Genomic DNA, 58,316 nt, shown 5'->3' on the forward strand with positions numbered 1-58,316 from the left:
CATCTGTCTTCCTTCTCGTACATTGATGCTGAGGATGAAGTTGGAACTCAGTTCCAAGCTTTGTCTATAGATGAACCTGTCGAGAAGAAGTCTCCTTCATTCACTTCCTACAAAGGTGCAAAACTGGCCATTGAATGTGGTGCAGTTGCTGGTTTAGGGAAAGTGCTTGAACTTGAAGATAACCGATCCCGGGCTGGCATTGGCTATGGTTCTGGGGCATGCAACGAGCAAGGTTTATTCACCAGTGGAGGATTCATCCATGCTGATCAACCTACAGAAGAGGAAGCTGCTGCTATCATTGAAGAAGAAGATGCAGAAGACTTGAACAATTTTGTTATTCCTGGTGGTGTCTGCCACAATTGGGTCGCTGTGGATGTTCCTACAGTTATCCATAGATCAGAGTAAATTGTTCACTTTTGTTTAAAACCCTTCTCCCATGCCAAAAGGAGAAGTGATGACATTGTTGGCAAAACATATATACAATGATATTTTCATTCAATTTTTGCATTGTTAAACATTTATTTTTCCTTTGTTTTCACTTTTTGCTTTTCTTTATGAAATCAGTGATCACAAAAAACCATAAAAACAAAAATAAAAGCTGTAAAAGCAACATTTTTCATCTGCATAATGATTTGCTTGTTTAAATTCTGAAGTTTTTCTTAACCAAAATCATTATGCAGGTTGATCCTAAAACCCATTGAACATAATGATCCAACGCCATCTCCCAACTTTGAATTCCCTGTATTTGAGGCAGAAGAAGATGACGTTGAAGAGATTCCTGATGAGATCACCCGTCTCCTTGAGCACGAAGAGAAGATCATTCAGCCGCATCTCGAAGACTTGGAAACAGTCAACTTGGGGTCTGAGGATTGTGTCCGCCTGGTGAAGATTGGGGCACTTCTTGAAGGGTCAGTTAAAGAAGATTTGATCAGCTTGCTACGAGAATATTCAGATATCTTTGCTTGGTCCTATGAAGACATGCCAGGTTTAGATACAGATATTGTGCAACATTTCCTGCCTTTGAAGCCTGAGTGCGTGTCTGTGAAGCAGAAGCTCAGAAGAACTCATCCAGATATGGCAGTGAAGATCAAAGAAGAAGTTCAGAAGCAAATTGATGCGGGGTTTCTGGTGACTTCGACATATCCTCAGTGGGTGGCCAATATTGTGCCTGTTCCTAAGAAGGATGGAAAAGTCCGTATGTGCGTTGACTACAGAGATTTGAACAAAGCTAGCCCAAAAGACGATTTTCCTCTACCACACATTGACATGTTGGTAGACAATACAGCTAAATTCAAAGTCTTTTCCTTTATGGACGGATTTTCCGGATATAATCAAATCAAGATGGCACCAGAGGATATGGAGAAGACAACATTCATCACACCTTGGGGAACATTCTGTTATCGAGTGATGCCCTTCGGTTTGAAGAACGCCGGAGCCACGTATCAACGAGCTATGACTACCTTGTTTCATGATATGATGCACAAGGAGATAGAAGTCTATGTTGATGATATGATTGCTAAGTCCCGAACGGAAGTTGAGCACATTGAGCATTTGTTGAAGCTTTTTCAGCGTTTGAGGAAATTCCAGCTTTGTCTGAATCCGAACAAATGTACTTTTGGAGTCCGTTCCGGCAAGTTGTTGGGTTTTGTGGTAAGTGAAAGAGGTATTGAGGTTGATCCTGCCAAGGTCAAAGCAATACAAGAGATGCCCGCACCCAAAACTGAGAAGCAAGTCCGAGGTTTTCTTGGCCGCTTGAACTACATTTCCAGATTTATATCCCACATGACTGCCACATGTGCGCCGATATTCAAGCTCCTCCGGAAAGATCAGTCTCATGATTGGACCGAGGATTGCCAGAAAGCTTTCGACAGTATCAAAGATTATCTGTCCGAACCTCCGATTTTGTCTCCGCCTGTGGAAGGAAGACCTCTGATCATGTACTTAACAGTTCTTGAAGACTCGATGGGTTGTGTACTCGGTCAACAAGATGAATCAGGGAAGAAGGAGTTTGCTATATACTACCTCAGTAAGAAGTTTACTGATTGTGAGTCTCGGTACTCTATGCTTGAGAAGACGTGCTGTGCTTTAGCTTGGGCTGCTAAACGTTTGCGCCAGTACATGATAAATCATACAACTTGGTTGATATCCAGAATGGATCCAATTAAGTATATCTTCGAGAAGCCTGCTTTAACTGGGAGGATTGCCCGTTGGCAGATGCTGTTGTCTGAGTATGATATTGAGTATCGAGCTCAGAAAGCTATCAAAGGTAGTATCTTGGCTGACCACTTAGCGCACCAGCCGATTGAAGATCATCAGTCTGTTCAGTATGACTTCCCTGACGAGGAAATTTTGTATTTGAAGATGAAAGATTGCGATGAGCCTACACTTGATAAAGGTCCAGAACCCGGTTCCAGATGGACGATGGTGTTTGATGGCGCTGTTAATCAATATGGGAATGGAATTGGGGCAGTGATCATTAATCCTCAAGGTTCGCACATTCCTTTTACAGCAAGGCTAACCTTCAAATGCACGAATAATATGGCGGAGTACGAAGCCTGTATTATGGGACTTGAAGAATGCATTGATTTGAGGATCAAGTATCTTGATGTTTATGGTGATTCGGCCTTGGTTGTCAATCAGATCAAGGGTGAATGGGAGACGAATCAACCAAGTCTCATCCCATACAGAGATTATGCAAGGAGAATTTCAACTTTCTTCACAGAAGTTGAATTTTATCATATTCCTCGAGAGGATAATTGGATGGCAGATGCCCTTGCAACGCTTGCTTCTATGATAGTAGTCAGATGGTGGAATGATGTCCCCAACATTACTGTGATGCGCTTGGACAGACCCGCTCACATATTTGCAATCGAAGAAGTGAAAGATGACAAGCCTTGGTATTTTGATATCAAGAATTTCCTCCAGAACCAGGTCTACCCGCCTGGGGCATCTGTGAAAGATAGGAAAACTTTGAGAAGGTTGTCAGGCAGTTTCTACCTCAGTGGTGAAGTGCTGTACAAGAGAAATTTTGATATGGTTTTGCTCAGATGCGTGGATAGACACGAAGCAAACCTATTGATGACTGAGGTCCATGAAGGTTCATTTGGTACTCATTCCAATGGACATGCCATGGCTAAGAAGATGTTGAGAGCAGGCTACTATTGGCTGACAATGGAGTCTGACTGTTGCAAGTATGTGAAGAAATGTCACAAGTGTCAAATTTATGCGGATAAGATTCATATCCCTCCGACACTCCTGAATGTGATTTCATCACCATGGCCTTTCTCTATGTGGGGAATTGACATGATTGGCATGATTGAGCCGAAAGCGTCCAACGGACATCGGTTTATTCTCGTAGCAATTGATTACTTCACCAAATGGGTTGAAGCCGCTTCGTACGCGAAGGTAACCAGGCAGGTGGTTGTGAAGTTTATCAAGAATCAGCTGATTTGCCGTTATGGTGTGCCAGAGAGGTTCATTACTGATAATGGATCCAATCTGAACAACAAGATGATGGATGAGTTGTGCGCTGAATTCAAAATCGCACACCATAATTCCTCTCCCTACAGACCTAAGATGAATGGGGCTGTTGAAGCTGCTAACAAGAATATCAAGAGGATTATCCAGAAGATGACTGTCACGTACAAAGATTGGCATGAGATGCTGCCATTTGCTTTGCATGGATATCGTACGTCTGTACGCACTTCAACAGGGGCAACCCCTTTCTCTCTTGTTTATGGCATGGAAGCCGTTCTCCCAGTAGAGGTGGAGATCCCATCAATGCGAGTCTTGATGGAAGCCAAGTTGACTGATGCTGAATGGATTCAAAGTCGTTACGACCAGTTGAATTTGATCGAAGAGAAGCGATTAACTGCCATGTGCCATGGTCAGTTATATCAGCAAAGAATGAAGAAAGCATTCGATAAGAAGGTCAAGCCTCGTGTGTTCCGAGAAGGTGACCTTGTGCTCAAGAAAGTTTTGTCTTTCGCGCCCGATTCCAGGGGCAAGTGGACTCCAAACTACGAGGGTCCATATGTTGTTAAGAGAGCCTTTTCAGGCGGTGCTTTGATGCTTACAACAATGGATGGGGAGGATTTCACTCGTCCTGTGAATTCAGATGCAGTTAAAAGATACTTTGCCTAAAAAAAAGTATATGCAAATGAAAAAGAATGAAAAAACAGAATAGCTCGCTAAGTTGAAAACCCGAAAGGGCGGCTTAGGCAAAAATGAGCGTCTCGGTGGAGAACCCGCAAGGGTAATCCAGGCAAAAGTTAGAGACTTGAAAAAAGATATATTTGCATCCCGCTAGATTGAGTACCTCACCCTGGGGCAATCTAGGCAAAAATTAGGGATTTTGGCAAGTAACTGCATCCTGACAAGACTTTCTGTTCATCAGTCGTCATTTCGTCAGAAGATTCTCGATTCGTCGTCAACTGAAGCTTCGGATACATCGAGATTCAAATTGGTAGAGAAAGGATCATTATGTTCAATGTAGCCCTCTTCCAATATATATCACTGATTTCAAATTTGTACAGATCTATGGAGTCTTGCCATTTGCAGACTACCATTCTATCAAATCAATTTGAGCTTTTTATCCAATTATTTGAAATCTTGTTTGTTTCAAATTAACAAATGTTTTGCATGTTTTAAATTGATAAAATGTCATTGTGTAAACAAATCAATTTTTTCAAAATTTTCGTTTTAGACAAAGTGAACATTCACAAGATTGAAAGGATACTCAAGAATATCTCAGTGCTCTCCCAAGGGTGGCATGATTTCCAACAGGTAAGACATTTGCTCATATTCTTGGTTTGGTGGTATCTTCTTTCTTCAGATCTTTGTTGGGATTGTTCCTCAAACAGATTTGTTGATTGGGGTTGTTCCCCAGTACAGTCGCAAGTAGAGTGTTGTTGAAGACTTCGTTTTCTCCAGCAGCAATTTCCCGGCATGGGTGTTTTCTTGTGAAATTTCGGCGGTTGATGGTTTGTCATCCTGGTGCCCCGTCACTTTCTCTAGTGGGTCGTATGCCCTAGACTTTATTTGGCTCCTCAGCGCAGTCATGAGCATAGCCATTGATTGATATCCCCTCGGAGTCGCGAGTAGAGCTGTTATTAATATCCCCACCAAAGTTGCAAGTGGAGTTGTTACCGCTTTTCCCCATGCAGTGTGCCAGCAGGACTGTCTGTTTCCTCGGCACGGTTGCTTTCTTTTGAAGACTCGGTAGGTCAGTGGTTTGATACCCGGTACTTTACCCCTTTCCCCGGCAAAGTCGTCCGCGGGATTGTTGCTATCTCTCCATCAGAGTGCTTATTTCCCCTCAGCAGAGCAGGATTTATTTTCCTCCTCGGTAGTTGTTTGGGTTGATATTCCAGTATTGCAACCACCCTTTTCCTCAGCTTAGTCTGCAGGATGTTCGTTGCGGCAGTTTCGCCTGTGAATACTTTTTTTTCAATCCCCGGTGTAGTCGGATGATGGCTTTTGCCTCCAGGGAACGGATTGATTTCCCGACTGTTTGTGATCCCCAGTAGAGTGGCTTATATTGCAGAATCTACTTGTTGTGATCAGTTTGCTTCGTGTATTCTCCCCAAGCGGAGCGGTTTATCGCCGAATCTACTTGATTGATCTGTCCTCCCTCAGCGGCTTGTCCCCAAGAGAGTAACCGACAGTCTTCTAGTTGTCCCCATTAGAGTTGCTTCTACAGCTAGATTCTATTTGGATGATATCCTTCTCCCTCAGTGGGTTAGTCCCCAGCGGAGTTATTTGGATTTTGCTTCTACAGCAGTTCGTGCTTATGCACTCGTTGTTTCTCAGTTGACACTGGGATCCCCTGCAGATATCTTGGGTTCTCTCTTGTTCCTACAGATTCGTCTTGGTGGCTGTTTTGCCCTTTGTGACTTTCTGTACCCTGATTGGGTTATTTCCTGATATTTCTGATTCTCTGCTTCTTCAGCAGTACCTGCAGATCTTTGCTTTACGGCATGTAGATCTCCGCAGTTGACTCTCCAGTTGGTTTATTTCCTCTGGAAGTATAATACCGGACGTCTGTTCCTGAACCTGTTTGTGTTAGACTTGTCTGTTTTGTCAGCATTCATCAAACATAAATCACGCATATTCATGCATATTCATAAACATTCAGATATTCATGTTGCATTTCTCGCCATATATCTCTTGTTTGTTATTCCCTGCTATGGTGATGTAGATCTCTTTACAGATCTTCCCAAGCAGATGTCGGGTGTTTAAAATCTCTCCATATAGAGTTAGCCCGTAAGCAGAAAATGTCTGTATTTCCTTCTGCAATTCCCCACTGAGATATATCCTCGTGGATGACGGTTTCTTCCGTTTCCTCCCAACACATATATTGGGATGGATTTTCCTATTTGAGTTATATCCTCATTAGGACGTGTCTTGATTCAGTCTGTCTTTTCGGATTATTCCCGAATTGGCTATTTGTCGAATATCTTGTGCTTCCCAGTGGGTTGTTCCCCAGCGGAATGTTTTCGGGCCTCTACCCAGTAACCGGTAGTTGTAAGTCCTATCTTTCCTGGCTTTCTTGACAGAATTTGTGGTTATACACCCTTTTATTCTCCAGCCAGAGTTTTGGTTTTCTACCTAACAGTCGGTAGTTGTAAATCCTATTTTCCTGCTCTTCAGCAGTTTGTGGTTTGTTATAAACCCTATCTTGGTTTCCCGTGCGGATTTGTGATTTATTCTATCCCCACGCAGAGTTGTTGGTCTTCTACCCCGTATTCGGTAGATGTAAACCCTAATTTTGTGGTTATCTTCATTCAATATTTGATGTTGATTTTCCTTCGCTTGGATAAGTTGCTCAGATCAGCACTTATATCTCCAGCAAGTCTTTTGTGGATAATTGCCGTATGCTAGCAATTTTATCCCCATTGGGTCTTTTCACCGTATGCTAGTGATTTGTTCCCCGGATCATTGGTTGTTTACCAATGCATCCCCAGCTAGTCTTCTGTCGATAATTGCCGGATGCTTGCAATTTATTCCTCAGCAGTTCGCCTTTCATTTACCCTTTTGTCGGTAATGTCTGTTGCTCTTTTTGATTGGTCATCATTATATGCCTAATCTGGTATCCCGATGCCTTTCTTTTCGGTTGATTTATCCTTTATCAACCCAGTAACCGGTTGTGGATAATCTTCCATGCGAGTATATTATTCACGGTCTGCCGGTAATGAATAATATATCTCATGCACTCTTCAGTCGAAGCCTTTTGCGTTTCCCCAGTCGAGTAAGATTCGTTATTCCCCTTTGTGGAGTCGAATATTCTTGTTGTTGGATAATTGCCGGATGCTTGCAATTTATCCCTTTGAGTTGTCTTTCGTTTACCCGGATGCTTGGTATCGATTGTTTCTCTGTTTTGGATAGTCACCTATTATATACCCAGTAACCGGTATCTCTGGTGTCTCTTCCTTTTCGAGTATATTATTCACGGTCTGCCGGTAATGAATAATATATCTCATGCGCTCTTTAGTTGGAATCCTTTGTTGATTTTCCCCAACTGAGCAAGATTCGTATTCTTTGTAGAATCGAATAGCCATCCTTTAACCAATTCGTGTTTCGGATGATGAGTGTTTTGGAAGTGAAATCCAATTCACGCCTTGGTAGTTCACCTATTATATACCCAGTAACCGGTATCTCTGGTGTTTCTTACCATGCGAGTTTATTATCTACGTTCTGACGGTAATAGATAATATATCTCATGCGAGCTTCTTATCCACGGTCTGCCGGTAATGGATATGGTATCTCATGCACTCTTTGGGTTTGTGTCCCCAGTCGAGTAAGATTCGTTTTCCAGTTGTTGGATTCGAATGTCCATCCTTTAACCAGTTTGTGTTTCGGATGATGAGTGTTTTGGAAGTGAAAACCAATTCACGTCTTCGGATTTTATCCTATAAACAACCCAGTAACCGGTTCAGGATAATTTTCCATGCGAGTATATTATTCACGGTCTGCCGGTAATGAATAATATGTCTCATGCACTCTCGAGTTAATCTTTTGATTGTTTTCCCCTCAGAGTAAGATTCGTATTCCTTGTGGAATCGAATGTCCATCCTATAAACAAGTTTGCTTTTCTAGCTCTCTTCAGGATGATGAGTGTATTGGAAGTGAAATCCAATTCACGCTTTGGTCGGTCACCTTTTATATACCCAGTAACCGGTATCCCTGGTGTTCCTTCCCGAGTTTGTTACCCTTATGCCTGGTAACACCTCATTTCTTTGTTGCTTCCCCCAGTGGAATTTTCTTTTGCTTCTCCCCAGGAGTCAGCATGTGTCTTTCCAATGGATTTTATTTTCCTTTGGAAATCTTTTCCCCAGTGTGAGTCCTTCACTCCCCAGTGAGTTCTCTAGTTTGTTTTTCTGTTATTACCCTAATCAGAGTCGTGTCTTGTTCACGCTGTGTCAGTTTTGTTTTCCCCAGTTTGGAGTCGTGTCTTGTTCACGCTGTGTCAGTTTTGTTTTCCCCAACTTGAAGTCGTGTCTTGTTCACACATTTCCTTTTCTTTTGTTTATCCCCATAAGAGTCTTGCTAGAGTCTCTGTTCCTGGTGAGTGTATTACTCCGATGGATCGTCTTTTCTTCTGTGTGAATCATATTCCCCACAGAGTTTGTGTCTTTTGCATGCATACATTCGCATCATGAGGTCTCTTAGGGACCAAAATTTGTCTCATTATTGTTATTTAAGCCCATTCTACCGCGTCGAGATGAAGATTTCTAAACTTCACTTCTCCGGCTAGAATGACCTTAAATAGGGGCATCTGTAAGACCCCAATTTTGGGCCCTAAGATCCCTCATGGCCCATATCATCTCATATCATTGTCTCAAGGATCACTGCATGCCCTAGCTTCCCTCCTAGTGGGTAGGTTGCCTTGTGAGTTGATTTCTTGATCACCAAGCATACCTTGCATTTGTATATCTTTGCTTTCATATGCTTATCATTCAAAAAGTACAAAAATATTGTCAGTCTAACCTTGTTGCTTGCAGTTGAAGTAATCCTCAGCAATTAGGTCAAACACAGTCAACAGTCAGTCAAAGCAATGGATGGTGGCCATTCTTGCAGAATTTGGGCACCATGATCAATAATCAAGAGTTCATACAACTTGGGATATCATTTGAAATCAAGTTCTCAAGGAATTAGGGTTTGGAATTCATCAGAAGTGGTTCAGTCACTCAAAACCCTAGAAAAGTCAAACTTGGTCAACTGTGGATTTAATCAGTGAATTGATGGATGGAATTGATTTGAAGAAGCTCATTCATGCTTGTATAAGCCTCATCTATCATGTTCAACCTCATCATGGAAGAAAATCAAGTCAAATCAGAAATTTTCCAGAAATAGAAAGTGGACCTGTAATTTCAACTGCCAAAAATGGAAACTTCTTGATCCTCAACTTACATCATGATACAAGCTTCAAATGAATTTTTACCCAACATGAAAGTTGAAGATCTTGTTCTCCCATTTTCAAAAAGTCCAAGAACTCTCAAATCCCATGTGTGGTTCTCAAGATATGATCAATTCCTTTTCACAAAATCATGAACTTCAAAGAGCCATAACTCATAAACCATAAGGCCAAATTTGGTGGGGTTTTTTCCTACAAACCACATTTTTCATCCTCTTTCCAAAAATATAAATTGCATCCATCAAAACCTCACCAATCAAAATGGCATTTTTTGACCTTTTCCTTTTAAAATCAAAGTTTGACCAAACTTTGACTTTTTGAATTAAGACTTTTTTCATCATTTTGCCAATTGAGATTGCTTTCATATCATGTTTGAAACTTGCTCCAATCTCAAAATCATCATCATACCACCATTATACCACCATTTTGGATTAAAATGCAAAACTTGGAAATATGCAAATAACCTCATTTAAGCAAAACAAGTACAACAGTTCTGCAGCACACACAAAACAGCAATTGGCAAGGCTATTAGCAGCTGGTACCAGGCCCATTCGACCAACCTTTGCACCTCCATTTTCATTTATTCCCAAATTAGCAAAAATGGCAAATGCTACATTTCAAGCTAAGTAGGATTAAGCATCCCTTAAACCAACTTAAGACAGTCACATATAAGCATTCTTCTGTCACATTTCAACCCTAGTTTTTACAGCCACACGACCAAAATCCTCTCACTCCCTCATTGTGCATTTTGGCAAAACAAGATTTCTGCAGAAACCATTCAAAGAATTCAAGGAACCCTTGCATCCTCCATCATCTAAACCTCATTTGAGAGTCCTTTGAGCCTTGGATTCGCAGCTGAAACCCTGTCCTCGTGCCCTGTTTTCTTCAAAAATCAACAATGGCAGACTGTGGTTGGGACACCTTCATGCTTTGCTGAGCTAACACACTTCATCCTCCATCATTGCAAGGCCAAGAGAATTTCTGTTTGAGCTTAAAAACCTTCACACAACCACTGCATTTCGATTTTCCTCAAAAACAAGTAAGTTTCTCGACCTTCTTTTTTCTCCAAACCATGGTATATTTCTGGTAGAGCATGTATCATTGAATCCATTGCAACTTACATCATGCTAATTGGTTGATTGTGCTGTGAGAAAAGTGAATTTTATTGTTTATGCTCAAACAAGTTTTAGCTCGATTCACTCTATTCATGTTGAGTTAATGAAAATAGACATTATATTCTTGTTGTTGGATGCTTGATGATGCTATTGGCATGCTTGGTTTCATTTTCTGAGCACGTTGATTCTTGATGATTTTGCATGAACTTGTTGAATACTGTTGCATTTAAACATAACTCTGTCCAGAAAACCCTCATTGATTATGCTTATCTTGTGGTTGCGTGATGATTGCATGATGTTGTTGTGTGATACTTGGTCTAGTTTTGTTCATGATGCTGATTGCTTGAATATGCCATGCTGCTTGTTTTGAAAACCCTAAGACTCATTTCCAGAAATTCATGCTTGTGTTGTTTTGTTGTTCATGTCATGAAGAACATGGTCACTACCATGCTGTTTGCTTGCTGTTGTTAATAACGAGTACATGATGATGATGAACTTGATGCATATGCCCTGTTGTTAAAACCTGCCCAGAAATTCGTATGAACTAATGTTGTGGTTTGTTGCTGTTTACACATTGCATGAACATTGTTATTGCTTTGATGCTTGCCATGCCATTCGATTTTTGGACTGAATGATGAACATCGATGTTGAACTTATGCTGTTGTGTTTGAACCATAAACCTGCCCAGAAATCTACATGGATTATGTTCTGTTGTTTGTGTTAGGATGCCACCTGAGTGTTAATGCTATGCTGTTGTATGCTGGTCGAGTTTTGTGTTGATATTTGAATGATGATGCTGAAAACCATGGCTGCATAAACCCTAAGGGTTTTGAAACTCAGAAAATTTGAGTTGTTTGACCCGTGCACTGTTCCATTGGCTGAGAGCCAATAGGAACATTTCCTTTGCCTTGCCAAAACGCAGCACTTCAATAAGTGACTGCAGATATTACAAAACTGCCATCGGTTGACCACATGTTGACCTTGTTACCATATCATCTTGTTCATACTTCATCCAAATATTCATCAACTTGCCAAATTCATTTTTAATTCATTTCAACTCCAAAAATTGTGGGATTTTTTGCATTAAACTCATGAATGTGTCCTCTATTTTATTGTGAATTTTAATTAATTTTTCAGTGGCTGGATTTTAAATGATAATTGTTTTTCCAACATGTATGCCAAAATGATATCTCTTACCATTTCAATTGTGAAATTGTCATGTTGCATCCTTTGAGCCTGAAATTTTTTGTGGTGAAACTAGACACATTGACCTTCATTTCCATATAAAGTTTGTGCATTTATCATTTGTGGATTGAGAGTTATGATTTTCTGAAGTTATGTGTTACATTTGGTGCTACATGAATGATATGCAAATGTATGATTTTTGTTCACACACTTCCTGGCCTCCAAATCACTTGAAATTTTACATGAATCATATATCACATGTCTAGTTGATGTATGAATTTTCCTGGAATTAATTGTTCTGTTTCCAATTTATTTGAGAATTTTCTTCCATGCTTGGTCATTTGTTGACTTTTTGTGATACACATTGCCATATCTTTTGTGAAATTCTCAAATCTTACTGTATGTCCATGAAATTTCATATATGATAACTAGACTCTTTGAGCTTTGCATTGGTGTTAATCTCATTCATTTCTCTTCTGTTTTCAAATTGATATGATTTTTTGAAGTTGACCCATGCTTGTTGACTTTCATCATGCTTACTTGAATTTGACTTGACTTCATGAATTTACTTGACTGCCTTCCTCTCATCCAAATGCCATGAAATTTTACATGTCTACCATGCTAGATGTTAGGATTGAGTGTGATTTATTTCATGATTTTTGAGATTGTTTGAGTTGACTTTTGGAAGAGGTCTTGCTGTTGACCTATTTGTGCTCTTTCTTGCCATGCTTTGCATCCTTTTGCATATGAAATGACAATGATGCATGATATAATTATGAATCCAATTGAGAATGCTTCTTGAATGTTTAGACTTGGTTTGGGTTGACTTTTCCTTGCTGCCTTGACTTTTTCTTTCATCTTTGACCCTAGGCTAGTCCTAGTGGTCTTCTAAGCTTATGTTGAGTTCATCTGTTTCAGGTTAAGCACCAATGCCTTGAGGATCATTCAAATGTGTTTTAGTTTGATTGTTTAATGCGCTAACCTTTGTTTTGTAGGTGACTCATATGCTTGAGTCTTTGTGCCTTGCACAATTGGTCCCTCTGTGGTTGACTATTGGTTCATTTCCTTTTGATTTTGACTGTTGAGCTGTTTACTAATTGGTCTGACTTTTGCAGGTACTTTAGTTGCTTAAGTTCTCTGAACTTGCTTGCTTTGCTATTTAGCATTTGCTTTGAGGTATAAACCTTTCTTCTTCATGTAGTCTGGAGACCCGGTCTGTTATTTGACCGGGCAAACTGTCTGAAGTCCTCCTTAAGAGGCAATGCCTGTGTGTGTTTAAATTTGTCCTAAGCAAGAAAAGTCCTCATTTGAGGCAATTGGTGGAAGGTAGGGATAAGTAATCTATCCCCCACTATTCAGTGTGTCCTCTCTCTGCTCCCATTACATGGTTGAAGCATTGAGATAAATACCCAAGATCTAATCGAGTCAATAATGTGGAGAGAGCTCCATCTTTCTGAGCTCCCACACTTTCTTACATGCTCTCTCTGATCTGAGATAGAAGCAATGAGGCACACCCCTCATCTCCTTTTCATCTGCTTCACCTGAGCCCCTCAATGGCCAGGTTAAGAGCGACCTTCACCTATTACAGTGGACTTTTAAAGTCAAACCCTCTTGTGTGAGCCCCCCATTGTTTGGCTATAGAGTGTGTTGTTTGCTATTCATTGATTGATTGATTGCTTCATGTGCACTTGCTTGCTTATATGCTATGCATTTATCATCATCATCAATTGCCATTAGTGCATGTTCATCTCATTTGCTTGTGTGATGCTATAATTGTTTGTTCACCCATTGAGGACAATTGTAAGTCCATTTCTTTGGCATTTGCTCCTATGATATGGAAGGATAGAGTGTAAGACCTCCTTGGTCACTCATATCTTCTGTTGCTTTGTTTGTGAGGATACAGTTATAAGTCCCTGTAAGTTGGCATCTGTTGTCCTGTGATCATGATTTGATCTGTTTGATTTGTATGTGAGGTTGCAGTTATAAGTCCCTGTAAGTTGGCATCTGCTTTCCTGTGATCATGGTTTGTTTTATCTGTTTGTATGAGAGGTTGCAATTATAAGTCCCTGTAAGTTGGCATTTGCATTCCTGTGATCATATTATTGCATCGTTCTTGTATGTGAGGATCCATTGTAAGTCCCTGCAATGTGGCATTGGATTTCCTAGGACCATACTGTGGAGTTAACCTAAGCCCAGACAGATTGGCAGTTAACTTCCATATTTCATTTCTGTTTTCTTTTGGGATCGTGGTATAAGACCATTGAGTGGCATCCAGTATCCACATTTCATTTCTCTTAGTAGGAGATTAGTGTAAGTCCATTGAGTGGCAACTGATATCCGTTGTTTGTTTTAAGGATCGCGGTATAAATCCATTGAGTGGTATCCGGTGTCCGCTTTTTGCTTTCTTGTTTGTGAGATTGGAGTAAGACCATTGAGTGGCATCCGGCATCATTTGTTTGTTTATTTTACTAATTATCCATTGCTATTCCAAAGGACACACTTGAATCATTTCCTATATGATTTCAAGAGGTGAACCTTCTAAGAAGTTTTACTTTCCATCTCCATCCATTCATTCATCCTCATTACGTCCTAAACCCTTTCACACTTTACCTTTCAAACTTGACATTAAGTGTTGTGCAAACATTTTCACGTTTTTCTAACTAAAAACCTGGACTCAAGTCCTTGACATTTTTCAAACTCCATTTCATAATACTTATTTGAATCAATTATAATCATACTTTGACTTCATTTTCATAATCATAATCAGTAACTCCACTCATTCACTTGTTTTGGCTTTGTCCATTAATCTTTTCATACATGAGCTATAGGTTTGATTTATCTTAGTGGTTGATGTTAATCTCACCTTCTGTCTTTAGTGATTGAATTGTAAGTCTTCCTTGCCTATTATAGGGTTAACCCCTCCCTGGCAAGTTGAAGCTGTTCTCACATGGTGGACGTTGTTGTTTTTATAAGGTTGAGTTTTCTCCCGTGGATAACGTAAGACCTAGGGCTTGTGTTTAAAATTGAATCAACCAACTTTTGAAATCTTTTAGCCGAACTACGGCGTTTTGATCCTTACCTTTGATGGAAGGTACGTAGGCAGCGGGTTCATCCGTTCAAACCCAATAATAATAAAATTGTATATTCTTTTCTCACCATCCCAATCATGTTTGCACAACATTTATGTCAATAACAAAATATCTTTTACAACAAGTGTGAAAAAGGGCTCCCTAGGAGTATCTAGGACGTAGTGGGTGCCTAACACCTTCCCATTGCGTAACTTACCCCTTACCCAGAATCTCTGATCTTTTTATTAGTTTTCTACGTGTAAAACTTCTTAGGCTTTTGTTCGCTTTTTAGCCAGTCCTTAGGATAAATAAAAGTGCGGTGGCGACTCTAATTCTTTGTATTACATTGCTTATGATTTAACCAATAGATCATATAGCGACGAATACACCGCTACAGTCGGCATCCGAACCAAAACACACGCAAAAGGGCAAACGTGGAGCCCGAACGCCAATCACTGGACTTACATCAGCATCCGAACCAAACACACGCACACTGGAACCCGAATGCCACTCGATGGACTTACATCAGCTTCCAAGCACACAACAAGACAAAACAAAGACACAGGCGGAAGAAGGGTCTCGATTGCAACTAGGGCAAGAGAAAGGGGAGGTCTCAATCGCAACGAGGGCGAGAGAAAAGAATTAGTGTTAGTTGTTAGTCAAACTCGACAAGACATCGCATCTCGTGCCTACGTATCTCATCTGGACATGAGAATCAGAGTTGTCGTAGTTCGGCTAAACTATTCCTGTTGGTTCGTGTTTTTTAAGTGGACAACGTCACTACGCAATCTACCAGATGCTCGACCTTTGGAGACTTACTCACCTGTAGTAGAAGGAGTTGACGTATCCTTAAGAGGGGGCAGTGTTTGTTTGTGTTTTAGGAAAGCTCAAGCAAGAAAGGAAGTCCTATACGAAGGAACCGTGCTACCTTAATTGTCATGCAAACGAGACTACGCGGAGTCTAGCAAACCTAGGGGATACAATCACACCACACAAACATATACAGCATGAAATAAACACACCAACAAGGGGCTCAAACATCAAGGCTAGGCTTTAGTCGAGGGGTCATATCAACCTCGACAAACAAGCCTCTGTATCGGGGTAAGGTTAGCTCTTAACCTTGCCATTGAGGGGCTAAGGTGAAGCTGATGAAAAGATGAGTGAGGGGTGTGCCTCACAGCTCTTATCCCTGGTCAAGGAGAGCATCAGACAAAGGAGCGTGGGTCCAGAATGGAGGGACCCTTCTACGCTCAAGACATAGACTCGATTGTACAATGTACAAGATCTTGGGTTTGTGTCCCAATGCATCAAACACAAGTAGTGTGAGCAGAGGGACGACTCAACAGAATAGTGGGAGATAGATTGCTTATCTCTATGATCCACCAATTGCCTTAATCAAGGTCTTTTACCTGCTTAGGGACAAAGTTAAACAATCACAAACATTGCCCCGAAAGGGGGACTTCAGACAGTTGCCTGGCCAAGTAACAGGCCAGGTCTTCCAGACTACATGGAGAAGAAGTCATTACCTCAATGCAAATTGCTTATCAAGCAAAGCAAAGCAATCTTAGCAACTAATGTACCTGAAATCAATCAAGTACAATCAGTAAACTAATCACAAGACTAAACAGCAAATGTTTCACAGTTAGCTATATACAGACAAACACAAGCCAATGCACAAAGGTGCAAGCTATTAAGGCTCAAACTCAAGTGTCAAACCCTGCAAAATGAAGTCAAAATCAGCTATATACAATCCACAAGTCAACTCCAATGGAGGCACATCATCAAGCATAGGCCATTTGTGCTATTAACCTGAAACACAACTCAAAAGTGAGATCACAAACCACTAGTCCAAGACTAGGGTCAAAGAGGAACAAAAATCCAAAACGGAAGCTCAAACTCCACATGAAATTCCTTTAATCAAGAGATAACATGTCCTAAAATTAAGGGAGCATGCAAGATTGTATTATTTCTAAGCCTAGGGGTAGAATAGTCATTTCACGGTTATGGTCAATAGTAAATTTCTATTCTAAGCTTTATTTAAATCAAATCAAATCCTACACTCATTTTAATATTTCCAAACAAAACTCCTAAGAGATTATTTAACCCTAATCCTAAAATTATTTACTCCTAATATCTCTAATTATTTCTAAAAATCTATTAGACAATTCTAAAATTAATTCTAAATCAACATATTATCCTATCTCTAAAATTAATCCAAAATTACTAATTCTAATTAACTAATTCTAAAATCAATTTTTTATGTTTCCACAATTAATCCTAAAATTAATGTTTCTAATGACTTCTATTATCAACTAAAATTTCTAATTAGCTTCTCAACTCTATTTAGACTAATCCTAAAATTAAGCTAATTCTAACCGTATTTCTCAATATATTCTACTCCTAAAATTATTTCTAATCATTAATTTCTAATTAGCTTCTAAAAGTTTCTAATATCTTCTAAGTAACCCCTAATCCTAAAATTAAGCTAATCTAATGACTAATTAACTCTAAAATTCCAAACTAAACTAATTAACCTAAATTAACTCTAACAAATACAAGTTAATCCTAATATGTCCTAATCAATTCCTATAACTAATTTAGATTGTGTTTAACAGCTAATTAACAAAACCAAAAAACCTGAAAATGAGGGGAATGAGCCTGGGATGTGGAGTGGAAGGCCCACTCGTAGGGGGTACAACAGGCCAAGGAGAGTGCACAGCCAAATCGCTTTGGGCTTATGAAATGTTTGGGGCAAAAAGCCCAAGCCTGGAGCCTCACATCCAAATTCATCCCTGAGAAGAAATAGATCACGCTAAAGAATCCAAACGCTCAGCCACACCTCTCTCGCGAACGCGATGCCATCCTCTTCACCGCGACTCAACGTGGAAGCAGACGACTTGATCGACTCCACCATAATCTCACAGAGTCGCTAAGGAAATGAAGAATCGTGAACGTGAATTGATCCTCTCGTGAAGAATCTCAAGAACACAACTCTGAATCCGTGTTCACTCGTCCCCGAACCGCGGTCAATCAAGATTAAAATTATTCAACGGTTCACTCTTACGCGGGGAATGAAATCAATTGAAGGATAAAATCGTACCAGAGTCGCGTGGTGTGCGGAGAAAGAGTCGGATTTGTGCTCGTCGCGTGGAACTGAAGACGAAGAGAACAAAACTATCCTTGAATCGTGAGGAAGACAACGTTGAAGGATGAAGAATCTAAGGAAGGTGACGCAGTTCTTGTGTGGTTGCGGTGTGGAATCGTGATAGCGGTTCGGTTTCTACTTGCAAGAATCGAAACACTAAGGTGGCGCGACGGAGAAATAGGCTCGAACGAAGATGATGATGGAAGAAGGTTCGATGGTCGTTGGTGAGTTCTCACCGTGATGATGGAGGTTGTTGCAGGTGAGGTTGAAGAATTGGAAGAGAGTTTTTGATGAAGGTGATTGTGAATTGAAAAACGGTTACGGTTACGATGGTTGAAGGTTTTGAAGAGGAATTCTTGGATGGATTCGCAGTGGTTGAAGGTTTGGTGAAGGTGGAGATTACCGTTACGGTTACGGATTCGCAATGGTTGAAGGTTGAGAGTTTGTGTTGAAGAAGAAGAAGTTTGTGATGAGGTTGAAGAATCTGGAAGTTTGAGAAGTGAAGATTGAAGAAGAATTGAATCGAGGAAAAAACTGGATGAAGAGAGATGAATTGCTTTTATAGAGTGATGAGAGGTTAGAAGAAACTTGTTAGAAGAAAATTCTGTTATTGGATTTGTTATTTCTTCTGTGAAATTATGCAGGTTCACTGTTAGTTGCAGTTTTTAATTGAAACTGTCAATTTCTGTTTGCAGGACTTTTGTTGAAGGTTAAAAATGGTTTTTTATTGCCGGCGTTACCGTAATGCTGTGCGTTTTTGCGTTGCAACTTTTCCATATTTTCCTTTTATGCAGAATTTTCATTTGGATTTTATGCAGAATTTTGTTTTGATTTTAATGCAGAATTTTTATAACAGTTTTATGCAGAATTTTGTTTCTCATTTTATGCAGAATTTTTTATTTTGATTATGCAGAATTTGTAAATGCAATGCAGAATTTTTTTAGTGCAGAATTTTGTTGAATGCAATGCAGAATTTGTAATGCAGTGCAGAATTTTATAATGCAGAATTTTTGTCAAATGCAAAAATGGTTTGGATAATGGTGAGTTGGTTTAATAAAATGAAATATGGGTTGATTGGATGATGATTTGGATGAATAAACTTGGATATTAACAATGAAATTGAATTGGATTTGAAATGGATATGAGTAAAATGGATTAGTGAATGGTTTATGGAAAAAAGGAAATGGATTATTAAATTGATGAATGGATAACAAAATGAAATTGGATTGATGTGGATTTAAAAATTGTTTAGAAACATGGATTAATTTGGAAAATGGTTAATGGACCAAACTTATGGGCTTAACAAAAAAGGAAAGAATGGGCTCAATGCAATCATGATTAAATTTCCACAACCAAATCAACTTTTCAGTAATCAACTCGGATCATCCAACTCAACTTGAATTTCCAAGATTAATTCGAGAAAAGAACGAAATGATTTCTAACCTCAAATTCTTCAAGATAAGTATTTGTAATGACAAATGAACTTCTTTGGGACATGAAGGAAGCGTCTCAACCCATCTCTCCACCTCCTAGCCCTCGGTTGACTTACAGTTGACTTTTATGGGTTTCAGAGGACATTCAGCTTGACTGTTGAGCTTTGATCATCCCATCCTTGGCCAAATCACTTCACAATGATCCTTAGACCATATGAACTTGATAAAACAACCCTAGAGCTTTGTCTCAATGGCAATGGCACTTGCTTGCTTGTTTGACTGATTCCCCTGATCAGTTGACCTAATTTGTCAGTTGAACTTGCACTTGGGCAAATGGCTATGCAATGCTATGCAATGGACTACATTGTGTTATGACCTAATATGAAATGAATGTACAAAATGGTAGGGTGCAAATTTGAGGTGCTACAGCTGCCCCTATTCAATCAACTGGGAACCCGAAGGGATGAGAGCAACGGCTGTCAGACTTTCAGGGTAAACAGGGATTGAATACCAAGAACCGTAGAATTTGCACACTGCTGGGAATTTGTCTCTTTTCTGTTTTTCTTCTTTCAAAAGCACAACCACATCCAGACATCGACACACGATGAATGGGAACAGAAATCTCAACTAGATGCCAGCGGGCGACTAGGAAAAACTCAACGTTTACCAAGACCAACGGAGAGGTAAATCAACTCTACTGGGGATAACCAGGAAAGGATACAACCATACGTCAGCGGACGTAGTGGGAAAAACTCGACGTTTACCAAAACCAACGGAGAGGTGAATCAGCTGGGATGACCAGGAAAAACTCGACGTTTACCAAAACCAACGGAGAGGTAACCGGACATTAATGAATGAACTGGGAATACTCGACCAGACGTCATCGGACGAAAGGGAGACGCTCGACGTTTATCGACACCAACGGAGAAGGAGACCAGACATCATCGGATGAATGGGAAGACTCTACCAGACGTCATAGGACGAAAGGGAGAAGCTCGACGTTTATCGACACCAACGAAGACGGAGACCAGACATCATCGGATGAATGGGAAGACTCGACCAGACGTCATAGGACGAAAGGGAGAAGCTCGACGTTTATCGACACCAACGGAGAAGGAGACCAGACATCATCGGATGAAAGGGAGACTCAACGTTTATCGACACCAACGGAGAAGGAGAAAACTCAACCAGACGTCATAGGACGAAAGGGAGAAGCTCGACGTTTATCGACACCAACGGAGAAGGAGAAAGCTCAACCAGACGTCATAGGACGAAAGGGAGACTCAACGTTTATCGACACCAACGGAGAAGGAGAAAGCCACTTCACGAGGGAAAGGCACCACAATCAGAAACCGAATAGGACGTCTACTGGGGATTCTGGCTGGGAATCAACCAGACATTAATGAATGACTGGGAAAGGGGTATACAATCAGACGTCGACGGACGAATGAGAAAAACTCGACGTTTATCGAAACCAACGGGGAGGTAAATCCGCATGGGGAAGGGTACAACTAGACGTCATAGGACGAATAGGAAAAACTCGACGTTTATCGACACCAACGGGGAGGAGGACCTGAGGGGAATCAACAGTCATTAATGAATGATCTGTGAGGAATAAGCAACTATACGTCATCGGACGCATAGGAAAAACTCGACGTTTATCGACACCAACGGAGAGGAGAACTCGTCTAGGGAGAGCGAACACAACCAAATCATCAACGGATAACTGGGAAAAACTCGACGTTTATCGACACCAACGGAGAGGAGGACTCTGCATGGGGAATATATCAACCACAACCGTCACCAGACGATCGGAAAAACTCGACGTTTATCGACACCAACGGAGAGGAGAACTCTGAGGGGAACCATCTGGTACTACCAAACGATCTGTGGGGAATAAGCAACTATACGTCAATGGACGCATAGGAAAAACTCGACGTTTATCGACACCAACGGAGAGGAGGACTCTTCTGGGGAAGGAGGACGACGTTACAAACATCGAAAGATGATGTTTACCGACATCAAAAAAGACCAGACACTTACGCATGACTGGGAAAGCACCGAAAGATGGTGTTTACCGACACCAAAGAAACAACACACGCGGGTGCTGCCAGGATACCGACATTTATGTCAAGGCAAGGCTAAACACTTGCAGGGGATCTCACTGGGGATCAAGGTCACGATAGTGAGCAAACAGGAAGGAACACCAAGGACACCGGGTTGTAGGTATGAAACAGGTGACCGACCAAAGCGTGAATTGGTTTGCTCCAAAACACTCAACATCCTGAAGAGGGCTAGAAAAGCAGATCTTGTTAAAGGATGGACATTCGATTCCACAAGGAATACGAACCTTACTCTGCTGGAGAAAGCAATCAAAAGACTGACCAGAGAGTGCATGAGATATGTTATCTATAGCCGTCAAAACGTAGATAATAGACTCGCATGGAAGATTATCCATAACCGGGTTGCAGGTTGTTAAATGGATAAATCGACCGACATCATCCTAAAGAGAGCGAAAGCAAACTTGTTAAAGGATGGATATTCGATTCCACAAGGAATACGAACCTTACTCTGCTGGAGAAAGCAATCAAAAGACTGACCAGAGAGTGCATGAGATATATTATCTATAGCCGTCGAAACGTAGATAACACACTCGCACGGAAGATTATCCATAACCGGATTGGAGGTTGTTAAATGGATAAATCGACCGACATCATCCTGAAGAGAGCAAAGGCAAACTTGTTAAAGGACGGATATTCGATTCCGAACAAAGGAATACGAATCTTACTCAACTGGGGAGGACGACTTCGACCCAAGAGCGCATGAGATATATTATCTATAGCCGTCAAAACGTAGATAACATACTCGCACGGAAGATTATCCATAACCGGATTGGTTGTTAAATGGATAAACGACCGACATCATCCTGAAGAGAACGAAAGCAAACTTGTTAAAGGATGGACATTCGATTTCGAACAAAGGAATACGAATCTTACTCTGCTGGAGGTAACAATCAAAAGACTGACCAACGAGTGCATGAGACATATTATCTATAGCCGTCAAAACGTAGATAACATACTCGCATGGAAGATTATCCATAACCGGGTTGAGGTTGTTAGATGGATAAATCAACCGACAAGAAAGGCATCAGGGTACCAGGACTAGGTATGCAAAAGATGACCAATCAGAGGATAAAGTTGCTAACTCGGAGCAAATACCCAAAGGGAAGGGGAAGACCCACTGGGGACAATACTGCTTGATCAAGGCCAATATCCAGAGGGGAAAAGAATATCAATACCGCAAACGGGGTACTGATAACTGCAAAGAGGGGATTACATCTACCGGTTTGTAAGTAGAAAACCACAGAAAAGTAACCAGTCATCGATAGGATGAGCACGAAGGGTTAACTCCACCAAGGGGATGAAAGTGGGATTTTACCACTACCAATAGTAGGTAGAAAACCACAACAATAGGACTTACAACTACCGGTTCGTAGGTAGAAGTCCACAATCAATCTGGTGAGGGACAGGGTGAGAACAAAGGATTTACAACTACCGGGTAGTAGGTAGAAGACCGCGAACTCCGCTAACAATCGGAATGAACCACAAAGGTTACCTCTGTTAGGGGACGAAAGTGGGATTTTACAACTACCAGCAGTAGGTAGAAAACCACAACAATAGGACTTACAACTACCGGGTTGTAGGTAGAAGCCTAAAAATTCCGCTGAGGATAAGATGAATGAGCGCCGGTTAGTGAGCAACTATTCATTTATACTACAGGGAAGCACAAGAGACAGCCCCAGGAGGCCAATTCAGGGTCGATCCGAAAAGGCAAACTGAATCAAGACATCCTAATGAGGAACGAACTCAATAGGGAAAACCCATCCCATTAGGGAGGGAACGGAAATAACCGTTATCCACGAGGATGTATCTCGGTGGGGAAATGGCAGGAAAGGATAGACACTTTCTGCTTAAGGGGTTGGCTCTACACGGAGAGATCAGACACACCCACATCTGATAGGAGGCTACTGGGGGGAAGTACCAGGTTTTTCTTTCACCAACGGATGAGGAAATAAACCTCTCTGGGGGGGCCAATCCTGAAAGCCGTCAGGAGCAACTGTAGCGAATGTACAGATGTCGAACAAGAATCTGCCTCTGCCGGGGATACGGTCTGATGGGGTTAACCCATGAATGCACATGCTTGACTTTTTCTACGACGTAATGCTCCATTATGAATGGAAATGCTACGCAGTTTGAGGATGCAATGATCACTATATGCAAAATGCAAAATGAACTCCGGCTAGGGAGCCGAACTGATCAGATACTCCAACTCTGTGGGGAGACTCTGTTTGAAGAAGTCTGCTTGAGGAAAACTCTGCGGGGAGAGCACCGACTTCTCACTCCTGCTGGAGAACAGAGATACCAAGCATCAACCAGATCTCTAGTGAAAATAGATAGGCGTTGATGAAGTTCCTCATGTCAACCACTCTGCTGAGGACCTACCCGAGAAAATGACAGAATACTGGGATGTCAACCCTCCAAATACCGAATCGTTGCAGAAAAGCACCCGTGCCAGGGAGGAGAAGACTGTTTTGCTGGAGAGACGAAAGTTGAAGTCTTCAGTACACATACTGCTCGAGAACTGCCCCACAATAACGTTCAAATAGCAAACTTGCTAAGGATGCCCCTCAGTAGGGCTCAAACATCACTTTACTAGTGCTGCCCCACAATAGAGCTACCAGGGACCTGGGGAAAAATGTTGCACTGTCGGGGACATGAAGATGAACAACTTCGACCAACACTGCACTGAGCAACCTCGCTGAGAAGTAACCCTGAAAAGGTTCTGCAGGACAAAGATATAGTTATGCTCGAGATACGAACAAATGTCTTACCTGTTGGTGATCATACCACCCTTGGGAGAGCACTGCGGGTCTCCTAAGTATCCTTCCATCATGGTGAATGTTCACTTTGTTTAAGAACAATTTTGAAAAATTTGTTTATTTTGAAAACAATGATACTTTATCAATTAAAACATGCAAAACATTTGTTGAGTTGAAACAAATAAGAGTGCAAAGAATTGGATAAAAGCTCAAATCAGTGTAATGGAATAGTAGTCTGCAAAGGGCGAGACTCCATAGATCTGTACAAGTTTGAAATCGGTGATATATATTGGAGAGGGATACATTGAACATAATGACCTTTCCTCTACCATTCCGAATTTTCGATGTATTCGGAGATTCAGTCGACGACGAATCGAGAATTCCTGGCGGATGACAGATATAGAACACGGCACAATCTTGTCAAGATGCAGTTACTTGCCAAATCCCTAATTTTTGCCTAGATTGCCCCAGTGTGAGGTGCTCAATCTAGCGGGATGCAAACTCTTTTTTCCAATGTCTCTAACTTTTGCCTGGATCGCCCTTTCGGGTTTTCAATCCACCGAGACGCTCCTTTTTGCCTAAGTCGCCCTTTGGGGTGTTCGACTTAGCGAGCTGTTTTGCCTTTTTTTTTTATTCTAGGCGAAGTATTTCTTGACTGCACCGGACTTCCTAGGATGAGTGAACTTCTCCATCCATTGTTGTGAATGTTAGAGCACCGCCTGAAAAGGCTTTCTCGACCATATATGGACATTCATAGCTTGGCGTCCACTTGCCCCTGGAATCGGGCACGAAAGACAAGACTTTCTTGAGCACAGGGTCTCTCGGAACACACGAGGCTTGACCTTCTTGTTGAATGCTTTCATCTGCTGATATAACTGACCATGACACATGGCAGTTGATCTCTTCTTTTCGATCGAATTCAGCATCAGTCAACTTGGGACTTTGAGGGTGTTATTTTTCTTTTGTTTTTTCCTTTTGATTTTGCTTTTGATTTCTTTTGATTTCTTTTGCACCCTCTCTTTCTTTGTTTTTTTTTTTTTTGTTTTAATTGATTTTTTTTTTGATGCCCCAGTTGGCTGTTCTGCTGATTCTCGAGATGCAGCTGAGTGATCTTCTTTTCTTGCTCAAGAAGTCGGGAAATCTCGTCAGGAGTCCCTTCAACATCATCTTCTTCCGCTTCGAATACAGGGAATTCAAAATTGGGAGATGACGTCCGATCATTATGTTCAATGGGTTTGAGAAACAACCTGCATAATGATTTCGATATGAAAAGCTTTTTGAAAATCAAACAAGACAATCGTTATGCAGATGAAAAGATTGCTTTTATTCTTGTTTTTAGGGTTTTTTGTGATCACCGATTTCATGCAAAAAGCGAAAAGGGAAAACAATTGGAAAAACAAATGTTTAACATGCATTTATTTGAATGAAAATATCATTGCACAAAGTGTTGCCAATAAAGTCATCACTTCTCCCTTTGGCATGGGAGAAGGGTTTTTAAACAAAGTGATTATTACTCTGACTTCTGAACAACTGTAGGAACACCCACAGTGACCCAATTGTGATAGATCCCACCAGGGATAACAACTGTCAGTATCTCTTGCATCAACAACTTCTATTTTCTGAACAACCTTTCTGAAGAAAAGTCGGCGCCAGCCCAGGACTTGTTATCTTCAAGCTTGATTAACACGGGGACCTAAATCCTCCAAGATCAGAATACCTGACCTTATAAGGTCTTGAACCTTCATCTTCAGCTGGAAACAACTATCCACATCATGACCAGGAGCACCCGAGTGATACACACAATGCTGTTCGGGCCTATACCACCACCGAGGGTTGACGGGTATAGCCGGCGGGTCTCTAGGAGTAATCAAGTTCCGCTCTATCAACGAGGGATACAGCTCTGCGTAAGACATAGGAATCGGGTCAAAAATGATCCTCTTCCTCTCATTACCCGTATTGGCTTGATTATCATTGGGAGGCTGGTAAGCCTGCTGCTGAGGACGATGTTGTTGATGTTGATATTGCTGAGTTGGTTTTCTCTGTTGCTGCGGAGTTTGAGTTGCTGGGATAGTCACAGCAGCGACCTGACGATATGGTCCTCTGCTTGCACTCCTTCGACGGTGCATAGCATTTGTTTCATTCTCTCCCCTTCTGGGTGCCCCAGAGAATGGCTTCTTAGAACTTGAATAATTTGCAAAGCTGGGATCTTGTATCTTTCCTGCTTTGATAAGGCTCTCAATCCTTTCCCCACAGACAACAACATCAGAAAAGCTACTGAACGGGCAACTTCCCATGCGGTCCATGAACACACCTTGCAAGGTCTCAATGAACATGTCAGTCAGCTCTCTCTCCAGCATAGGAGGTTGCACTCTAGCGGCTAGCTCACGCCACCTTTGGGCATATTCTTTGAAGCTCTCCTTGGATTTCTGACACAAACTCTGCAATTGGGTTCGGCTCGGCGCCATGTCCATGTTGTGCTTGTATTGCCTCAGAAAGGCTTCACCCAGATCTTTCCAGCTCCTGACTGATTCTTTTCTCAGGTCCATGTACCAGTCCAAAGATGCCCCGGATAGACTATCTTGGAAAAAGTACATCCACATCTTCTCGTCATCAGTGTATGCGTAAATCTTTCTGAAGTAAGCTTGCACATGGGTGCGAGGACAGGAGGTACCGTTGTACTTTTCGAATGAGGGTGCTTTGAACTTGTACGGGATCCTCAAACCCTCTACTAGCCCCATATTTGTAACATCAAATCTGAGGGAGTTTTGGCATTCCATCGCACGGATCTTCTCAGCCAGGGCATCAACCTTGCGATTCCTATCCTCGACTCTGACCACCTCATCATCTTCACTCAGCATCATGAACATGTCCTCTTGTCTGTCGACAAAAGGAGCTGGATGACGAACAGGAGCTCGGGTAGCTCTAGCATTGACCTCTGCAGCAAGAGGCTGGCCATCAACTCTTATCCCCCTGAGTTCTTCTCCTGTAACATAACCATGAACGGGAGCAGCAGCAACATTAACAGTCTCAAAACCAGGTGGAGCAATAGGTGAACCACGGTTAGACGCCTGAATGACCGTCTCCTGTCTCTGAACCAAAGCACGGAGCTCCTCCTGACCCTGAGCAACCCCTTGCATCATTGTTATGAACTGGGCCATGTTCGCCCTCATCTCAGCCAACTCGGTCTGAACCTGATCCATGCTTCTCTGATGGTTGAGTCTGGTTGAATACCAGTGAGGTCGCTGATCAGCTATCCTGCCTGACACAGGAACCGGAGTGAGAAGTCGGCACAAGAACACCTGTTATGCAAGATGGTATGAGTATGACGCTAATGCATATGATGCACATGAAATGATCATTTCTCAGGCATTCAAGGAGCCTGATTCATCTTCGAAAGATAGCAATCTGCAGCAACGGCACAGTATACAAGAGCAATGAGTACCAAGTGAAACCAATAATTTCATCTGTAAATGAGCACCCGGATCCATCAGTGAACAGGCTCTGGAATGTACCTGAGAAAGGATATGCATGCAGGGATTAGTTTTTTCTTTTTCTCTTTTTTCATTTTTCTTCATTTTTTTTTCAAAATTTTTATTGCATTTCTTTTGAAAAATAAACATGCGATGATGCACATGATGCAGACACGACTGGCAAGCTGCGCTTCTCTGAACACAGGATCGAAGCTTCGGCTCGAACTCTGATCACAGTCATCTGAAACCCAAAGTCAACTGGTCAACGGTCGTCTGAACCCAATCTGAGAACACTGAGTCACCAACAGGAACACTGAGTCACCAACCAGTCATCATCGGTCACCATCTGTACCTGTTAAAATGATCATTCCCTCCCCACTCACGGGTGTCATCTAGGCCAGGGTAAGGTCGAGAGAAACGCAGGATAAACAACCCTTTCAAGAATATCATCCTGTGCACACCAGATGTATGCACCGATAATACCCCATCAGAGTCTGAACTGCTCGTGATATCAATGTTCCGCTAAGTGGCGTACACCACCCGCTTCCCATGAATCACTCTATTCCTAGGTTTCCTAAATTGCACTCATAGCCTGGGTATTGGGCCTTTTACCTCATAGAATTCCCACCCCCAATCAGAGAAACACAGCCAGCACAGCAGATGAAATGAATGAATGCAAACATTAATGCACACCATAAATGCAAACAATAAATGTACATATATACAATGAATGCAATAAATAACAACACAAAGCAACCAAAGCCCTAACCTAGAGAGCGCTAGGAGAGACTCGCTTAGGGAAGAAGGACCAGCACAGGTCAACTTCTCTTAGGTCCCCAGCAGAGTCGCCAGCTGTCGCATTACGCGAAAAACCGGCGGGAAAACAAGAATAACAGAGCCGCCACCGTGCGTTATTTATCCCAAAAGAGAGAAAGGAAACGCTCAGAGTAAACCTGGAAAAAGCATGGTCTCGCGACCAAAGAGAATGGGATCGGGAGTCGGTTATGCGAAGGGAAGGTATTAGCACCCCTACGCATCCGTCGTACTCGACGGGATCCACGCACAATAGGAAAGGAAAATGGTTGCTAAAACACTGCTCACACACACTCACACTGGCTGAAAGAGGCACAAGAAACAGACTGAAACTGACTCGGCAGGATATCGCATCCTGGGCCTACTTAGTCTATCAAGCATAGACATCAGAGTCTAAGTAGTTCGGACCGGGGAAACAACACATGCTCGCTAGGATGTCGCATCCTATGCATACGTATCTTCTTAGACGAAGAAGAATCAGAGCATTCGTAGCTCGGCTGACACGCACACAAACAAACACAGGCAAAGCTGTAGCACCTCAAATTTGCACTTACCATTGTACATACATTTTCATATTAGGTCATAGCATATCATAGTCCACTGCATAGCATTGCATTGTCCCAGTTGCCTCAAGAGCAAGCAAATCAAGAATTAGGTCAAACTGATCAGGAGATCAGTCAACCAAGCAAGCAAGGGTGTTTCTCAAGGAGCCAAGGCCCTAGGGTTGTTTCAACAAGTTCACATATCTTGGAGGTCCATTTGAAGTGTTTAAGTCAAGGGTTGGATGTTCAGAAGTCATCAGTTCATGCACAGACAGTCAAAAACCCTAGAAAGTCAAAGTTGGTCAACTGTGGTTGATTTTGTGGTTTTGATGGATGGATTTTGTTTGAGAGAGCTTATTCATGTCCCAATAGGCCTCATATATCATGGCAATCAACATCATTGAAGAATTTGAAGCCAATCAGAAAATTTCCAAAAATAGAAACTGGACCTGTAATTTCAACTGCCAAAAATGGAAACTTCTTGATCCTCAACTTGCATCATGATACAAGCTTCAAATGAATTTTTGCCCAACATGAAAGTTGAAGATCTTGTTCTCCCATTTTCAAAAAGTCCAAGAACACCCAAATCCCATGAATGGTTTGCAAGATATGATCAATTCATTTTCACATTTTTTTGAATTTCAACAAGCCATATCTCATGAACCAAAAGGCCAAATTTAGTGGGGTTTTTTCCTACAAACCACATTTCATCTCCTCTTTCCAAAAATATAAATATCATGTACCAAAACCTTGCCAATCAAAATGGCATTTTTTGACTTGTTCCATTTAAAATTCAAGTGGACCAAAGTTTGACTTTTTGAATTAGTGACTTTTACTCACTTTGGCCAATTGGGATTCATTTAAGTTGATATTTGAAACATGTTCCAAGCCCAAATTCGGACAGAACCTACACCCTCCTTTCCATTTGGTAAAAGCTTAGCAAATGTCCAACTTGGTTCTTTTGGGATAATGATGATTAGCATTTTGATTAGCAGACTTAAAACAGAAGATAAATAGTTCATTTTCTGCAGAAATGAACCCTAGCAGCAGCCATAACAAAACCAGAAAACTCTCACTCTCTCATTTTTTCCAATTGGCACGATTTGCATTTTCTGTCAAAAACTTCAAAGGACCACGAGCTACTTTGCTATCCCCTCAACATATCATTGCTTGTGAGCCATTTCCAAGCTTCATTTTCCTGCTGTAACAACATCTCATGTTCTGTTTTCACCAAGCTCCAACAATGGCAAAACTCGATCTGAGTATTTCCAAGGGTTATTGAGCTACAAGCCACTCTCCATTCATCATTTCAAGCTTGGACCTGCGGCTGTTTCAGCACAACAACATCAATCCATCACTGTTTTCATTTTTCTAGATTTCGACCTTAACCGTTTACTATGCCATGCTATGTTTTAGATAGCTCTTGTTATGCTGATTTTAATGAGCTTTGGATTGCACGAAATGGTCAAGTATTCCTTGAGATATGCTGTTTTAAAGTTTATGGATGCATGAGGTCTTTGCTCGATTCTTGATTGTTGGTGTGTTTTAATGATTATGCTTGCTGGATATATGATGCTTGCTGTTTGTAGATTCGATTGCCATGCTTAAATTTTTGTTCTGGGCATTTTGATTTTCATGGTTCATTGTTGATGATGAAGCTATGCTGCTAAAACCCTAAGTGCATAAACCCTAGTTTCTTTCCCAGATTTCTTGTTGGCTGTTGTTGTTGTTTGTGATTGCATGAACCATTTCATTGCCATGCTGTTTGCTTATTTCTATTTGAGATTCGTTTTTTCCATGAGCATGAACATGAAGAATAGCATTGCTGTTAGAAACCCTAGCCATTTTTTCCAGAAAATCTGTTTTCACGCTCATGTTACTGTTCTATTGGAATTGGACCAATCAGAATATTCCATTTCCTTGGCTGATACGGTGCGTTTTGTTTAATGAGGGGAGTAATCACGAAAATGCCACCAGGTCAACCGTGTTTGACTTTCCATTCATGTTATTTGGTCCATGTTATTTCAAATTGTTCATCATCTTACAAAAATCATAACATCATCATATCAACTCCAAAATTCATGAAATTTTTCCATCATGTTCACATGAATGTCTACTATTTTGTCATGATTTTTATTGAATTTTTGGTTGGCTGGATTTTTATTGGCTCTAGGTTTCTTGACATGTATGCTTAACTTGTACCTTTTGCCATTTCTTTTGTGAAATAATGATGATGCATCCAATGATCCTGAAATTTTTTGTGGTTAATCTACACTCATTTATGTTCATTTTGATGTAAAGTTTGTGCATTTATCATATGTGGTTTGTGAGATATGAATTTTTGAAGTAGGGTGTGACAACTTGTGTCACACCATGGATGTGTAAATTCATGAATTTTGTTGACATGCTTCCTGGCCTCCAATTGACCCCAAATTTTGCATGAACCTCATTTCACATGTCTAGTTGACTTGTGATTTTTCTTGGAATTAATTATGCCATTTCCTAATTGTTTGAGATTTTTCTTCCCTGCCTAGTCAAATGTTGACTTTGTGTGACACATCTTGCCATTTCATTTGGGAAATTCTCATGCCTTATTGTATGATCATGAAATTTTGCATGGGCATACTAGACATCTTGAGCTTTGCATTGGTGTTAATCCCATTCATTTCTCATCTGTTTTCATTTAGTTATGATTTTTTGAAGATGACACATGTTTTGTTGACTTCTTTGTGCACATTTGAAATTGTGTTGACTTCCTGATTTTAATTGACTATCTTCCCATGATCCAATTGAGCTGAAATTTCATATGCATGCTATGTTATGGATTGTGATTGAGTATGAATTATTTCATAATTTTTGGAATTGATTATGTTTGCTTTTGAGCTTGGTCTTGCTGTTGACTTTTTGTGTGCTTTCATTTGCCATGCCTTGCCTTCTTTGGTCTATAAAATGATAATGATGCATGATATGAGTTTGAATCCAATTGTGCTTGCTTCTTAAATGCTTGAACTTGACTTTGGTTGACTATTTGTTTGCTGTTTTGACTTTCCCTTTTGTTTTTGACCCTAGGCTTGTCCTAGTGGTCTTTTAGACTTATGTTGAGTTCATTGTTTCAGGTTAAGCATCAATGCTTCAAAGAAACCATGCCAATTTGTTTGAGCTTGACTATATATCATGTGCTAACCCTTGTTTTGTAGGTGGTATGACTCATATGAGTTGGGTTTGGTGCTTTTGCACTCCTGTTTATTGTTAACTGTTGTTTCATTTCCTTCTGATTTAATTGTTGAACTGTGAACTGATTTGGTTTGACTTTTTCAGGTACTCTTAGTTGCTTTGTTTGCTTTGCTTTGCTATTTAGCAACTTGCTTGAGGTATAATTCCTTTTTCTTCATGTAGTCTGGAAGACCTGGCCTGTTACTTGGCCAGGCAACTGTCTGAAGTCCTCCTTAAGAGGCAATGCTTGTGTATGCTTAATTTGTCCTTGTACAGAGTCAAAGACCTCCTAAGTGAAGAGGCAATTGGCAGAACCAAGGGATAAGCAACCTATCCCCTGCTATTCAGTGTGTCTTCTGTTTTGCTCACACCACTGTGTTGATACATTACAAATAAAAACCCAAGATCTTGTGCAATTGTACAGTTGAGTCAGTATCAAATGTGTAGAAGGGTTCCCACTTTCTGAACCCACACATTCTTGTCAAATGCTCTCCCTGGCCAGGGACAAGAGCAATGAGGCACACCCCTCATCTCCTTTCATCTGCTTCACCTTGGCTCTCAATGTCAAGGTTAAGAGCACCATCTACCCAGTTCCAGAGGTTTGTTTGTTGAGGTTGACATGACCCCTCGACTAAAACCTAACCCTTGTGTGAGCCTCTTGTGTGTATATAGTGTGTGCTACTTGTGCTTGTATGTTTGTTTGACTTGCTTCCCGTGCAAGTTAGGTTTAGTTTAGACTAATCCTTGTTTGCTTTCGCCCTCGTTGCGATCGAGACTTTCCCTTTCTCTTGCCACTAGTTGCAATTGAGTCCTTTTCCCTCCGTGGCCGAACTACGGCAACTCTGATTCTCATGTTCAGATGAGATACGTAGGCACGAGATGCGATGTCTTGTCGAGTTTGACTAACAACTAACACTAACTCTTTTCTCTCGCCCTCGTTGCGATTGAGACCTCCCCTTTCTCTTGCCCTGGTTGCAATCGAGACCCTTCTTGCTTCCTGTGCAAGTTAGGTAGTTTAGACTTGCTTCCTGTGCAAGTTAGGTTTTGCTTGGCTTGCTTCCTGTGCAAGTTGAGTGTGTGTGTGGCTTGCTTCCTGTGCAAGTCATGTTTAGGATAGGCTTGCTTCCTGTGCAAGTTAGCTAGAAACCTTAACTTAGGGACGATTTTGCATGACAACATCTAGGCTCGAGTCGTAGTCTCCCTAGTGTTGTGTCTCCCTCTATTATCTGGTTAGGCTAGATCCTTTGTCCCTGCGTAGGGGAACTACATCGCCCTGATCTTCATACCAGATGAAGTATGTAGGCAGGAGATTGAGCTGATCTCTCCGGGCGCCCTTTTTTCTTTTTCACCCTTTGTTTCTTAACCACCCTTGTGTGTGTTCTGGTTTGGAAGCTGATGTAAGTCCATCGAGCGGCATTCGGGTTCCAGTGCGTGTGTTTTGGTTCGGATGCTGATGTAAGTCCAGTGATTGGCATTCAGGCTCCACGTTTGCCTTTGCCTGTGTTTGTTTGTGTGCGTGTCAGCCGAGCTACGAATGCTCTGATTCTTCTCTCGTCCGAGAAGATACGTATGCATAGGGTGCGATGCCCTAGCGAGCATGTTTTTTCCCCAGTCCGAACTACTTCGACTCTGATGTCTATGCCTGATAGACTAAGTAGGCCCAGGATGCGATATCCAGCCGAGTCAGTTTCAGTCAGTTTCTTGTGTCTCCTTCAGCCAGTGTGTGTGTGAGCAGTGTTATAGCAACCATTTTCCTTTCTATTGTGCGTGGATCCTATCGAGTACGACGGATGCGTAGGGGTGCTAATACCTTCCCTTCGCATAACCGACTCCCGAACCCATCCTCTTTGGTCGCGAGACCATGTTCTTTCCTAGGTTTACTCTGAGCGTTTCCTTTCCCTCTTTTGGGATAAATAACGCACGGTGGCGGCTCTGTTGTTTCTTCTTTTCCCGTCGGTTTTTCGCGCGACGCGACAAAAGGCAAACATGGAGCCTGAATGCCAATCACTGGGCTTACATCAGCATCCGAACCCAAACACACTCAAGAAGGCAAACATGGAGCCCGACTGCCAATCACTGGACTTACGTCGGCATCCGAACCAAAACACACGCAAAAGGGCAAACGTGGAGCCCGAACGCCAATCACTGGACTTACATCAGCATCCGAACCAAACACACGCACACTGGAACCCGAATGCCACTCGATGGACTTACATCAGCTTCCAAGCACACAACAAGACAAAACAAAGACACAGGCGGAAGAAGGGTCTCGATTGCAACTAGGGCAAGAGAAAGGGGAGGTCTCAATCGCAACGAGGGCGAGAGAAAAGAATTAGTGTTAGTTGTTAGTCAAACTCGACAAGACATCGCATCTCGTGCCTACGTATCTCATCTGGACATGAGAATCAGAGTTGTCGTAGTTCGGCTAAACTATTCCTGTTGGTTCGTGTTTTTTAAGTGGACAACGTCACTACGCAATCTACCGGATGCTCGACCTTTGGAGACTTACTCACCTGTAGTAGAAGGAGTTGACGTATCCTTAAGAGGGGGCAGTGTTTGTTTGTGTTTTAGGAAAGCTCAAGCAAGAAAGGAAGTCTTATACGAAGGAACCGTGCTACCTTAATTGTCATGCAAACGAGACTACGCGGAGTCTAGCAAACCTAGGGGATACAATCACACCACACAAACATATACAGCATGAAATAAACACACCAACAAGGGGCTCAAACATCAAGGCTAGGCTTTAGTCGAGGGGTCATATCAACCTCGACAAACAAGCCTCTGTATCGGGGTAAGGTTAGCTCTTAACCTTGCCATTGAGGGGCTAAGGTGAAGCTGATGAAAAGATGAGTGAGGGGTGTGCCTCACAGCTCTTATCCCTGGTCAAGGAGAGCATCAGACAAAAGAGCGTGGGTCCAGAATGGAGGGACCCTTCTACGCTCAAGACATAGACTCGATTGTACAATGTACAAGATCTTGGGTTTGTGTCCCAATGCATCAAACACAAGTAGTGTGAGCAGAGGGACGACTCAACAGAATAGTGGGAGATAGATTGCATATCTCTATGATCCACCAATTGCCTTAATCAAGGTCTTTTACCTGCTTAGGGACAAAGTTAAACAATCACAAACATTGCCCCGAAAGGGGGACTTCAGACAGTTGCCTGGCCAAGTAACAGGCCAGGTCTTCCAGACTACATGGAGAAGAAGTCATTACCTCAATGCAAATTGCTTATCAAGCAAAGCAAAGCAATCTTAGCAACTAATGTACCTGAAATCAATCAAGTACAATCAGTAAACTAATCACAAGACTAAACAGCAAATGTTTCACAGTTAGCTATATACAGACAAACACAAGCCAATGCACAAAGGTGCAAGCTATTAAGGCTCAAACTCAAGTGTCAAACCCTGCAAAACGAAGTCAAAATCAGATATATACAATCCACAAGTCAACTCCAATGGAGGCACATCATCAAGCATAGGCCATTTGTGCTATTAACCTGAAACACAACTCAAAAGTGAGATCACAAACCACTAGTCCAAGACTAGGGTCAAAGAGGAACAAAAATCCAAAACGGAAGCTCAAACTCCACATGAAATTCCTTTAATCAAGAGATAACATGTCCTAAAATTAAGGGAGCATGCAAGATTGTATTATTTCTAAGCCTAGGGGTAGAATAGTCATTTCACGGTTATGGTCAATAGTAAATTTCTATTCTAAGCTTTATTTAAATCAAATCAAATCCTACACTCATTTTAATATTTCCAAACAAAACTCCTAAGAGATTATTTAACCCTAATCCTAAAATTATTTACTCCTAATATCTCTAATTATTTCTAAAAATCTATTAGACAATTCTAAAATTAATTCTAAATCAACATATTATCCTATCTCTAAAATTAATCCAAAATTACTAATTCTAATTAACTAATTCTAAAATCAATTTTTTATGTTTCCACAATTAATCCTAAAATTAATGTTTCTAATGACTTCTATTATCAACTAAAATTTCTAATTAGCTTCTCAACTCTATTTAGACTAATCCTAAAATTAAGCTAATTCTAACCGTATTTCTTAATATATTCTACTCCTAAAATTATTTCTAATCATTAATTTCTAATTAGCTTCTAAAAGTTTCTAATATCTTCTAAGTAACCCCTAATCCTAAAATTAAGCTAATCTAATGACTAATTAACTCTAAAATTCCAAACTAAACTAATTAACCTAAATTAACTCTAACAAATACAAGTTAATCCTAATATGTCCTAATCAATTCCTATAACTAATTTAGATTGTGTCTAACAGCTAATTAACAAAACCAAAAAACCTGAAAATGAGGGGAATGAGCCTGGGATGTGGAGTGGAAGGCCCACTCGTAGGGGGTACAACAGGCCAAGGAGAGTGCACAGCCAAATCGCTTTGGGCTTATGAAATGTTTGGGGCAAAAAGCCCAAGCCTGGAGCCTCACATCCAAATTCATCCCTGAGAAGAAACAGATCACGCTAAAGAATCCAAACGCTCAGCCGCACCTCTCTCGCGAACGCGATGCCATCCTCTTCACCGCGACTCAACGTGGGAGCAAACGACTTGATCGACTCCACCATAATCTCACAGAGTCGCTAAGGAAATGAAGAATCGTGAACGTGAATTGATCCTCTCGTGAAGAATCTCAAGAACACAACTCTGAATCCGTGTTCACTCGTCCCCGAACCGCGGTCAATCAAGATTAAAATTATTCAACGGTTCACTCTTACGCGGGGAATGAAATCAATTGAAGGATAAAATCGTACCGGAGTCGCGTGGTGTGCGGAGAAAGAGTCGGATTTGTGCTCGTCGCGTGGAACTGAAGACGAAGAGAACAAAACTATCCTTGAATCGTGAGGAAGACAACGTTGAAGGATGAAGAATCTAAGGAAGGTGACGCAGTTCTTGTGTGGTTGCGGTGTGGAATCGTGATAGCGGTTCGGTTTCTACTTGCAAGAATCGAAACACTAAGGTGGCGCGACGGAGAAATAGGCTCGAACGAAGATGATGATGGAAGAAGGTTCGATGGTCGTTGGTGAGTTCTCACCGTGATGATGGAGGTTGTTGCAGGTGAGGTTGAAGAATTGGAAGAGAGTTTTTGATGAAGGTGATTGTGAATTGAAAAACGGTTACGGTTACGATGGTTGAAGGTTTTGAAGAGGAATTCTTGGATGGATTCGCAGTGGTTGAAGGTTTGGTGAAGGTGGAGATTACCGTTACGGTTACGGATTTGCAATGGTTGAAGGTTGAGAGTTTGTGTTGAAGAAGAAGAAGTTTATGATGAGGTTGAAGAATCTGGAAGTTTGAGAAGTGAAGATTGAAGAAGAATTGAATCGAGGAAAAAACTGGATGAAAAGAGATGAATTGCTTTTATAGAGTGATGAGAGGTTAGAAGAAATTTGTTAGAAGAAAATTTTGTTATTGGATTTGTTATTTCTTCTGTGAAATTATGCAGGTTCACTGTTAGTTGCAGTTTTTAATTGAAACTGTCAATTTCTGTTTGCAGGACTTTTGTTGAAGGTTAAAAATGGTTTTTTATTGCCGGCGTTACCGTAATGCTGTGCGTTTTTGCGTTGCAACTTTTCCATATTTTCCTTTTATGCAGAATTTTCATTTGGATTTTATGCAGAATTTTGTTTTGATTTTAATGCAGAATTTTTATAATGCAGAATTTTTATAACAGTTTTATGCAGAATTTTGTTTCTCATTTTATGTAGAATTTTATATTTTGATTATGCAGAATTTGTAAATGCAATGCAGAATTTTTTTAGTGCATAATTTTGTTGAATGCAATGCAGAATTTGTAATGCAGTGCAGAATTTTATAATGCAGAATTTTTATCAAATGCAAAAATGGTTTGGATAATGGTGAGTTGGTTTAATAAAATGAAATATGGGTTGATTGGATGATGATTTGGATGAATAAACTTTGATATTAACAATGAAATTGAATTGGATTTGAAATGGATATGAGTAAAATGGATTAGTGAATGGTTTATGGAAAAAAGGAAATGGATTATTAAATTGATGAATGGATAACAAAATGAAATTGGATTGATGTGGATTTAAAAATTGTTTAGAAACATGGATTAATTTGGAAAATGGTTAATGGACCAAACTTATGGGCTTAACAAAAAAGGAAAGAATGGGCTCAATGCAATCATGATTAAATTTCCACAACCAAATCAACTTTTCAGTAATCAACTCGGATCATCCAACTCAACTTGAATTTCCAAGATTAATTCGAGAAAAGAACGAAATGATTTCTAACCTCAAATTCTTCAAGATAAGTATTTGTAATGACAAATGAACTTCTTTGGGACATGAAGGAAGCGTCTCAACCCATCTCTCCACCTCCTAGCCCTCGGTTGACTTACAGTTGACTTTTATGGGTTTCAGAGGACATTCAGCTTGACTGTTGAGCTTTGATCATCCCATCCTTGGCCAAATCACTTCACAATGATCCTTAGACCATATGAACTTGATAAAACAACCCTAGAGCTTTGTCTCAATGGCAATGGCACTTGCTTGCTTGTTTGACTGATTCCCCTGATCAGTTGACCTAATTTGTCAGTTGAACTTGCACTTGGGCAAATGGCTATGCAATGCTATGCAATGGACTACATTGTGTTATGACCTAATATGAAATGAATGTACAAAATGGTAGGGTGCAAATTTGAGGTGCTACAATTGGGTATGCCCTTTTTGAAGTTGCCCTCCCTCCTTGAAGACAAAGGGTTTTTTTCCCCAGTTAAGGAGTTTCGTCTTGATGATGATGCTAATAGTATGGACTTTCTGTTGTCGGGGAGACCAAATGGAAATTAAACTCTGATACCCCTTTGGGTAATTGGAAATATATTTGGGCATTCCAAGCTATTGAAGGGTTCACACCTTTCAACACTCGATACTTCAACTACGCCACAATTTATTAATTCTTTTGCTAGAATTGCACTAGAGACTTGCTGGTGATAGGCCACACCTGAGTACATTCTTAAAAGGAATTGAACTGGTTAGCAATTGGAATGACCATGGTTGTCTACGAATGATCTTACATCTTTATGCAATAAGAACAAACTTTGGAGGCTATGAGTCTCCCCTTCTTAATATCTCGAGAGTAATTTTATCATTTTGTTCAAATACGTGTTTTATTTTCTCCAAAATTTTAAGAATGGTGTTTATCAAAAATAAATGTGTTTTCCAAACAAACAGATAAAATACAAAATAATTTGGGCACAACTGTGATGAGAAAAATTCTCTTTTTATTGACTTGACCCTTGAATGGGCAATTGTACATAAAGATGCAATTCCTTAATAAGGTAATTGTTATGTATAAAGACATAATGGCAATAAAAATTGAGTTTCCATTGAGTTTCAACACTGTTATAATCCTTATGTCTTTGACGGTCCAAGCACCTTGCCTCCAAAAAAGTCAGGTAGGTTGATTCTTCGCCTTCAGGGGTACGATAAATGCATGAAAGTGCAGTTCTTTGCCTTGGAATTAATCCTTAATTTTTGCCTAGATCACCCTTTCGGGTTTTCGATCCACCAGGATACCCATTTTTGCCTGAGTCGCCCTTTCGGGTTTTCAACTCAGCGAGCAGAATTTTTATTTTTATCCCTAATTTTTTCCTAGACCGCCCTTTCGGGTTTTCGATCCACCAGGATAGCCATTTTTGCCTAAATCGCCCTTTCAGATTTTTGATTTAGCGGCCTTTATTATTCCACTTTTTTAGGCAAAGTACTTTTTAACTGCATCGGCATTTGTGAGAAGTGGAAATTCATCACTGTCCATAGTCGCAAGGATTAGAGCGCCTCCGGAAAAGGATCTAACCACCACAAATGGAACTTCATAATTTTGTGTCCACTTTCCCCTAAAATCCTTGTGAACGGGCAAGATTTTCTTCAACACCAAATCTCCTTCTTGGAATACCCTAGGACAGACTTTCTTGTCGAATGCCTTCTTAAGACGCCTCTGATAGAGTTGATCGTGACGTAACGCTTTTAAGCGCTTCTCTTCAATAAGGTTGAGCTCATCGAACCTTGCTTGAACCCATTCTGTCTCGTCTAACTTAGCCTCCATCAAGACTCTCATCGAGGGGATCTCCCCTTCTATAGGGAGGACTGCTTCCATACCATAAACCAAGGAATAAGGGGTTGCCCCTGTTGAAGTACACACTGATGTATGATAATCATGCAACACAAAAGGTAGCATTTCATGCCAATCCTTATACGTAAGTACAATCATCTGAATAATTTTGTTGATATTTTTGTTCGCAGCTTCAACAACCCCGTTCATCTTGGGCCGATATGGTGACGAGTTATAGTGTTCGATTTTGAATGTTGCACACAACTCTTCCATGGTCTTGTTGTTGAGGTTGGACCCGTTATCAGTGATGATTTTGCTAGGAACCCCGTATCGACATATGATACTATTCTTTAAAAAACGAGTGACTACATGCTTTGTGACATTCGCATAGGATGCGGCTTCGACCCATTTGGTGAAGTAGTCTATGGCCACCAAGATAAACCTATGTCCATTAGATGCTTTGGGTTTTATCATTCCGATCATGTCAATTCCCCACATAGAGAAAGGCCAGGGTGATGCTATAACATTTAGCGAAATAGGCGGTACATGCACTTTATCGGCGTAGATTTGGCATTTGTAACATGTTCTAGTGTAATGATAACAGTCACTTTCCATTGTTAACCAGTAGTAACCGGCCCTCAGGATTTTCTTTGCCATCGCATGCCCATTTGCATGGGTGCCAAAGGATCCTTCGTGTATATCCTTCATAAGCTGATTAGCTTCATGTTTGCCCATGCATCTTAGTAGGACCATGTCATAATTTCGCTTGTACAACACATCCCCATTCAAGAAGAACTTCGACACCAACCTCCGTATAGTCCTCTTGTCAAGGCTGGAAGCCTCTTCCGAGTATTCTTGTTTTTCCAGATAATATTTGATGTTGAAGAACCAGGGTTTGTCATCCGACTCTTCTGCTATCGTCAGACAATGAGCAGGTTCGTCAAACCGCCTGACTTCAATATTAGGCTGATGGTTAGGCCATATTAACTTGTACATGGAGGCCAAAGTTTCTAGAGCATCTGCCATCTGATTCTCTTCTCGAGGAATATGAGTTGAAGTAATTTTGTCAAATTTTGGGAGTAACTTTAACACATAATCTCGATACGGAATTAGTTTAGCATGTCTCGTTTCCCAATCACCTCTGATTTGGTGTATCACTAAAGCGGAATCTCTGAATACCTCCAGGATTTTTATTTTTAACTCAATAGTTTCCTCTAGCCCCAATATGCAGGCTTCATACTCATACATATTGTTCGTGCATGGGAAGAAAAGCTTTGCAATGAATGGTACATGAAAATTCTTGGGAGACATCAACACTGCCCCAATCCCATGACCTATAGCGTTTGAAGCATCGTCGAACATGAGAGTCCACTGTTCAACTAGTTCAGGTCCCTCAGGGGTTTCTGAGTCTTTGACAACCATGATGTCCTCGTCTGGGAAGTCAAACTTCAAAGGTTGGTAATCCTCTATCGGTTGGTGAGCAAGATGATCTGCTAGTACACTCCCCTTGATGGCCTTTTGTGCAACATATTGGATATCATACTCAGATAACAACATCTTCCATCGGGCAATTTTTCCGGTAAGAGCTGGTTTCTCGAATATGTACTTAATGGGATCTATTTTGGATATCAACCAAGTCGTATGTGTCAGCATGTATTGTCTGAGACGCTTAGCGGCCCACGCGAGTGCATAACAAGTCTTTTCTAGCAATGAATATTTGGTCTCACAATCATTAAACTTCTTTCTCAGATAATAGATGGCATGCTCTTTTTTACCAGTCTCGACTTGTTGTCCCAACACACAACCCATAGATTCATCGAGTACTATTAAGTACATGATGAGAGGTCTTCCCTGAGCCGGCGGCATTAAAATTGGTGGTTCTTGTAAGTATTCTTTGATTTTGTCAAAGGTTGTTTGGCAGTCATCATTCCACTCCACTTCTTGATTTTTCCTTAGGAGCTTAAATATTGGTTTGCATGTGGCAGTGAGATGAGAGATAAATCTGGCGATGTAGTTCATCCTTCCCAAGAAACCGCGAACCTCTTTCTAGTTTTCGGCGCAGGCATGTTCTGAATAGCTCTGACCTTGTCAGGATCCACTTCAATTCCTTTCTGGCTTACAACAAAGCCTAAAAGCTTCCCAAATTGAACCCCAAATGTGCATTTGTTAGGGTTAAGTCTCAACATAAACTTCCTTATCCGAGCAAATAGCTTCTTCGGGTTAGTGATGCGCTCTTCTTCTGTTTAGGATTTGGCAATCATATCATCGACATACACTTCAATCTCTTTATGAATCATGTCATGAAAGAGAGTCACCATGGCATGCTAATATGTTGCCCCTGCATTTTTCAATCTGAATGGCATTACCTTGTAACAGAAGGTACCCCAAGGGGTGATGAATGTAGTTTTCTCCATGTCCTCTGGATCCATTTTAATTTGGTTATACCCGGAGAAACCATCCATGAAGGAAAATACTGAGAACTGAGTTGTGTTATCTACCGATACATCAATGTGAGGTAATGGGAAATCGCCTTTGGGACTAACTCTGTTTAAGTCTTGGTAGTCAACGCACATGCGGACTTTTCCATTCTTTTTTGGTATTAGTACAATGTTGGCAACCCATTGTGGGTACTTAACAACTTCTAGGAAACCAGCGTCAAACTGATTTCTTACCTCCTCTCTAATCTTGAGAGCCATGTTTGGACGAGTTCTTCTTAGCTTTTGTTTGACAGCAGAGCATTCTTCTTTGAACACAAGCTTATGTGTAACAATATCAGTGTCTAGCCCAAGCATATATTGGTATGACCAAGCAAACACATCGGCATACTCGAGGAGGAGCTCTATCAATCTTGCCTTCACTGCATCTTGAAGGATTGCGCATATCCTTACTTCTTTCTTGCTTTCCTCAGTTCCGAGATTGATGACTTCGACGTCCTCTTGGTATGGTTGAATGACTTTCTCTTCTTATTTGAGTAATCTGGCCAGCTCTTCAGGGAGTTCCCAATCTTCTCCGCCTTCGTCTTTGGCTTGGTAAATTGGACAGTCAAAATCATGTAAGGCTATAACAGTGTCGTTATCAACGGTCTCGGTGGTGTCTCTGCATGTTATGATTTATGCAGTTTATTTAGAAAGTGTGTGCATAAGAATTAATGCCATTTTTATTGTAGATAAAAGTGAAAGAAAAGGAACAAAAATTTGAATGCAAATTGCCATTTTATTAATGATAATCGAAGTTCTAAAAATAAGGAGTCCCTACAACATGCCACAATGCCTTGGCCAGAGCACAGGGTTTTGATTAAAACAATAAAATTACTTTTGAAAGAATTGGGGGATTTCTACAGTCTTCCAGTTCTTTAGTTCTTCATTGGGTGTTGTCTGACGTATCCAGCTGGACATCATCTCATCATAAGCTTCTTCGTTAATCATCGCAACTTGATCTCCAAAGACATGGCCAGCACTGGTGAATATCTCCTCAACAGGGGGGATCTGCTTTTTGTCATGCTGACTACTTGTTCCAACTGGGGATGGTTCATATCCCAAACCAAACTTGTTCCATTTTTCGCGCACTTCTATCATTTTACCCCAGCCTTGGGCGTTCCCATTCTCATAGCAGCTTTAGCTCCTTGCCAGGAGGCCATTGACAACGTTGATTTTGGTGACTCAGATATCTGTTGGATTGTCAATACATTCACCACTTCCAAGGACTGGAATGGTGTCTCAGTGATTTCTCCTTCCACTTCGATATATCTGAAAGAAGTCAAGTGGCTAACCAGGATGTCCTCTTCACCTCCAATCACGATCATCTTGTCATTCGTGATAAATTTTAACTTTTGGTGTAAGGTAAAGGTTACTCTGCCCGCAGAGTGAATCCAAGGTCTTCCAAGCAAGCAACTATATCCAGGGTGTATGTCCATAACTTGGAAGGTAATAGTGAAGATGGTCGGGCCAATCTTAATTGGCAAGTCAATCTTAATTGGAATGTAATATGATATAAAATTACATTTAACACACCATCAACATCAAACATCTACATATTAACAATTGAAAAATAAATATTTTCATGTTAAAGTAACCTTATTACAATGCAATAAATATTTGATATCAATATAAACTACGATAATAATCAAGTTCAATCATAATTCAAACTATGATATCATGCTCTTATACCCTAAACTTCTTATCTTTCTTGATACCATTCTAATCTATAGAGGGTCGTGATTCTCTTAATGATACTGCATTATGCCATAACACAAATATAAATGTCTTTCTCTCAATTGATCTTGCACTTGTATAATACTTCTCTCAAGCAATATTGTATTATATCTCATGATTCAACTTTTGGCCTGCTTTTCTTAATTGATAATACACTTGTGTAATACCTCTCTTAAACGATATTGTATTACATTTCATAATTCAATTTTAGGTGTGCTTATCTCAAGCGAAACTAATCACACAAAGAAGACTATATTTTTAACAAGGTAATAGAATTAATAAAAAATAAAATAACTATAAAATAATAGCTAACTTAAATATATAAAACTCATACTAAAATTTAGAATTTTTTACAAAAATAACCCACTTTTTCAAGGAAATTCCCAAAATACCCCTGATTTCAAAAAAAAACTCAAACTACCCCACTTTTAGAAGGAGGCGCCAATTCAATTGGCGACTCCTCTTAAAAATTGAATGCAGGTGCCAATTGGATTGGCTAGGGCAGGTGCCCTAGCCAATTGGATTGGCGCCCCTGTGTATAGCTTGAGAGGAGGCACCAATTGGATTGGCGCCTCAGTGTAAAATGCAATTTTTGTGTTATAAATAGATGCGTTGTGTGAGTCATTGTTCCACGTCTCAATTAATCATTTGGCAATCATGTTTGGTGTTTGTCGCCGATACGGAAAGGTGATTTATGCGAGAGACAAATCTCAGATGCTGATGTTGTTCTAGAACATCACTATGTTCGATCAACTGAAGAGGGAGTTGGTTTGTTGGTTAGATGGGAAAATACCATAAGGGGAAAAAATTAGAAGTATTGAGAGACTCGACAGTATCTTTGGTTGTGTGCGAATGAAGACTAATAAGGATGCTAGGGAAATGATGTTCGGTCGAGATGTCATCAATTTGATTGTTGTAATAAGTTAGAAATATTTCTATTTTCATATAACTTATTTTGTACTGATGTTTGTTGTGAACCTCGTTGTAACAAAAACTTAATGATATATAATGGTTGAAGGTTACAGAAATACAATGTTACAAAAAGCTTAAGACCCAAATGATGCTCCTCGACTGGGACAGTTGTTCTTGTTGTGTCCTGGTTGATGACAGATACTACATAATCTTATCATTTCATCTGTGGAATCCATTTCTGTCCTGATACGTGTGTTGTCTGGCCTTCCTTTTTTCTTTCTACACATCTCGTCATTGTGCCAAACTATATCACCTTCATATGGAGGCCAGTATTTCTCCATTGGTAGTACCGAGAAGCTTTGATTATATACATTCATGACGGTGATAGTCTTGTACACATCAGATAAATGGATGTAAGCGTCTTGACGAGTATAAGTGCATGCTGCAATGGCATGGGAGCAAGGAATGCGGAAGGCCTGGAATTTTCCACAATTGCACCAACTTCTGTTTTGTCTAACAGCATAGGCTAAATTTGGTCTCCCCTCGTTGTGATCCATTGTTTCCTGGACGTTGAAATTTTGCCTATGACGGTCAAAGACTGTTACAACGTGTGTGTTAGCTTTGATGCTCTCCTCTTTCATGACCTTCATGCAACACTCACTGAATACTTGCCCGAATATTAACATTGCACTCCATCTTTTACCTCTGGTTGCGAACATAGAAGCCAACCTATCATAGGTCGATCTTACCAAGGCGGTTATCGGCAGATTTCGAATTCATTTGAATACCCCGTTCATCCATTTCACAAGGTTTGTTGTCATGTGGCCTCATCGACAACCTCTGTCAAATTCCCTTGTCCACTGCTCTACTGGTATGTTATTTAGCCATCTCCCTGCGTCTTCATTAGACTGTTTAGTTTCATCACGATAATATTGAAATGACGGCTGAGTTAGAGCATACCCAGTATTCACCACCTTCTTGCGAAGATTCTTATCTTTTATAGCACGCATGAAGTTTTGTGCAATGTTTCTGATGCAATAGACATGGGTAGAAGGAGGATCATGTCATCCGTTGTCATGGTTGTTGTAGGCACTCTCAATGGCAGCATGTCTATTAGAAATCAAATAGAGATTGGCTTGTGGAGCCACATGCGTTCTGAGATGTCGAAGAAAGAAACCCCATCCACCAGCCGTTTCACCTTTAACCAGAGCAAAGGCAATGGGAAAGACATTGTTGTTGTCGTCCTGTGCAACCACCATGAGCAAAGTACCCTTGTATTTTCCGTATAACCAAGTACCATCAATTTGAATAATAGGTTTGCAGAATGTGAAACCTTTGATGCACAGGTCAAATGCCCAAAAGAGACGGTGAAAGATTCTATTACCTGTAGCACATGTTCCGTTTGGCATCATCGCTGACAATGTCTCCATAATTGCCACAGTTCCTGGGACATATGTTTTTAGTGCCCATAAAAACCGTGGCAATTCCTTGTATGAATCCTCCCATTTGCCGAATACTTGTTCAACATCCTTTGTTCTCGCAATCCAAGCTTTCTTGTAAGATGAAGTATAATTATATGTTGTTCTGATATGGGATATAATTATACTCACCTTCACTGATCGGTCTTTGTTAACCAACGGCAGAATGTCTTGACATATCAACACAGCGCTTAGTTTACGGTGATCTTGTTCAACGTTAGTTGCAATGCAACTTTGAGGTGGGTTTATTGAAGCGATCTCCCAAGAGTCATTTTTCTTTTTATAAGACGCAGCCAAATGAAACTTACAAAGTATGTTACGACATTCGATAACATACCTTCTAGAATCAGTGTGTTTCACTGTAAAATCAACAGAGTTGTTCATGTGGAATTTTTTGATAGCTAGAACACATTCTTCTTTGGTACGAAACATGTCTCCCACCTTTAATTCACCTTCTGATCTCAGATACGGATTATAGAAAACACTGTTGGATGTTTCATTGTCGTGCAGATCAATATTTGTCATATGTTGAGGCGGATTATAGACATGACTAGGAGGTATTGGTGGTGGATGATCATCATATTCAATGTCGTTGTTCAACATGTGATCAAAATGTATCTCGGTCTCCTTTTCTTCTTCATCAACGACGTCCACTTCTGCTTCTACTTCTGGGTTGACGTCATCTGATCATTATGGATCAAATTCACCAGATTCATCCTAACTGGTTATTTGAGACTGCTGAGATGGTATACATGGTTGAAGAGTAATGTAAAACTCAATACAATTGCAGCCTGAATGTTCATGACTAACAAACATGTATTCAACATCTTCATCGTCTCGTACCTTAAGGGGAAAAAACTTGCATTGACTATTCTAAAAAAATATTGGATTTTGATACGTGATCTTTGACACAATACCCGATCCTATAAAGTATTGTATTCTTTTTTTCAAATGCACGAAGGTTGTGTTTCTCTTGATCATGAGTCTAATGATATTACTGTTTCGAAAATAAAAACCATACAACTCAGACTCGTATGTTTCACCGTTGTAGTGAACGTTGACACTGTATTTTGGTGAAGATGACATTGTGCAGATGAAAACTATTTTCTTGTTGCAGATGAATGTGAGTGAAGTGTCTTGGATGTTGATAGTAAGACACTTAAATAGGGAAATGATGTGTCTCACATGCTAGCTAGTTCGGAGTGACGTGTCGCACATGCAAGCTACTACGAAATGATGTGTCAACCATGCAAGCTACTAAAAAGTGACATGTTCAGCATACAAGAGAGAGAGGACATCCACGTGTCATACATGCAGACACACACTCCAAATGAATTGGTGCCCTCATTCATTCCTTGCACATGGGCGCCAATCCATTTGGCGACACCTTGTCAAAGCATGCATGCATACCTCAGAACCAAGCAATCAGACCTAGGTCTTGCATGCATGTCCCTATGGAGGCGCCAATTTGAATGGCGACACCTCTTAAAGGTTGTACATGGTCTCCAATTCAAGTGGAGACACCATGCAAGCACAACTTTTCATGCTCCCATCCATTTGCCTATAAATACATTCACTCCATCAACACTTCTTCCACACCATCACTTCCACTACTTCTTCTATAATACTTCTTATACAATTTAATTTGCAACAACTTCTTGTAGTTTCATCTGCACCAACCCCCCGACAAAATGTCTATCCTCACAATGGGCGAATCACATAGAGGAACGGTTACAAACATCGCAACATATGTAAGTTTTTTCTTTTGTTAACTTTTTTTCTTTCATCTTCACCAACCCCCTTTTATTTTAACATACCAAATTAGTCAAGTTTTTTGTTCTTTCTTTTATAGGATGTATCAAGGTTCCGGACTCGGGTCCACGAATATGTCCATATGGACCCGATGATTCAACCTTATGTTGAACTCGCCGATTTTGGTCATATAAGCAAGATTTTGTCTTGGTCCGTAGATAACAAATTCATTCTAGCTTTATGCGAAAGATGGCAACCAGAGACACACACATTTTGGTTCCCAACCGGTGAGTGTACCGTGACATTAAAAGCCGTCTACATGCTTTTAGGACTGTCCATTGAAGGTAAGGTTGTTAATGGTAAAACCAACTATGCAAATTCAATTTGCATGGATCTCTTGGAGACTAATTTGTTAGATGATAACGCAAGAGATCAAGGTATACTACTTTCACACCTTAAGTCGTACTATAATAGTTTATACTTAGATTAACATGGACAAGGACATCTTCCACTACGCCAGTCGGGCGTGCATTGCTCTTGTTTGCCAGTTAGACGATCAAACCTGTATGCTACAAAGGACCAAGATTAAGGTTATTATAAATAGAAGTAGGCATAACATTAATGCCCGTTCCCAAATCAAGCATGCAATTCTCGAATTTACTATCCCCGATGGTACAAGGGACAATAAAAGTTTCTGGATCCTTCTGCTTTTGTGGCAAGAGCTGAGTGATGGCTGAAACATTTTTCTCGCCTGTAACTTTTTCAGATGAAGGCTTGGGCTGAATGAAAGCAGAAATATTTCTTCCCAAGTGAACTCTCTCACTTCCTTTAATCCTCCTCTTATTTGTACACAAATCCTTCAGAAACTTTGCATACTTAGGAACCTGTTTAATTACATCAAGAAGCGGAATATTTATCGCAACTTTTCTAAAAACATCCAATATCTTTCTTTCCTTGTCTCCCTCCTCAATTCTTTTATTTTTCAGAACTCTATGTGGGAAGGGGACTAGTGGCACATACTCCTTTTCTTTAATTTTTTCAGATGAAACAGGTTCAAATGGAGTAGGTTCAAGTTCAGATGTTACCTCAATAATTTTTTTATTTTTTTCAGGGGTTGTTTCAGTAACCTTTCCAGATCTCAACGAAATCGCACTCACATTAGCATTAGAATCCTTTGGATTAACAACTGTTTGGGCTGGAAGCTGGTTCGACCCTTGGGCTTGCATGTTATTTATTTGAGTAGTAAGTTGTCTCATTTGTGTGTTCAAGGTATGAATGCTAGAATCGGTTATTTGTTGGAATTGGAGATTGTTGGCGGCCATTTGTTTGACAAGATCTTCTAAAGATGGTCCGGAAGGTGCAGGGGCAGCCACTTAAGGTGGGTTCTGTTGTGGGTTTCCATATCGAAGGTTGGGATGGTTCCTCCAATTGGGATGGTATTTGTTGGTGGACAGGTCAGAAGTATTATTGTACCTGTTTTGATTGTAAAGGTTGGCTGCATAAGCTTGTGGCAGCTCAGTAATAGACTCGTCTCTCAGAATAGGACAAGTATCGGTCGGGTGCTCATGAGAAGTACAAATACCACACACTGTTGTTGTTTGAGGTTTTGCTACTGCCAGCTATTTGACTAAGGCAGTGAGCACGTCAATTTTGGTCTCTAAAGCTTTGTGGGAAGAAACCTGAATTTAATTCACACCTTTGCTTTGCACAGAATTGTCTCTAGTAGTGAACTGTTGGGAATTAAGGGACATATTTTCGATAAGGGCTTTGGCAGCAGCTGGAGTCTTATCAACAAGTGCTCCACCACTAGCAGCATCAAGAATGTTCCTATCCATCGATATCAAACCCTCATAAAAGTACTGGATGAGTAGTTGCTCGGTGATCCGGTGCTGAGGGCAGCTGGATACCAAGTGTTTGAATCTCTCCCAATACTCGGTCAATGACTCATTACTCTGTCTAATACCACAAATCTCCTTTCTTATCGAGGCAGCTCTGGAGGCAGGAAAATATCTCTCTAAGAACACTTTTTTCAGGGCATTCCAGCTTGCGATAGATTTCGACTCAAGATAATATAACCAATCATTGGCAGCACCCTGTAGTGAAAACAGGAAGGCTCTCAGCTTGATGTGATCTTCGGTGATTCCTTCAGGTCTCAATGGTGTAGAGCAAACAACCTGAAATTCCTTAAGATGCTTATGCGGATCCTCACCTGCAAGACCACTAAACATTGGCAACAAGTGTATTAAACCAGATTTCAACTCAAAAGGAATAGTAACATCAGCATATTCAATACATAAACCATTGTAAGTCATATTAGGAGTAGCATGTTCTCTCAGAGTTCTTTGGTCAGCCATATTAAACTCAATAGAAAAGAAAAAAAAATTAACAAACAATGAGAAAACACAACTAATTCAGCAATGCAACAATAAATAGGAAAATACTGACAATGTCCCTATTAAGTAAAAACAATTGAAATACGAAAAAACGATTAATATAAAAGGAAAAAAAATACAAAAACACAAAAATTAATCTAATAACATCAATTAAAATTTTTGAGATTTTTTTCGGAATTTTATGAAACTATCAAAACAGAAACAAAATCATAAAAAATAGAAAAATAAGGAATTTCGGGTTTTTAGGATGACTTCCATTATTTAGTTCCTAAATAGAGACTTTTGATCCTTGATTTTTTCCTAGTTAATCGACAAAGATTGGAATAATTTGAGACGATTTTCTTAAAAAAAAACAGATTTTTTTTATCCTAAAACACAAAAACACCATAACACAAGAAAGTTAGGGAAAAAAATGTTAAAACACGACACCTATGACTATAATAATAGTTAGACTATAATAATGGTTAAAATCTACAAGAATCCCTGTCAACGGCGCCAATTTGATCTGCTGTCGCGCGCGGGTCAAAACAAGTGTTTTTCAAAAACGTAGTACGACGACAATTTTAACTCGGATATCGTTCTCACAAGGATTCTTGATTATTATTATCCAAAGGTAAATCGAATTAAGGGGGGGTTGTTTGGTTTGGTGTTCGATTAAGAAAAAGTGATTATTAAAAGTAATTCTTGAAATAAGCTGTTATGAAATAAGTGATTACGAAATAATTCAATCTACCGATTTAGTTCCTACTATCATCGATTAATATAATTTTAATACCCTAAGCGGATTGTCTATTCCTATTTGGATACAAACTCAATGACAAGCGCGGTGAAGTTTGTGAGATGTATGATCCTATTGTCTGAATTAAGCAAACGGGATAAGTTTTCATGGATTAAGCAAACATGATTGATCAGACACAAAAATGAATTAAGCAAACGTGACGTGTCTATGTTAGGATCATACAATCAACCAAATTGAATCAATATATTTCATGCAATCGAATTAAGCATACAAGAACACAAAATATCATTGAAAGGAATTAAACTAAAATTAACATTATAATAATCTCAAGTTTTGGAACCTGAGTTACGGCAGATCGAATCAGAGGGATTAATTCTCCATGGAATTCGCACAAGCTTTCAAATTTTTGTGAATAGTGATACCGTGTACTCTGTTCGGCTGCTTAGGTTATAGGAAAAGTAGAATAAACCTAATTTGGTCAAAACATAACCCAGGCCCAAACTAAATAACCCAACACAAAATATAAATCTAGTGCTAAAGGCTTCAACGGATTTTTCAACCATGCTACATTCTAAATTAGCTTCTGACTTCTTCATGAAAGTCGTATCTCTTTCTCTTAGCTTTCCAACGACTAGTAGCACGCCTCGATCCGATACTCCTAGCTTCAATTATGAATTTATTCGTGAAGACTGTTAATGCTAAAAATAAACTGCGAAAAACAAATAAGTGTAAAAATAAGATAAATTATAAAAACACATTAAAAGGGAAAAATAACCAAACTAAAATATGGAAATGCATAAGTATAAATATAGAATAATATGCATCAAAATGCACTGATCAGTGAACAAAGAATAATCAGATTTGGATTGTAAAAACCTAAGGAGGTAATGGTGGTGATTAACTTATGGTTCAATTTACTACTAGCTTGTTTGAGGCTACACACACACGCACGCACGCACGCGCGCGCATACACACACACACATGCACGTATGCACGCACGCACGACACACACACACACACACACATTGAGCTTGCACACAAGATTTTTGTTAGATACGTGTAGCCCTAGGGGAATTTTCATGTAAACTTCTCATCCAAGTAACCATGTAAAATAGCAGTGTTGATGTCAAGTTGGTGTAAAAACCAAGTTTGATAAGATGTTATAGATAAAATAATTCTTATTGTTCTTACTTTAATAACATGGTTGAATGTGTCATGATAGCCCAAACCTTCAGTTTGGTTAAACCATTTAGCTACAAGACGAGCTTTATACCTCTTAATTATACCATTGGTTAGAAACTTTTGTTTAAAGATCCATTTACATCTTATGACACATATGTTATGAGAAAGGGGTTAAATCACATGTATTATTATTAATAAGGGATTGAAGCTCATTATGGATCGCTCCTTTCCAATTTTTGTAAAGGATATCAGTGGAGTAAGATATAGGTGTGAATTTATGTGCTTGTAGAATATTCATTGTCTAAATGCAAACAGTTAAAGATCCATTGTTAATACGTAAACCAAGAGCCAAACAAACCATAATCCAAAATGCACATGCATAAAGATACCAAACATGAATTGACAAAATGCATAAATACACATGACACCAAACATAACCGGACACCACCAGACCAATCTCACAACACATCATTTAAACACCAATCTACCTTCTCCTACATTCTCTTGGTGCACCCTTTTGCCAGCCATATCCTTCATTGCGGTATTGAGAATATATAACATCACACATATCCCTGTAAAAACTCTCATAACAATGAGAGTTATCCTCATGTGTAGAAATAATGTGATTAATTCTAGCCAAAAGGGCTTCATGATTTACATTCATGTCAGTGCGTAATGGCACCAATGCCTTAGTCATGTATGAATCAAAGGCATCAAAGTTGGAATCTTGAGTGGACAAATGTTGTTGCATCAGATTGTATTGCTATATTTGTGCAGCCTCAAATACGACTCGCCTTCGACACTCGTCGGCATAGTTCTTACTAGCAAGGAAGTAATATGTCCTTCGCCGGACATCCTAAAAGTATCCCAAATTGTAAGAGTCTTTTGAGAAAACTCTTGTACAACCCATGAGACTTTTATGACAGGTTAGGCAAGCCAATATTGAATAATTTCAAAATCTTTGAAACCATAGACACATAGCAAAATGAAGTACCTTTGTTTCACTTCTTTATAGCAAAAATCCTCGAAATAATGTAATGAGGTCAATTTATCTTAACTTTGTTGAGCAGAATGTAGACCAAGTGAACTTCAAAATAATCAATTCTTGAAAAACCACCATTTTCGGACAGAGAATGTGAGAAACAAGCCAAAGCAAAATCCTTGGAACCATCTTTAATTGTTCAGTAGTAAGAGGTTCAAAGCTACATTCTAGATGAAAAGCTCTAAGAATTTCGTTCACCGTAGCATTCCCATTATAATCAACATGAGTATAAACATCTGTCACCAATGGATCTGGTTCATCTCCCACATCACGATCAGTAATAGTTATCCCAAATAAAGAATTCCACAATTCATCTGTAAACTCGTAAATCACATTCCCAATGGTAAACTAAAAACGAGAACCATCTTTTGCATGTAGCCCATAGTAGAACACACGAATAAGATCCGCATTGTAATCTTGTGCAAGTTGCAAAAAGTAGTCAATCTTCTGATGAGAGACCAACTCAACAACAATAGGAAGAGCCAACTGAGCAACATATTTTTCTTTTCACACATATTGTTTTACCACTATCCTATCATTGTGATTTTCTTCAAACTCCTCAATACACCTTCGAGATACCAATGAGAAAGTAGTTTCTATAGCAGTAGATGAGGAACTGGGCTTTCCTTTACCTTTAGAGTCAACCTTAGTCTTTGTTAGCTTATGAGCCATTGAAAAAGTTGAGATAGGATGTGCGCACCAAGTGTTTGATAGAATGTTCGAATGAAATATGATGGAGAATGAGATATTTAAGAATACCCACACACTCAAACAAGACACACAACCAATAAAACACACAAGGAAGTAAGGATATAGAAAGAGCAAGTATGAATTTTGAACTTTTATGACTTAGATAAACAAAGAGGGTTTTTGAAAGAAAAAGAGGGAAAATAAGATGAATGGAAGAGATTTGATGAAAATGTGAATGAAGATGAAATGGGTTGAGAGAGACAAAACAAGATTTAATGAAATTGAATGAATTTTATGAGATGAGCTGAAGCTTTGAGACTTGAGAGCTTTGGGTGCATGAATGTTAAATGATGTTTTTTTTACTAAATAGAGAATATGAGTCGACCTCTAAGTTAATGTACCGATCTGTTAAAGTTATATGTCGGCATATACTGAAGTGTTTAATCAAGAATAGAAAAATTAATTCTACAGGTCGACCTATCCATGAATGTGTCGACACATCATGAAGCATTTTTGACAAATACAAAAATTCAAATAATGCGCCGACCTATACGACCATGTGTTGATGCATTATGGACAAAACTTGACAAAAATCACATTTATGACTTATGAAATGATGTTTGATGACTCACAATGACTTATGCATGACTAATGAATAAGAGACTATGCATATGCAGTGATTTGATGGTTTGAAAGCAATTAACATGAACACACAAAAGTAATCATGAAATGACAAAAGATATATATCAAGTATGATGACACTTAGTATAAAGCCACTATAAACATATAAAATGAAACACACAATGGTTGCATTGAAATTTTTGGAAGTGAGCAAATGTTACACATATCATGCATATACTACATCATATGCCTTTGAAAAATAAACAGGTAAAAGAAATACTCACTTACGAAATAAGAAAAAGGATTGAAACGATATAACCTCACCATATGGAAGACAGAGGATGCACAAGCATTCCACGAGAAAATTTCGAACGAAAGTTGAAATGAACGCAGTAAGTGCCACAAACACAAATAGAATCAAAACGCTCTTACCACTTTTCTCTTTGTACAAGTTTTTGAGAGTGCTATTAATAATGTACCCAAGAGTCTCCTTGAATTGATTATCATCCTAATATTTGGATTTTCAATCTTGTTCAATTATGATAATCATCTTGCTCCTCCTCCTCACGTTTTCTCATCTTAGGTTGATCAATCCCTAATTTGATGAACTTGAGTATGTCTTGTCGAAGATAACTTACATCATTAAGAACAATACCTTTTTCGACAATTCTAGGATAGAGAATATTAGTAATGATCAATACACTTTTACCAATTAAAATAACACTAAACATTAACCTATTTAGTAACACATTATATATTCCTTGTCATTAAGTTAAGAAATAGAGAAGTGTTACAAGTATTATGTCTTGAGCTTCCACGAACGAGATCTCATACTCTTTTCATAGTGCCAAGACATTTATCCTGCAAGATCAACGACTAATTCTAGGTATCCAATGTTTATTGGGTCCTTGATGATTAGTGAAATCTTGGTTGCATTTAGGCAACCATTTGTCAATGCCTTTGGGGACCAAGAGTCTCCTAAAGTTACACTTTGCAATGGTATGACCCTTCATGCAAAAATAATGGCAATAAACATTGTAAGAAGATGCTCTTTTTCTATTCGAACTCTTTTCAACATAACTATAACTTCTATAAGGATTATGAGAAGGCATGTCATATTTTGACGTGTCAATAGCAAAAGTGACTTTGGGTTGAAAAACCTTGTTCAACTTGGCTTTAAGATCTCTTGACTCTTTTTTCCAAATATGACAAGTCTCACACCTAAACCATTAGGTTCTATTATCATCACATTTATCTTTTAAAATATCTATCATAGACTTCCTTAGAGCTTCCATGTTCTTTTCATTTTCCAACATTTTAGCTTGCAAATGAGAGAAAATTATTTTGTTTGAAGCAAGCTTTTTGAAACTTGTCTTTGTAGATTTTCAAAATATTCTTGCAATTGAGAATAAGATAAGTCATGAGTATATTTAGGCTTAAAGTAACTTACATTATTTTTCTTTCCTTTGTTGGCCATGTAACACATCTTTGCCAATTCGTCGCTTGAGCTAGAACTTTCTCCACTTGAAGAACCATTTTCGCTTTCTCAAGAAACATATGCCCTTCTAGGCTTATTGGATCTTTCGTGAATACAACTTTCATTTTCTTTCACAATTTGAGGACACCCCGACCTAATGTACTCATGACTTATCATGCATATACTTCTACCATTCCTTTTCTTCTTCTCATCTGCCTTTGAGGAATTTGACAACCTTCTGGATTTTCTATGATCCTTTTTTTTGGAGTACTTATTTGCTTGTTCTCACATATATCTATTGTAATTTTTGATGAACAACCCCATGTCTTCTTCATCGGATTATTTGTCATCTTTAGTTTCACAATCACTAAGCTCACTATTTGAGGACTTTAAACTATAAGCCTTTAGAGCAATGGACTACTTCTCTTCCACCTTGTCTTTACCTTTCTCTTTCTTCATCTTATTTTCATACTCTTTTTCATATTTTTCCAAGCAAGCGAGTTCTTGCTCATGTTCTTCCAATTTACCAAACAAAGTAGTAAGAATCGAGTGCTTTAAGATTATTCGCTTCTTTGATCACGATGATCTTGGGTTGTCATTCCCTGTTAAGACATCTTAAAACCTTGTTAATAGCAATAGCATTGGAGATAGGATTAACTAGAGCATTCAATCTATTAATAATATGTGTGAATCTCTTTTGCATATCGACAACGGTTTCACCATGCTTCATACGAAAGAGTTCAAACTCTTGGTTTAATGTGTTGATCCTAGCTTGTTTGACCTTATTAGTTCCCTCATGGAAAACTTCTAATGCGTCCCACATAGATTTGACGGTTTCACAATGAGAAATACAATGATACTCATAAACACGTAAAGGGGATATGAGAATATTTTGTATTTTCCAATCATGAGACCACAACTTCCTATCATTATCGTTCCATTGATTTTCCGATTTTTGTACAATGACGTCTTCACCATTGGTTATTGTAATTTCATTAGGACCATTTATGATGATGTCCCATACACCCTTATCAACAAAGTTGATATGAATGCGCATACAAGCTTTCCAATAGCTATAATTTTCGCCGGTGAAAATAGGTGTTCCATTATACGCCCCTTTAGGTTCGATAGCCATTATCTAATTAGAAAATCTTAAGACCGAAAATAAACAGGCTCTAAGACCACTTGTTAGACGATATGCTTAGATCTAGAGGGGGGGGGGGTGAATATACCTCATGTTAAAAATTTATTCGAAAATTTGATTTAGAAAAATTTATGGCGCGGAAGTTTACTAATGTCGAAAATTTGATTTAGAAAATTTTGATTTAGAAAATTTTGATTTCAACATCCAAACTTGTTGAACATCGTTATGAACCATTAGTTTACTAATGTCATCAAATTGTTGAAATACTTGATACATAATGCCATGTTT

General features: G+C 39.8%; 1 protein-coding gene and 1 long non-coding RNA gene across 2 annotated transcripts; one reads left to right on the forward strand and one right to left on the reverse strand.

Annotated features, from left to right (window-relative positions):
- Nucleotides 1-25,607: 25,607 nt before the first annotated feature.
- LOC127127170 (uncharacterized) lies at nt 25,608-36,372 on the reverse strand. The gene is made up of 2 exons (XM_051056303.1): nt 35,495-36,372; nt 25,608-27,499 (listed from the first exon to the last, which is right to left on the reverse strand). The coding sequence occupies exon 2, from the start codon at nt 27,438-27,440 to the stop codon at nt 25,911-25,913; it is 1,530 nt and encodes a 509-aa protein (XP_050912260.1). The 5' UTR covers nt 27,441-27,499; nt 35,495-36,372; the 3' UTR covers nt 25,608-25,910.
- Nucleotides 36,373-37,540: 1,168 nt separating this feature from the next.
- LOC127127172 (uncharacterized) lies at nt 37,541-37,858 on the forward strand. The gene is made up of 2 exons (XR_007805249.1): nt 37,541-37,689; nt 37,809-37,858. It is a non-coding gene; the product is annotated as an uncharacterized LOC127127172 (long non-coding RNA).
- Nucleotides 37,859-58,316: the final 20,458 nt, after the last annotated feature.

This window comes from Lathyrus oleraceus, chromosome 3 (genome assembly GCF_024323335.1).
Source record: "Lathyrus oleraceus cultivar Zhongwan6 chromosome 3, CAAS_Psat_ZW6_1.0, whole genome shotgun sequence".
Lineage (NCBI taxonomy): Eukaryota > Viridiplantae > Streptophyta > Magnoliopsida > Fabales > Fabaceae > Lathyrus > Lathyrus oleraceus.

What these genes read in the sequence shown, in the direction of transcription:
- LOC127127170 (XM_051056303.1), bottom strand. Translation starts at nt 27,440, where the DNA reads ATGGATCAGGTTCAGACCGAGTTGGCTGAGATGAGGGCGAACATGGCC.